The sequence below is a fragment of the Carya illinoinensis genome, chromosome 2 (assembly GCF_018687715.1).
Source record: "Carya illinoinensis cultivar Pawnee chromosome 2, C.illinoinensisPawnee_v1, whole genome shotgun sequence".
NCBI classification, from domain to species: domain Eukaryota; kingdom Viridiplantae; phylum Streptophyta; class Magnoliopsida; order Fagales; family Juglandaceae; genus Carya; species Carya illinoinensis.
The window spans coordinates 20317181-20389269 of NC_056753.1; the positions used below are offsets into that span (position 1 = coordinate 20317181).

A 72089-nucleotide genomic window follows, 5' to 3' on the forward strand; every position below is an offset into this window, starting at 1 on the left:
AATATTGAAGAAAGGCAACAGCTCATCATCTTTGATGATCATCTTTAACTAGATTACGTCACATGGTACTGTTTGATGGATGAAACTGAATATCTGTTGAACCGAGCTTGCGATATCTTCTGCTGTGAACCTCGATTCTGAGGCAACCTGCACCCAATATAGCCCAAAACCATAAGCCAAGATATCATAGATCGATCTTCACGTAAATTTGTTCTCAAAATGTCTCTTCCTTTTTTTTGTTTTTTTGAGTTAATACCTTGACATTAAACGAATATAGAACAGTTTGTTCGATGGTTGTAATGTTGGTGTGAAGAATATTGAGCTGCAAATCTTCAAGTGCTGCGATGGCCTTAATGAGCTGTCCTGGTCTTCTCCTAGAAAGAATTTTTATCATGGCATCAAACCCTAAAAGCTTCACCTCAACATCAGCCAAGCAGGACTTGTTCTCGGCCGTCTCCTCTCGGAGTCCGCTCTCAAAATCCACAAGATTGAATTGATCATTTGGAAGAGACGCAGCAGGAAAGAATGGTGGCTGAGGTTGTTGGGTTGCAAGAGAGGAATCTGCAGCTCCCACCTGTCTTGGAGCTTCTCCAAAGAGTCTTCGCCGCTTCTGCGATTCTAAGCACTGGAGAAGTTGCTCCAATTCCCTCACAAAATCAATGGCTCCTCCAATAATAGAAGCTTGATCTCCCTACAAATTATAGTCACAATTAGTACTCATGCATATGATAATGAAGAAACGAAAAATGGAATCTTTTTTTGATTATATTTTATACAATTCGAGATACCCTTTGTACGTATGAGCCAGGCATTAGGGACCTCAACACGCGAAGATGTTCATTCATTTGCTTCCTTCTGTTTCTTTCAACAGCGATGTGAGTCATCCGCTGGCTCTCCACTTCCTCGGTCGTCTTGATTGTTCTTGGTCTTTTCCTCTTGTTCTTTGCTTCGGGTGCAGGGTTCTTTTGCAGATCTTCCCCCAGAAACCGGAGCTGCACCGAGTTATTTTCAGAAATCCGAGCTTCTTCATCCTCTCTTATCCCACCTTCTTCTCCCAGATATACTCTAACCTCATCTTCCACTCCCATCCTTTTGAACCTCTCTTCATGATTATCTGCTGATCCATGCTGGGGATTAATCATTAGATGCCGATCCTCCAGCTTGTCATTCAAGACTGGGAACTTAAGGAAGTAAACCGGGTCAATCCCGGATTGATCATCCTCGGGAATCTTGGTTTGGTTTAAGGCCAACTTTGGCCCAAAATCTGCAAACTGCATCACATCAGCGAAGCTCAATTTATCGAAAGAATTCGAACCGCAAAATCCTGAAGCTATTTGTGGTTGTTGATGTTGAGGATTACTCAGCAAGTAATCAACCATCCCGTTATTGTTATCATGATCTCCTGAAGTTTCACCAATCCGTGGCTTCATGAACTGTTGTTGCTCATGTTGATGATGAAGATGAAGATGATGATCAAGAGGATAATCCGGACCGGCAAAACTCGACGGAAAAGCTGTCTGCAAGAACTCGGTTTCAGAGTAATACAACATGGTGTTGTGACTGAAAACTTTATTAACGTTAACGAACAAAGAGATCAAGTAGAGATTTAAGGGTTCAGAGAGGGCTGATATATATAATAATATATACCGAGTAGTTCTCCCCTTTCTGATCCATTGCAGTGCTAAAAGCTGTATGTATATATAGGCTCGATTCATGCAAGGACAAAACCGGAGTGAAAATTCCCACAATCGCAGCTGGAACAGTAATCTAAGCTCATCATCGTGATTTTACAGCCTGCATGCTGTGAAGTCAACCGAATATAGTTTCTGCATGTTTAAAAAACTCAAATCTAACAATGAGAGATATTAACAGTACAGACGGTCAAAATGATATGGTACCTGAAGTTATCAGTAGCAGTAGAATCGGTACGTACCGCCAAAGAGTTTGATGAGTGCTTAAAATTATATATTTGGGTACCCTGTGAATTATGTTCTTATCATGTCTATATATATATAATGTGGGCCAGGTTAACACCCGTGAGAGAGAGAGAGAGAGAGAGAGAGAGAGAGAGAGGAGCCTGTGGATTAATTCCCTCCTCACAATATTTTCACCTCACTTTCACCTCCTTTAATTTATGTGTGTCACAGGCGCCCAACAACGCTCTTCCCCCTCTCATGACCCTTATTATTAAGTGAAGTCTTGTACGCAGCTCGATTTGATTATTTGAACCTTCAGGTTTTCGAGAGTTAATTGAGAAGATATAAAGATAGATACGTTGTTGTGAAAAACACATATCGATCAATCATGGCAAACAAATAAAAACAACAATCAAAATCACACGACATACAATTTATGTGATTTGACAATATGCTTACGTCTATGGAACTGCAAAAGTTTTATTAATTTAGAAAAGATTACAATCACACAATCTTAACTCACTAATCACTCTAGAGCTTTTTCTCTCACACAATATACACTCACACTTTGTTGCTTTTGTTCACTTTAAAAATTGTTGAAAATTATATACAAGAAGTCAAAACAAACGGTGTTGTAAACCCTAATTAGCAAAAAAATAAGTAATTTATTCAAGTGGCACGTCGAGCGAACAACCGATGAACATTGGCTCAAGCAGTGTATCAAGCGCAGCTTAAGCAAATACTAGGATTTGTATTTTGCTCAACCCACTGTCATGTGAAACTTGAGCGAATTCACGGGCTCGAGCCTTCTATCAAGCGCACCTCAAAACGAATTCATGGGTTGCTCCTTTTTTGCTCACAAACCAGGCTCTACATGCAATCCAACATATGTATGTGTGTATGTATGTATGTATATACACGTATGTATATAAATTCTATCCTCTTATAATCAATCAATTTATAAAATCTGTTTGTAATTTTCCATTTCTATTGATCCTCTTCATCAAATCAATTAAATGAACATCGGTCTTGCATGAGTAAGTACTGTATGAATATCATCTGGACAATGCTAGCTAGCAAGCTATCCAATTCAAATGTAAATTAATATCTAGGTCATGTTAATTTAAGACTCCAATTTTGAGTGACTTTATTGAAAACTAACCTCCTACTCTAATTAGATAAATGCATACAAATAATTATACCTGTTTTTCGGCCAATGAATTCGGGCTAGTGTTTTTTTTTTTTTTTTTTTTGTCTAGTTTCAAACCCAGAAAACTAGATTCATCCAGGCAGATATTCAGATAAATGCATACAAATAATTATACCTATTTTTTGGCCAGTGAATTCGGGCTAGTGTTTTTTTCGATCTAGTTTAAAAAATCAAAAAATTGGATTCATCCAGGCAGATATTCGGATTTCATATTTGCCTTATTTGGATGTGAGTAAGGTTATATAATGTGGGATCCAGATTATTACTTGATACCTGCAACCAAATTTTATATTTATATAAAAAAAAAAATTACCTTATAGAAAAAATGAGGTCATTTTGTGTTTGTACCCTCATCTTTAAAACCTTTTTTTAACGAATCTGGATATCAAGTTACTTGGATTTATAATTGGGTACTTCATGTGATATGGGTTATAATTAACCGGGTTACACGTTCGGTAACCTAGGCAGGTACCCAAATCTCATTATAAATACGAATGTAGATCTCAATATAGCTGTATGTGTATCTGTATTTGCATCAAAGTTTACACCCCCGTCTGTTTTAAGCTACAAACTATGTGTGATCCCTTTTGTTTCTACTCTAGCCCATGCAACTTGGGATACATTTGAGGAAACACCATCTCACCATATCAATTCAGCGCCCACCCGTTTGAAATATGGGAGTTCGAATGGATAATTAAAAGTGTAATATGGTGCAAAGGGATCCCGCCACAGCATATAAATGGCGCCAAGATATTATATATATGCATTCGAACACTATTTTATATGCGTTCAAACATATTATAACTTATATCTAATTGTTTTATATATCTAATTTTATTACTATATATATATAAATATAGGTATATAGAACACGTAATATTTATGTTTTCAATATATATAGGTATAAGTTAATAAGTATAATATAAGTTAATAATATATACAAATCAAAATATATAGTACAAGATATGTATATAGAAGTGTACAAGACTATATACTTATATAGTAGACCCATATAAGTATTACAAGTATATTATTTAGGAGTGTATTAAGTAAAGTATATAACACAAGGTATAAGTTAATAAGTATAATATAAGTTAAGAATATATTTAAGTCTAAATATATAGTACAAGATATGTACAAGACTATTTACTTATATGGTAGACACGTATAAGTATTATAAGAGTATATTATATAAGTATATATACAACTATATAATTATATATTATGTATATATAATTATATATTTGTATAAATATAATATACTACTATATATATAATATACTTATAAAATATTGTGTAGTATTAGAAGTATATATAAGTAGTAGTATAAATATAAGTATATATACATGAAGTAGTTCGTATTATAAGTTGTCTAAGTATTATATATAAGAAGTGTAAGTATATATATTATATTATAAAAAAATATAAATGCAATATCTTGACCATTGGAACGGTATTCTTAAGTGTTCGAACAAAAAAAGATATTTTTGAATACGTTCCAATAGCATTACTAAATGTTCGAATGCATAAAAATAAATATTAGGCATTGTTGCCAGACCCGCGCTTCACTATCGTTCTTTGCTGCTCCAGTGCCACTCTACTGCCAAACGTCGTCATCGAAGCCATCATCCACCACCACTCTCCAACCCGCAATAGGTATGTCCATTAATAACAATTTTTACCAATTAAATTTGGGTAAAATTGTTTTTAATGGACTGAAAATAGGGTTTGAAAATTTGGGAATAAAACCCCATTTCAATCCCATTGTTCGGTGGAAATTGAGAATGGGATACTCTATGGTCATCTTGAGCTCTCATTGTTGTTATTGGATGCCAAAACAATGGTGTTAAATCGTTCGTTTACAATTTTGCAATGGCTAAATAGACTCAACTATGGGTAATCTCAAACTAGAAATCGTCGTTTGAACATACACTACTACATTCAAATGGTATACGAAACGACCCTCTATGGGCGTTCGAACTTATTTTCTTACTAGAAATCGAGGATGTTCGAATGTCCATATATTGGTGTTCGAACCTATTTTTATTACCAAAAAGTGTGGTTCGAATGTCTACTAGACAGTTCAAACTCCCATCTATAGGCGTTCAAACCTAATTTTATTACCTAAAATGAAGGTTCCAACGTCCACTAATAACTATTACCAGTCGAATGCCCATAGATGGCTGTTGGAACATGTTGTTAAGCATTTGAACTGAAAATTTTTATTTTTATTTTTTGATAGATATAATTTCCTTGATCTAATTATAATTATGATATTTGTAATCATTGTCCTTAAATTTATATCATAAATTTAGCATCATTCAATGTCTTCTTGGGGAAAGAAGCGGGTTGCGTCAAGGCAATCATCTAGCGAAAAAGTTTGAGAGAGGACTTTTTAGCTAGAGAGGCAGGTTAAGATAGATGATTTTAGAGATCTTATGTGGGAGGGACATTCTCTCGCATCTGTCTTTCTCGATCGTGGTTGGACACCGATCATCGATCAAAAGGATGAAGGGATGGACAAGATAGTTTCCTAAATGAATATTGTATCTGAATTCCATAGAGAACTTGGTCATGCCAGCCAGGAGGATGATGCATACACTTTCTTAGTCAGAGGCGTCACAGTACGCTTTTCAGTCGATGCAATTGCTGATTTTCTAAGTATCCCTTGACTACCCATTGCATATTCTAACGTAGTGCCTAGAGAGTCTACACATGCAGGTGATGGGAAGACTGCAGAGGAAGAGGATATTGTGATGCCTGATGAGATCGATGGCCTCACTGATCATGAGGTTCGTTAGTTGGTTGTGGGTCCAAATGCTCCTTCCTATGATGGGAGCAAGGGCATCAAACAATTGGACTTATCTAGTTTTTTCAAGATCATGAATATTATAATATTCAACAACATCGATCTTTGACTACACAAGACTGAGGTGAGCATGGACTGGGCACGATTTATGTTACGGGTCACTTGCAGGGTGCCTATCGACCTAGCGAGATATATATTCGGTAGGATTCGATCAGAGGCACCTATATTATGATAGGTGGAGTTTTATTTTATTTAGTGTATTTGGTTACTCATTTTGATATATATAATATTTGTACTTATCAAAAATTTTTTATGACAGATATTTTGTCGTTTGGAGTCATGCTCACACGATTGCTTTTAGCAAAAGGAGTCAGGTCAGATGAGTTTGAGCGTCTTCGGGAGCTAATTGGACTGATCAACTCTCACGTAGCACCAGACACTCCAGATTTCGTATTCGTGCACCCATTACAGAGGCAGTCGACACTCACGAAGGTGCACATGGCGTATCTGCTGAGGCATCTACACGGGGTGCATCACACAGTGCTACTCGTGAGGAGATTGAGAATATTGTGCGTGCAGAGATGCGCACACAGAAATCAGAGATCATTAATGCAGTCTGGGTCGCCCTTGCAAAGAGTGAGTCAAAACTCATGTCTCAAGTAACTGATATTGAGGCATGCATTGCTGGAGTCGAAGCGGTGCTACACAATCTGGGCCAGTAGTGTATATATTTTATTAGCATTAAATATGCTTTTTTGTATTGACAATCATGACTATTTGTATTTGTAAATATTCAAATAGTCATACCTTGTATTCTCGCCGTACATTATATTTTTTGGATGCAATTAATGTATAGTTTTTATTTTTAGTGTTTGCTAGCTTGTTTATTGTTAATTATATATATATATTTTCATTTTACTTACCGCTCACAATAATATAAAAAATGACACTATAAGTAATATTTATTTAACATAAAAAATCACTAAAATATTTTTTCATTAATTACATAAAATTAAATTACGAATTTGTAAGTATTTTATGTTTTGTTTGAATAAGGTTTAAAAAAATCTCCACCAATTTTAATTTAATTTCCCACCAAATGTTCTATTCTAATGCCTACTAGTTGTGTTCAAATGATATTGCAACCTTTCCGCAAAAATCTTTACCTTTCAAACTTACCAATTTGATGTTCGAACGGATTTGAACTTTCTCCGCCAAGAAAAATTACTTCCCCGCCAAGATTACCATTCGAACTAATTATCAATCGTTTGGATGAACTTTAGTTTCATGTTCAAACGTATACTTTACCATTCGAACGGTTTTGATTTTTTGAGACGACTTATTTCAGCACAGAAGATCTGGTTTCAACTGATATTAAGACGTTCGAACGTTTTTACATTTTGTCCCTAAAACTAAAATTTCTTGTAGTGCAAGCTCTTCTAGCTAACATATGGGCAGCTTCATTACCAATACAATTACATTGCAAATCTGAAGCATCTTCATCAGTCTTCTAGTTTCATGCACTAAAAAACGTTGATCCATGAAAGACTCCCGGTCTTGATTGATCTCTGAAACCATCACCAAATAGTCATTTTCAAGGATAAGGTTCTCTATCCCATGTTTTCTCAATAGCTTTATGTATATATATACATACTTTCTATATGCACGATTATTCTCTAGGAGTACTTGATCAAGATCTTCACTTTCAATATTTAACGTACATTAATTTATTTGATTCATGTGGAGTTTCCGAATTTATGATCAATATTGATGATTGTAATTTGCTGGCTCAAATATATATATATATATAATTGGCCTTTTGAATATTAATTTCTAATCACCTAGTATCAAACACAGTTGGATTCTTAATTAATTCCAAGCAAATCAAATAAAATATTGTTAAAATATTATTTTTTTAATATTATTGTTGTTTTAGAATTTGAAAATTTTAAATTAGGATTTGAAAAAGTTGAATTGTTTATTATATTTTGTATAAGAATTTGGAAAAATTATAATGATGAGATGAGATTAGATAGGTTGAAAGTGTTTCTCAATCCAAATAGCCTCAAGTATAGTTGTTCAAGAGCTTAACTTATAAAATGTATGGTGATATATATATGTATATATATATTATGGAAGTATGGTGATATATAATATATATATATATATATATTTAAAAAAAATAGAAACTTCATTGAGAAAACTCTCAAATAAGGAAAAGAATATAAGATGGACAACTCTCTAACTCAACAATGTCTTCATATATTCCTAAAGCACTCTTGGCTAGAACATCCACCAACTCATTTGACCCTCTCCTGATGTAGATTGCTTTCCAACACTCCATCTGTGCAAGAACAGATTTGGTATCCCAATTAATAGCCCTTGAATAATTACATGAATCTAAGTTCTGATTAATATGGTTGACAACACTTAAAGCATCACCTTCAAAAATTATCTTTCTAATACCAATCTCTAATGCAAATTTTACAGCTTGATAGGCTCCATATAATTCAGTTGTATGGGAATCTTGAGCATACTTAATCTTCATCCTTTTTGTAGTAGTCACCTATCCTTCATAATCTTTGATTATTATACCAATGCCCACCTTACCATCTTTCCTACTCAATGCTGAATCCCAGTTAACTTTATAGATCCCCTGAGGTGGTGGTTCCCAACTACCACTATTAGAACTCTAGGCTAAGACACTGCTGCTTTCCTTATAATTTGCTTCTTGAAAATCTACTTTCATTTTCAGTGCATGATCCATCACTTCAGTTGGATACTTGGATGGATAAAAATCCCTTTGAATGGAAAGTTGTTCCTTCTCTGCCAAATCTTCTAAGCTATAGTCACAATTTCCTCCAATTGTTCCTACTCAAATTGTTCAATCATAGCAGCAAACCAGTTCATAAAACACCTTGCCAATAGCCCAAACTTCTGCAACTTCTTTGACCCATGCACCAAACATCTTTTGCTGATGGACAATCCCAAATCACATGTAAACTTGTCTCTTCCTCAACTTGGCAGAAAGTACATAGTGGTGAATCTATGACTTTCCTCTTGAAAAGATTTGAGTTTGTTGACAGAGATTCTAAGCAAGCTCTCCACATAAAAATCTTGGTAGCATTTGATACATTTAACTTCCATAAGATTGACCATTTGGCCCACTATTTGATCATTACCCTTTCTCTCTTTCAATCATCTCCTTTTGCATATGATATGCATTTTTCACTGAAAACATCCCATTCAAAGTACTTCTCCACACTAACTTATCTGGACAGTTAGAGCTGTTGACTGGTATTTGCTTAATCATTTCCACTTCTCTGCTTGAAAACCAATCTCTTAACAAAGCAACATCTCAGCTCTTATATTCTACATCTATAACAGTACTGACCCTTCTATTAATATCCAAAACAGCTGGTTTGCTCTGGATTCTAAAGGAATAAGGCTGAGGAATCCATCTATCCTACCATATCCTCACTTGATCTCCATTCCCAATCCTCCAAAATGATCCCTCTACCACCAACTTCTTAGTTGAGTATAAACTTCTCCAAATGAAAGATGGATTAGTACCCAACTTTGCTTCCAGAAAGAGCATGATAGAAAATATTTTGATTTTAACACTTTACTAGCCAAAGCATCTGGATTCTGTAGAATAGTAGAGCCAAATTAAAGCTTTCCAAGTCCCTGAATCCTAAGCCTCTAATTGACTTAGGATTCCCCATTTGACTCCATGACACCCAATAAGCCTTCATTTCATTCTGCTGATGGCACTCCACCAGAACTGCCTCATAACTTGATTGATCTTGTGAAGAAGAAATCTAGAGAGTTTCAAAACTCCCATACAAGAATTTGCCAATGCTTGGATCATAGCCTTCAATAGAATATCCTTTCCTGCCTTTGACAACAACTTGGTTTTCCAGCAACTAATTCTACTTCTGATTCTATTCAAAATACTAGAAAATGCTTGAAATCTTGATATACCAATAAGAGTAGGCAGCCTCAAATAATTCTCATAAGAACATGAAGATCTTACCCTAGCAATACTGAAGATAATATCCTTGACTTCACTTCTTGTGTTTCTACTAAACTGAATTGAGGTTTTTTCTTTACTATGTCTTTGCCTGATGCTCTTTCATAGACCTCTAGCAGTCCAATCATATTGCTCCACTCCAATTAATTGGCTTTGCAAAATAACAATCTATCATTTGTAAAAAAACAAATGATCAATACAAATTTGCCCTTGAGCAAGTGGGATCTTAGTGATAGCTTTGGTCTCCTTAGCTTTGTTGAGCACAACACTCAATTCTTCTGAACAAAGTATGAAAAGATAGGGTGACAAAGGGTCACCGCCTCAACCCTCTAGAAGCTTTAAATTTAACCTGAAGAACACCATTTAATGGAATGGAATATGAAATATAATTTAAACATCTTAAAATTAACCCAATCCACATCTGATTGAATCCCAACTTAGCCATAACTGTTAGGAGAAATTCCCACTCCACCCTGTCAAAGGCTTTACTCATGTCGAGTTTCAAAGCCATATAACTTGTCTTGCATTTCATCTTTAAATTCATAAAATGCATAGATTCATAAGCCCAATGTTTTAAATACCAACCGTACCGGTCAGTACAACCAGTATATGTAGTACCGGTCATCGGTCCGATACATGTATTTTACCTATTTCGTACCAGCCGATATTTTGGCATGTACTGGCCTACGTACCGGCCGATATTTCGACCTTTACTTCTTCTTCTTTTTCATTTTCTCAAACTACAAGCTCATTTTTACCCCCAATTCAGACTAAGCTATTTATAATTTATATATATATATGTATTTATATATAATTTATTCATATATAGACTATTATTTTGGAATATAATTTATATATTTATATTTATATATATAATTTATTCATATATCAACTATCCTGAAACGATACACGAAACGATACCAGTACCGAAATATTTCGTTCCAATACATTGACCAGTATGACATCCGGTATGGTATTCAAAACATTGCATAAGCCACCATAACATTGTCCAGGATTAATCTTCCTTGTATGAATGCACTCTAAGTGGGGGATATAATTTCAGGCAAAAACTTCTTGAACATGTTGGCCAAGACCTTAGAAATAACTTTATAAATTACATTACACAAGGAAATTCGCTTATAGTCTAATACTTTCTTCAATACCTTCTTCTTTGGAATTAAAACAATAAAAGTGTCATTTCCATGCACGCATGAAAGGAACTTAAATATATATCATTAGTGCCAATCAATGTGTAATACTATTTGAAAAAGAGATAGATCTTGGTAGCTCGAAGTTGAGAGAGGGACTTCAAATTCGAGGCGGCCTTCAAATTCTTTTACGAAATTGAGAGGATTAGGCTATCTTTGGTTGTCAAAATAATCTCAATTCATTCCAAACCATTCATTGATAAGACTCACTATTTTTTCAACTTTAAATTCATATCAACATATTTCATACATGATTGAGACACATATCTCAATCTATTTACATTCAAATACATCTCAATAAGACGTATATATTAATAGTACTATTCATAAATCAACTCAAATTATCTGGACCACCTCAGCATTCAAACGTAGCCTTAATCTATATTACTTGATCGAGTTCTCAAAGGGAATATTAAATTAGAATCATACCGTTGTAGATATTCAAGGAGTCAAAGACATTGCGTTTCTTAATTTCCTTCCTTTTTGCTTCAACGACTTTTTAGGCCAAAAAGGAGTTTAGTACGTAAGTGGCCGGTGATCAGGCTAAAATTTAATATCAAGTTGGAAAGGTATGGTAAGTTGGGTGGAGGTTCACATGATACAAGTGATCATCTTTTCAGTAAGTTCACCTTTCTAGATGAGATATTCGAGACGACTACTAGGAAATCTACACATGTTTTTTCAAGTATTGATGCATATCCATGCAGTTACAAACAATATTATTAATTAATAAGTAATAGCTAGGCAATAGGGAATTGAGAGAAAACATAAGTATGTTTGGGTCATGACAATTTCCTTCCCATGCAAGCATCACTACTCAAATATAAAATATTTTTTAATTTTAAAATTTTAAACTTTTCACCTAATTATTATAACTTTTCCAAATTTTCAAATAAAATATAAAAAATAATACTATTTTTTCAAATTTGAAAGCAAAAATTATATTCAAATAATTTTTGAATTTATAATATTTTTATTCAAAATTTCTCTCTTCTTTCCCAAAATCCAATCAAATATTTTAATTTAAATCATTTTATTATTATTCACAAAATTATGAGATATTCCAAGCATCCAATAATCTTTACTCATGTTGATGGGAATGATAGACATGAAAAAAGTTGGGAGAAATTAGTTTTTGCATATCTTCAAGTCTAGTTCAAGATTATCATTATTTCTTGTGACATAGACTTTAAATTATTTGAATTGATAAATGATATCGATCCTAGATTATCAAGTTTTGATAATTTACATCACCCTCAACTAAGATTTGACTGTTGAGATTATATCGCTTCTTATCTTTAATTGATCTTAAGAAAAATTTTACTTATCATATTTACATATCATAGTACTTATTTTTATTTTATTTTATTTATCTTAAGAAATGCGTGGTATATGGATGATAATGAATAGAATAATTCAATTAGTTTAAAAAGAATAAAATAAAATAAATTTATTGTGTGGTGTATGGAATGATCATTAACAAAGCTTTTGATCTTAATAATCAAATATTCATCGTGGAGGCAAATTAACAAGTTTAAAACACCGTTATCAATTCTAATAGTTTGAAGCGTAAATCGAAAAGAAAATGATTCGGAGGTAAAAAGTAACTTCCCTAAATTGTTTAGTTTTTTTTTTTAATTTTAATTTTAAAAATAATTTTATTTATTCGGAGGTGAAAAGTAACTTTCCTAAATTTTATTTATTATTCCGATTTATGACAGACGAATACTTTTTATAGAAAGAGAAACTTGAGAGTTACCAGTATAGAAAAATAAAGCCCAAAACCAAGTTTCTCAATGGAATTGAAGGCTTAAAGAAAGATTAGGATATAACCAGTCAGGGTTTTGGATAAAATTTAAAAGTGAATTAGTATGTATTAGTTTTGTATTTTTTAAAACTGATTATGCACTGGTTACCCTCCTAAACTGGTACTTCAGTTTTACCGATTTTCAATCCAGTTCGCTCCAATTTTTTGATTTTAATATACTATATTATATACTATATAATACTATAATGATAATATAATATTGTTGTACATGATAATATATATTATAATTACATTATAGACTATAGTGATATATTATAATATATAATATAGTGATATAGTATTCGTATAACTATTAATACAATAAACTATATTGATATAATATTTTAAAATTTAATATTATATTAATTAGTAATTTATCATATAATATAAAACTATTTTATATATAATTATAAATTATATATAAAAATTATATACAATATAAAAAAATTAAAATATATATATGAGCTGATCTGGTCCGGTCCAGTTTTTGAAAAAGAAAAATTGGAACCAGACCGATTTTGATTGGTTTTAAGAAAAATAAAACCGGTACCGGACTCAACCCATCGGTTTGGTCCTGTCCGATTTACCAATTCACCGATTTTGTTTACACCCCTAAGAAATATATAAACGGTTAGGTTTGGGTGTTGAGAAGTGCTGAGGTATGTTATGAATAGTAGTGAAAAATTAAGTAAAAAGTAATAATAGAATATTGAATAATAGTAAAAAGTAATCAGTAATAATAAAAAGTATGTAAAAAATAATAATAAAATAATGAATAATAGTGGAGTATATCGAGAAGTGTTGAGGTACTCTCAATATCCAAATACATTAGGTTTTGTTTGGTTATACAGATGAAATAAAATGAGATAAGAGGAGATGAAAGTTAAAAAAAATAGTGTTAGAATATAATTTTTATTTCAAAATTTGAAAAAGTTGAATTGTTTATTATATTTTATTTGAAAGTTTAAAAAAATTATAATAATTAAATGAGATGAGATAAGATGATTTGTAAAAACAAATCATGCCATATCATTAGTCAAAGAAGCATCCCCACGTTGGCTACAAAAGCTTCATTCATCAATATTATCTTTTAGAACTAATCAAATTAGACCAAACATTCTTATTAAACTACAAACTAACTGAAAATGGGAACCATACCTTGTATCTCCGACATGTTATAATGTTTCAATTTGATTAAGCCTTGTACCAAGGCCTTAAGTTGAAGTTAATTCTTCAAAATTTGTTGTGTTGGTTGTCGATGCATCACTTTATCAATATGTTGCAATTGGTTGATCGAATGTTCACAAGTTTTGGTAGCAACATTGCATGGTGAACTTAAGTCTTTACCCACATGACATAAAATTCGTAGTCTTTTTCGTTATTAACTTTTCAAATTGCGAATACTCTTTACCGTAAATGCATTTGAACTAGACGTCTAGTTGGTTTCTTGTTGAAAATATAACATAGAAGACAAAACGCAACATCTTTTATTGGTGAATACTACAACCAACTAGGAATATCTTAAACCACTCAAATTGAAGTCGACGAGGATGATCCCTTTTTTCATAATATGGATATTTTTTCTTATGAAATTGATCGATATGGGCCAACTTTGAGATATGCTCATCTTATTTCATCACTCTGATTTATATGATAATCCTATATTGGAGGACGTAAACTAGGATTACATACTAATATAAAAATACCAATTTCTTTAGGTTAAACTCTGGGTATTCTTGGTAGTAGAAGCAGGTTCAACTTGTGAAATATCTACATCAATTTAAAAAAAAAAAATTATTCCATAGTTTTTAGTCTGCCCATTTGGTTCAACCTAATTTCTTTAAAATAAAATAAATAAAAACGACCCATTAACAACTCATAGAATAAAGTATAAAGCTAATTTAATCAATTTTTTGAAATGGCAAAACTTATATGGTTAAATATTTTGAATGCATATAATAAGACATACCTTTAGCAATTTAAAATCTATAAACCTACTTCTTGACCAATTTCTTTCAATTAATATCAAGTGTGGATCCTATTAATAAAAGATAATTAAAAAGAAATAGATGATTTAGATATATTTTATTTGGCCTGTGCAAATTAAAAGAGCAACAAGAATAACTACACAAAGTAAAGACGTAAATATGTTTAAAATAAAACTACAAATCATTCATCGATTATATAAAAAAAAAAAAAGTAGACGACAAATATAAACTAAAAGGTAATAACTCATTATAAAGATTATGTAAATACAAACAAAACTCAAAAAAAGAGCTTGCCAACTAATAAAATATGAAAAATAAAAAAAATATTTATATAATTCAATGACCTTACATCCTTAATCAGCAGAATTTGTTTAAACTCTTACTTATTTTGCTTTTGAATGATTATTGGTGAAAGAATAAAATACTGAGATCCACGAGGAAGAAAATAGCGACAATGCAGACACGAGCAAGAAAACATAAAAGTGAAAATCTTTCCACCAGTTAGTCTGCTGTTACTCAAATAACAGCTCTCCAATAGGATTTTATCAACGTAGTTCCTCCATTTCACATTCTATGTACTTGTCTACAATTGATAACTGTAAAAGAATCCCCTTTGTGAAAAACCCTTCCTCCCTCCCTCCCTCTCTTTTCAAATCGTAAATGACTAATCCATATGAGTGGAAAAATTATACATTTGAAAATTAGTGCACAAATCACTTCCAAATCAATGAAAATTATCCCAATTATTTTCATCAACTTTCGTGGCAAGTATGTGAGGAAAACAAGTGCAAAACCAATTAACAAATCAGTGAGAAGTCAGTGCAAAGATCAAACCATGGAGTGGAGGAGGAGACGATGGCTACTAACAATTGTGGTGGGCGAAGGCTGGGAAGGTCGACAGAACAAGCTGAGAGAGAAAAGGCTTCGATGGACAGTGGGGGGGACGAAGAAAAAGATGTTAGTAGGGGGTGACGGACATTGGTGGTGTGACGACATTGTCCGATTGTGGCGACGACGAACCTAGCTTGGTCATGCGGCGATGGCCTGGTTTCGTGCAGTGGCAATATGGTTATTCACACGTTGAAGTTTGACGATGCAAATCAGTTCTCCATGTTCTTCGTATATGACACTTTCGTAGGTTTAATCAGATGAGATTAATGTATTGTGACTAGTATAAAATTTCCCAAGTGTCTAGTTTTGATTGGATGCTATTAATTGCACAATATTAGCCCAACCGTTCCAAAGAGAAACTGAACATAAAATCTAAGGGCTCAACACTTGTTTTTAAAATCTTATTGTGTATCACCATTTTTATATTGTATATAAAAATGGGGGTCCACACGTACATGAGTTATACTTTGAAGTCTAAACTACCTACATTTAGCAAAGCAAGGTTTTTGAAAAATATTTCAACAAGTTGGAAAATTCCACATTTTCAAAGCTGTTTCACTTGGAGGAATCCCAACCCAAGTTTTTAAACCAAAATAATAATAATAATAATAATAATAATAATAAATAAATAAATCTCCTTTAGCCCCTTTATTTTACTCCGCTCGTGTGCTTTAATTATTTTTTAATAGTTAAGAAATTAACTAAAAGTAAATATGTGTTTTTATTTTACAAAAATATTTGAAATATAAAAAAAATAGAAATACACTAGAGATACTCCCAATGATACATGATTGGAAGTACCCTAGCATCGTCCTTAAACAAATATAATTTATAAAATTATCATTTTTTTTAAAAAGTATATATCATTTTTATATTCTATAATTGTAAATATCATTTCTTAATTTTATTATCAAATATCATTTAAATAAAAAACTTTTTTATTTCAAAATTTTCAATTTTTATCTAGAAAAATAATATTTACAGTCATTGAGTGTACAAGAGTATTCAAACATAGAAATCTATATAAATTCTACACATTTTAAAATAAAAATAATATTAAAAAATTACATTTAAATAACTTTTGAACATTATGTATTAACTTTCACAAACTTCAATATAATACTTATTTTAAAAATTATTTTTCTCTATTTCTTTAATAATAATCTTGAATAAATTTTTAAATATTTTCAAACATTTTTAATATAACCGTGTGGAATTGTAATTAGTATTTTGGGTCGGATCGGGTTAATTGTTTGGAAAACTTGAGCAACCTAAATGGAACATATTCGAATTACAACTCAATTCAAGTCTATTTTATTTTATTAAAAATTCTATTCATAACCTTCATACACCACAAATTACTCTTTTTATTATTTTTTTAATTTTATCAAATATGTAGTATATAGATGATGAGTAGAAAAATTCAATTATTTTAAAAAGAATATAATTAAAGAAATTTAAAAAAATTTTTAAAACTAAAAAAATAAAAAATTATATAATATATAGTATATGAGATTTATAAATAGTAATACTCTTTTTCTATTTTTTAGGAAGCACAATTCAAGTCTATCATTTAGTCATTAAATTTTAAAAAAATAATATTTATCTTAATAATAATAAAAAACCATTTCTAAGAGATCTAAAAATACATGGACAGAGGGCATCTTTACTTGACTTGCTGGGCAAGAAGCTAAAAGAAAATCCGATACATAAAAGCATCAATTTTGTTCTTTTCTTTAGTTTCATTCTCTCTCTCTCTCTCTAGTTTCTTCAGTCCTCCGATTAGCTAGGGTTTGGGATCCCCTTTTTCCAAGATTAAATTCTAATAGGTTCTGCGTCGGCAGTCATGGCAGCGATGATGGTGAGTTCGGCGGGTGGGCTTCTGGCGATGCTGAACGAGACTCACCCCTCGCTCAAGCTACACGCGCTTTCCAACCTCAACAATCTGGTCGACAACTTTTGGCCTGAGATCTCCACGAGCGTTCCTGTCATGTACACTCTCTCTTTCGCTGATCATTTTCTGTAATTTCTCTATTTTTTTTAGTAGGGTTTCGGTTCTTGCTGCGGTTGATCCGTTTGTTTTTGTTGAGAAGTTGCGATCGAAAAAGAAAACCTATAAAGTAAAGAACTGTGCTTTCGACATTGTTCTGTCGCAACGTTGTGTAAGAGAATATAAATCCAGGGCTTAAATATCTGGTTTACATTAATTCCTTTATTCGAATTTCCGGGGAAGGAGGATATTTTTCTTGTTCTTGTTATAAAACTAGGGTTTCTTTCCGTAAGGGAAGGAATTGGGTTTCGTATTTTTTGTAGATTTTGATTGTCTTTTGGGGAAGTGACCGGGGGAAACTCATTTGATGGAAGGGATATTCTAATGGGTGAAGTCCAAAACCTAACTGGAAATTCCTAGTTTTTTCATGATACATGTGCAGTAACTGATGTGTGGTAATTTATTGACCAATTCATTTAGTTGTTTGGCTATACTGGAAGGTAACTTCGTCAATTAATAGTAATGGAAGCAGTCATACTGATACCCAAGTCTTTTGAGGTTTGATTGGTTACATATAGTAGGTTGCTGGTTCGCCCAATGAAAGATTTGCATCAAGTGTTTTCTCTAATTTATCTCTGTGATTGCATTTTTTATTTAGTATTGATAAGTAAACAAATTTTATTAATCAAAGAATAGGCATAGCCAAGTACATTACAAATGTATGACCTAACTATGTATGCACAATAGAGACAAGAAAATCATGTAAATTCAGGCCATTAAAATCCACAGCAATGGCCCAAGTACATAGAGTTCTAATAAATAAAGCTTTTAGTGCCTCCATTGATCTCTCCTTGTCTTCAAACGTTTGATCATTGTGCTCTTGCCACAAACACCACATGTTGCATATAGGGACTATCTTTCACACAGCTGTAATCTATTGAATGCCTTTTAGATTTGTCCAGCTAGCCAGTACTGCCACCACTGTCTCGGGCATAACTCAAGCCAAGTCTAGTTTGTTGAACACCTCATTCCATAACATTCTAGCTGTCTCACAATGTAGTAGGATATGGTCCACAGACTCGCCCCCATTCCTACACATGCAACACTAATTTGCGATGATCACCAAGCGTTTCCTCAAATTATCGGTTGTGAGGATCTTACCCAAGGAAGCTGTCCAAATGAAGAATGCTTGCTTTGGGAGGCGCCTTATGTCTCCAAAGCCTTCTCCATGGAAATTGAATATTCGGCTTTTGTGTAAGAGACTTGGGCCTCGTTTGTTTTTGCAGATGCGATAAGTTGAGATAAAAGTTGAAAGTTGAATAAAATATTTTTAAATATATGTTTTAAATATTATTTTTTGTTTTAAGATTTGAAAAATTTTAATTACTTGTTTTATTTTGCGTGGAAATTTGAAAAAGTTGTAATGATTAGATAAGATGAGATGAGAATGGTTGTGAAAACAAACGAGGCCTTATAGAAAGAGTGAATCAAGAATTTGCTTATAAAGAAAAAACAAGAGCAAACCGAGAATGAACCTTTACCTGCGGGTATCCATCACAACATATCTTCTCGTTGGTTGCTCGGTTTTATCATGTACAAAAGGTTGAAAAAGTCTTCGAAGCTGCTAATTTCCCAATCTTGTGCCGCCTTACTAAAATTTATATTTCACTGGATTTGCTCCCCCGATATCACCATGATTGTAGTCACGGAAACTTCTTTGGCACTTGCAATTTGGAAAAGTGAAGGAAATAAATCCTTTAAAGCACTGTTACCACACCAAATATCACTCCAGAATTTATCCTAGAATCCTCACCCACAAGAAATCTTATGTGTCGATTAAGACCTCCCATCCTCTTCTTATGTGTTTCCACATTTCCACTCCGTAAACCCCTCACTTCTTTAGTACACCAGCTCTCCCATAAGCCTCCATATTTGCTCTCACTCACCAACTTCCATAGGGCTTCTGATTCTTTATTGTATCTCCACAGCCATTTTCAAGTAACTGCCGATTAAAAATTTTTATATTTCATTACAACTTTGAAGAAACTTATAAAAAAGAAAATTCATATTTCTAATCCCCAAATCACCATTGAAGATAGGCTAACATATCTTCTCCCAATTGACTAGGTAGAATTTGAACTCTTCACCCACTCCACTCCACAAGAAATCATGTTGGAGTTTCTCAATTCAGCACACTACACTTGTTGGGATAGGGAATGGAGACAAAAAGTAAGTTGATAAATTAGATAATGTACTCTTGATCAAGATAATCCTACTACCTTTTGACAGATACATTCTCTTCCATCCTACCAGTCTTTGCTCTACTTTCTCAATCACCATGTCCCCTAATGAAGACTCTTGAGGCAGCCCCCAACGGGAGTCCAAGGTAGTCATAGGAAGAGAGTTAATTTTACACCTCAGTGTGCTAGCCAGCTGTCTTATATTATGAATACCTCCAATTGGCACCATCTTTGATTTGTCAAAGTTTACTTTCAACTTGGATGTTGCTTCAAAACAAAGGAGAAGGGCTTTCAGTGCTCGAACCTAGTTATGATCTGCATCACAAGTGATCTGAATCACAAAAGATAAGTGTGTTATCTGCAAATAATAAATGAGAAATATTAATAATCTCCTATTCGGGGCTCCAATCGAGAAGCCAGCCACGAAACAACTAGTGCTGAGGTCATTCTGCTTAGCGCCTCCATCATAATAACAAGGAGTAGTGGAGACAACGGGTCTCCTTGTCATAAACCTCGTGCGCTATTAAAAAAGCCAGCTTGGCTTTCGTTTATCAAAATTGAGAATTTCACTGTTGATATGCACCAGCGGATCCATGATCGCCACCTCTCCCCAAAACCACACCTTCCAAGAAGGTAAAGAAGAAAATCTCACTTAACGTGGTTGTACGCCTTCTCCATTTCTAGCTTGCAAATGATCCCTGCAGTGCCAGCTTTCAGTCTACTGTCAATAAATTCATTGGCAATAAGCATAGCGTCTAAAATCTGTCTACTATTTACAAATGCATTTTGGGGTTTTGTAATGATCTTCCCCACCTAGACGATTTGCAAGCACTTTGGAAATAATCTTGTATACCCCATTTACTAAGCTAATGGGCTGAAACTTCCTAATCTTTGCTATCCCAACCTTCTTTAGTATCAATGTAAGAAAAGTTGCGTTAAGGCTTTTCTCAAATTTTTCAACCGAGAATAACTCTTGAAACACCCTCATAAGATTGTCCTTTAACACGTCCTAGCATGTTTAAAAGAAGCCCATAGAAAAACCATCATGACCCGTTATCTTTAACCATTCTCCATACCACTTTGTGAGCCTCTGCCTCCTCAAAGGGCCTCTCCAACTGATTGACTTTTCCATTCTGGTGATTCTAAGAATCTATCTAGTTGAGACCACGTCTGATTATTAGACCATGTGAAAGAACCCCCCGCTAGCAGTAGATCCAGAGTTCAAATAAAAATGCACTCCAAGAATTTTGTCATTGCTGGCCGCAGTCTTTTATTTCCATAACATTCACTTGGAAATTTTATGACATTAAAATCTCCACCAATGCACCATGGAAGGTCCCACTAGCTATAAACTCCAGCTAATTCTTCCCACAATAATCTTTTGTTGTTGTCTAAGTTTGAACTATAGACACCTGCAAAAGCTCAAAGTTATCTGTCACACTCTTAAAGGAATATGCCATCGTGAAGACCCCTATGAATTCCTCCATTTTCTCCACCACCCGTCTATCCCACATCCCCAATACACCTCCTGACGCCCCATTAGATGCCAAATACACCTAATCCACATGTACGCAACTCCATAAACTTCGCAGGATTCTTTTAGTAATTTATTTTAGCTTTGTCTCCTATAGACATACAATGTCCGCCTTCCACTCATGAAGCAAGTTTTTCATTTTAAGACGCTTATTGGCCTTGTTGAACCTGCAGACATTCCATGACACAATTTTGGGTTTCGTTGGGGTTAGGCTAGCCCTTTCCCTTTTGATCTGTCCCTGTTGGAACTACCCTCATAATTCAACAACCAATGTAACTGTTTAAGCTCTCACTTTTTTTAGTCAACTTTCCTATGTTGTTGGTGCCCCACTTCAATGGTGGTAAGCAAAGTCATAAACTGTTCCTCGAAGCCTTCACACTCCATTCCTACACATTGTTGTATTTCCTTCACCTTGCGAAATACCCATTTTGAAACACTAGATTGAACTGGTAACATATAATTCAGAGGGATAGGCTCATTCACTCTGAAGTCCATTGGCAGACCCTGTCTCTTCCACAAAAAAATTTTCACCCTCCCCAACAAGTCCACTAAGCACTTGGATGGGTCTTTGGGAATTCTCTTCTTCAGAAAATGGTAGTTCTTCACTACTAGAATGGGAAGGGTCAACTGAACACGCCTCCAAATTTTCCTTTGTGTTCGTCCATCTCAGAATCATTGAGGAGCTGTTTTTGTGGGTTCGCCAGAGTATACCCTTCTTCCCCATATCCAATCAGAACTTTTTGGCCACCGCTCGACGGTGAAACGACACATGGTGGCGTAGAAGTGCCCATTGGATGCTCCACTGCCATTTTCTGGACACGCGGCGTGTACTAACCACCGATTGCTCCAACGCTTTCGCTGGCATCTTTTGTGTCCGCATTCGATGGATTCTTAGCCGACTGCGTGCTTTGCATCAAGCTTTCCGGCGGAAGAGTGAAACTTCTACCATTGGAGGGAGCCCTTTTGCATTCTCTCCACATGGGTTGGGTCTCGTGACTTCTTCCGTCATACTGTCCCATGGGCTAGGGCCCAGCTCGTCGGCCCGCTTGACTTCTCCCCATGGGCTGAATCTCGGTATTTCTCCACACGAGCCCAACCCCCTTACCATTTCGAGCCTCACCCCCCTTACTAGGCCCAACAATGTTCGAGCCCACCCCTATATTTTGTGGCTTATTTGTGGCCTTGATGAGCCTCCGATTGCCTAAGCCCACCCTAGTCCCTTTACTTGCCCATTCCCCGTCTCTTTCCCTATTACCCTCAACACACCTTAGCATGTTTTCCACCTCATCCTGCAACTTCCACAATTGTGCTGCATCTCCACCAACTTGCTACGTATGTCAACCTCCTCCAGGCCGACAACTTTCATGCCAACGCCTCCCTTTCGCAGAGCAAAATGAGGGGCTTTATGCATATTTCAAATGGTGTACCTGCATTCAGACCTACCACCATTATCCCTTACTCGCGGTTCACGGTGATTCACCGCCGGCATGAGCACCTCCTTATAGGACTGTGTATTCGGTTGAAGCTCCTCCACCATTGGCCTCAATTGTGCTCGTTAGCGAGCCCCACTCATGTTTCTCCTTTCCTACATACACTCCCACAGTGCCTCCCTCAATCTCCTCCATCCCCTCCCACCCTCCTCTTCAGGTATAAAGATAAAGTTTCGCCTTCCTCTCTCGCTATATTCTACTACCACCATGTATCGACCACGGCTATTCGAGCACCGCTATGCTATAAAACTACAATATCCCTCCCTAATCGTCATGTAAAACTCTTTTTTATCTCCTTTCAGACAGTCCCCGAGTGCTCCACCGAGCCATTGCACTGTGGAAAATCCCAGCAATAACTCATGCTCTATCTTCCATCCTCTCTCTATGATATGTAACAAACTACCTTCCTTCACGAGTGAAAATAACTTGGATTCTATCACAAGCTCTCTTGTATACCCCATCTGGATGCCGCTGCTGTGCTACTATGCTCGTTAACGTAGCAACTTCATCAGCGGAAATGCAAAAAACTTAATTTTCATAAGTGTACGGAGAGCACAAAGTGAATTCCCTATATTGAGCCAAAAAAAAAAAAAAAAAAAACTTCTACAACTTAATTTTTTATTGCGAGTTATTATTATAGAGCATTTTAAAGAATGGATATTTTTTCAGATGCAAAATTATCGTATTTTTGCTAGTGGAGCTAAGAAGAATAATTAAAAAAGAAATGAGAAATGATTTATAGGTATGTGTAGTGTGATTGGATTCGTGAAAATCATCTTACGCTCTTTAGTATTCCGTTGTTTTAATTCCCTCTGACATTATTTTGGATTTGTAGACACCACCTTTATGTTAAATTACTGACTCAACTTGCATTGAAAATGCTGTATACACCACCTGAAAAGTTTAATTGTAAAACTATTAATAATTGACAAAAAGTAGAGACATCTTTGATTTAGGTAATGAGGCAAGTAAATTCTTGGACCATGATCTTGATTATCACACTTATGTGATGGATTATAATCTCCTGGATATACTTCTGTGCAATTGCATTGATAATTTCAACAAGTGATGGCTGATTCTTAATTTCGCTCTTACATTGATTAAAAAACTTATGATTTGTTATTTGGAATATTATTATTTTTGTAGGTTGATGGCTTTTGCCATCTTTGATTGATTAATGGGTATGGATTAGGGCATAGGATGAGGCTGTAACACCCCGTTCCCGTAGGATAGAGACGTTACTAACAAACATGATAAAATGCCCGGTAAAGAGACTCATTACTCTGAAATACCTCATTTATTGAAAAAAAAACTTAATCCTTGTGTAAATGACACTTATTTATCTCTAAGTCCTTATACTAAATCTACTCCTGGTCATCCAGCTCTGCATCATCATAATCACCATCTGTGGCAATCAACATAGAAGAAAACAAAAAGACAAACAACAAAAATGAGTCGAATACTCAGTAAATAATACATCATACCGTAAAATACTATCTAGCTTAGCATAAATTTGGTTTTTAAAGCCTTATCATAACTTTCATATAACATTCATGGATTAACATGAGCGGAAACATTCATAATCATGGCAAACATGAAGCGTGAATGCATGAGTAACTTGTTTATCTTGATTTGTACTTATTTCATGGTGAACCACGCTTGAGTCCATGGCACCACATAACTTGTCATGTAGTGAAACACGCTTGAGTCCGTGTTTCACTTAACTTGCATAACATGAAGTGAAATACGCTTGGGTCCGTATTTCACTTATCCTGCTTGACGTGGAGTGAAACACGCTTGGGTCCGTGTTTCACTTAACTTGCTTGACATGGAGTGAAAGACGCTTGAGTCCGTGTCTTGTGGTAACCACGCTTGAGTCCGTGGTACCGTCTTAGCATAACTGTAGTAAACACGCTTGGGTCCGTGTTACCTTAAAATGTTTATCTTTCTTGATGCATGATAATTTTCTTGGACTTCTTAGACTTTTCTAGCATGGCATATTCTTGTACATGGCATGGCATAACATGATATATTCTTGTACATGGTATAGTATAGCATGACATGGCCTAACATGATTTAATCATTTTATGACATTTCATGGCATGCATGATCTGAGAACTAATGAACATGTCATACATGATCTGGCTATTTATTACATGGCATGCTTGACTTAAGTTATTGCATGAACAATACATGGCATATATGGTCTAAGTACTACATGAATGAAGCATGCATGATCTGGCTATTTTAATTCATAGAATACCTATCTTAAATTATTATATGATCATATCATGACTTCCATGTGATTTTAGTAACATTCAATCGATCAATCAACAATCCATAAAAGCATAACATATATATAGTCTTATTTTCATGTAAATCATCGTAATTCATAGAAGTTCGTGAAAGCGATCTAACCTTGACTTGGCTCTTGGCGCAACGTAGATAACCATCAAAACCATATCATATTATCATACCCAATTATAATATTTACATTACGCGTACATTTATATGATCATACTATTTACCTCTTAGCGCTGCTTCCGAAATCTCACGTCGTAACTCGTGACCTATACGAGGCACTAGACGTTACTAATCTTTCTAGAAAACGTGTCGTAACAATCTAATTACTTAAAATCTTACCATAGAGATAATTTAATAAATAAGTAATTAATAAAAAGAATAAATATAATCATAACATAACTAAATAATTTCTAACTGAATTAACCTAAATTCTAGGTTCGTATGTTACAGAGGCTTTCTTAGGAACTGTGGACTGCCTCATAGTACATGTGCAGTAATTGATGTAGGAAAGATCAGTAATTGACGTGGCAATCTTTCCTACAATGCATGCTTTTGGTTATATGGGGAACTAACTAACTTTTTCAATTACTATTAATGGAAACAATGATATTTAATCCTCCAGTTTGATTTTTATTTTATTTTTTGCATCAATCTCATGAAATTTGAGATCGTGAGTAGGTTGTGATCTCGCTAACGAGATGTTAAAAATATGAATATTAATCTATAAAAAAAACATTCGGACTTGTTAAAAAAGGAGATGAACATGTAGAGACCACCTTGCATACTGCTGCAATCTGTGGTTGCCATATAATCCTCTTCAATTGGCAAAGAGGCCCACTATTCTTCTGTGATACCCAAGACAACCCAACTTCGCTGACAAAGTTATTCCATAAGGCATTGGCAATCTCACAATGGAGTTAGAGGTGGTCAACTGATTCCCTACTCTTCTTGCCCAATCTCTCAGTTTCCTAACAAGAAAGTTGCAATAGCTGTTTCTTTTAATAGCTCCCTGTGATCATATCTAAAAGGCATGATTTTCAATATAATAAAGCATCTTGAAGCGTGCATTTTGCACTGGCTGCTAACCTTACACAGTCTAATTCTTCTTCTCAGTACACTAACAGACTTAGGAAAGAAGTTACCAAAAATGGGCTCTGCACTGTAATGTGACTTCATCCTAATTCCCCTTGAAATCTTTTTGGCCTTTAATTCTGCATCATTAAAACAATAAGGGGTCCTAGTATTTAAGTTGCTCAGACCCATAAATTGCATAAATGGACCAGAAATCCTTACTTTGGGGGAATGAGGCAATTTAAATGCTTGGACCAATATTTTATATTTACACCATTTTGATCAATTAATATAATATGTGGCATTTTTTCAGCAATTACATTGCCCCTGTTTGTTGCATAGATTGTTCAACCACTTTAACAAGTGTAACAAGTTCATTACCTTTCAATTTGATATTGCTTTGATTCTGATTTGATGTTAGGCATCTTGTGTCTTATAGCTTAATAAGGGTATGAATTTTTTCTTAACTGACAATTATGATTCATTGTTGCAGAGAAAGTTTGTATGAAGATGAAGAATTTGACCAACATCAGAGACAACTTGCTGCACTGCTTGTGTCGAAGGTAGAATGCTTTTGTTGGGTTTTTTTTTTTCCCCCCAATTAACAACTACTTTATTTGGCACTCATATGATTGCCACCATGGCTTCCACTTCTCTAGTTTCTAGACTAGGACTAAGGATTAAATCCCATTGGGTGCAAACAATCTCTAGGGGCTATTGGACTGGGGGAATTTCCTCTTGAATTACCCAAGGTGCACTTGTAGGAAACTCTTTGTTGAGAGCTTGTGAACCCCTGGGATCAGTTGGGATGATGTTCCCAGACACCCAGTACCAATAAAAAAAATACATGTTAGAAAACGTAGGCCTCATTTATTTATATAATATTACAAACCATCTTAACTCATCTCATATAATCATTACAATTGTTTGACTCCCACAAAATATAATAAATAATTCAAAATTTTCAACTTCCAAAACAAAAATAATATTAAAAAAATATATTTTAACAGTATTTTATTTAACTTTTATCTCATCTCATCTGTGTAACTGAACAAGGCTGTAGTCTTCTAAAATGAGATCCTTTGGTTCCAGATCCATTAGGTTGGAAAAAGACTACTGGAAATACTTAAAACTGTTTCAAACTTAAGTTGCTGTAATTTCTTTTTCGATTTATTAGTAGCTAATCAGAAAATTCTATAACTAGTAATTAGACTAATATAATATATAGGCTTTGGAAGTTGTGTCAGATGTTATATGTTGAACGTATATATTTCATTTATTTGTTTTACTGCTTGAATATTTAGTTTCTACTTGCTCATTAGCATGGAAGTTCCTTTTCTCTCAGGTTTTCTATTACTTGAGCGAGCTTAACGATGCACTATCGTATGCCTTGGGAGCCGGTTCTTTATTTGACGTGTCAGAAGATTCTGATTATGTTCATACACTTCTTGGTATGAGTGACTGTTAAATTAGAAAATATCAATTTAATTTAATTGTTGATCATAATATTCAATTATCTTCAGAGGTTGTAATAGTATGCTTGTTTGAGAATTTTGAAGAAATTATCTTGCATTTAATTAACCCCCTAGGGGTTGGCTCAAGTGGTAAGGGCCTTGGTCTTGGGAGTATGTTCCCCATTGGTCTAAGGTTTGAACCCTTGGGTGCAAAAAATTTCTCGGGGTCACATTCTCTTGATGAAAAGTTGATGATTTACAGTGATGGGAGTGTTTTACGTGGGTCTAGGGTTTAACATCTGGGATCCCTTTTCATAAAAAAGAAAAATTCATTTAAATTTTGGTTCTTATCCACAGCTAAAGCTATAGATGAATATGCCAGTCTGAAGATGAAGGCAGCAGAATCAAATGATTCAGCAGCAAAGGTGGACCCTAGGTTGGAGGCAATTGTGGAGAGGATGCTGGATAAGTAAACACATACCCATTTCTCCAAATTGAAAGTAACACCTCGGATATTTAAGCTAGTTTAAAATTTCTTATTTAGGTGTATTGCTGATGGAAAATACCCGCAAGCTATGGGTATTGCAATTGAATGCCGGCGATTGGATAAACTTGAGGAAGCAATCACGAAGAGTGATAATGTTCAAGGGACTTTATCTTATTGCATTAATGTCTCTCATTCCTTTGTTAATCTTAGAGAATATCGGCGTGAGGTAAGTAGATTTTTATTCTAGCTCACTGGATATTTATAGCTGTTTTTTTAGTACTGGTATATGACCTCTTTATTCTCAGTCCAGGGGGATGAGTGATAGACATTAATCCTTGTTTGATTGTCCTGACAGGTACTTCGTCTCCTTGTTCAAGTATATCAAAAGCTGCCTTCTCCTGATTATTTGAGTATATGTCAGTGTCTCATGTTCTTGGATGAGCCTGGAACTGTTGCAAGTATATTGGAAAAGCTTCTTCGCTCTGAAAATAAAGATGAAGCTCTCTTGGCATTTCAAATAGCCTTTGATCTTGTAGAAAATGAACACCAAGCATTTCTCTTAAGTGTGAGAGATCGCCTTTCAATTCCCAAGACTAAACCTTCTGAACCAGTGCAGCCTGGACCCATTGAACCTGATTCTTCGCAGAATGAAAATTCCACAGCTCCAGGGGATGTTCAAATGAGTGATGGGAGTTCTCCGTCTAATTTGAATGTGTTTGAAACCGATCCAAAAGAAGTAATATATGCTGAGAGGCTGACCAAAATCAAGGGAATTTTGTCAGGAGAGACGTCAATACAGTTGACTCTTCAATTCTTATACAGTCATAACAAGTGAGGCAGTTGCTTTCTGTATTACATTTACTTAGTTTTCAAAAACCCCTAGGGGTTGGCTCAAGTGGTAAAGGGCTTGGGCTTGGGGTTATGCTCCCCCAGGTCTAAGGTTCAAATCCCCTTGGGTGCAAACAATCTCTAGGGACCATCAGATGGGGGGATTTCCCCTTAAATTATCTGAGGTGCACTTGTGGGAAACCCCTTACCAAGGGCCTGCGCAACCCCGGGAAAACTTAGTTTTCAAATACATTTTTTGTCCCTTAGAAACAAATTTTGATTAGGTCCTTACTGAGTTGACTTCAATTTGCAATACAGATCAGATCTTCTCATCCTCAAGACAATAAAGCAGTCAGTCGAGATGAGAAATAGTGTCTGTCATAGTGCAACGATTTATGCTAATGCGGTTATGCATGCTGGAACAACTGTAGATACATTTCTGAGGGAGAATCTAGTGAGTCAGATTTTGCTTCGTCCTGGATTTTTTTGTTCTGTGATGCTCTTTGTTCTGTTATTTATACTTATCCTCGTGTAACCCTGAAATTCAGGACTGGTTGAGCAGAGCCACAAATTGGGCTAAGTTTAGTGCGACTGCTGGTCTTGGTGTTATTCACAGAGGCCACCTACAACAGGGGAGGTCACTGATGGCACCGTACTTGCCTCAGGGTGGGGCTGGTGGTGGCGGCAGTCCTTACTCGGAAGGTGGAGCTCTCTATGCTTTGGGTCTTATTCATGCAAACCATGGCGAGGGCATCAAACAATTCCTTCGTGAAAGCCTACGCAGCACTAATGTGGAGGTACTTTAAAACAATGGGTTTCTCTTCTCATAGCCAAGGAATTGTAGTTACCAAAGAAGTTTATATTGGGGTTTTGGGTGCAGGTTATTCAACATGGTGCATGCTTAGGTCTTGGTTTGGCAGCTCTAGGAACTGCTGATGAGGAGATTTATGATGACATTAAAACTGTGCTCTACACTGATGGTGCTGTTGCTGGTGAAGCTGCTGGCATCAGTATGGGTTTACTCATGGTTGGAACTGCAAGTGAGAAGGCAAGTGAGATGCTAGCTTATGCACACGAGACACAACATGAGAAGATCATACGGTAAAGTCTTATATAGTGATCTGGATGTCGAACTGAGTCTTCTCTGTACATGGTTTTCACTCTTGTTAATATGGTTATTGGATGTTGCAGGGGCTTAGCATTGGGAACAGCCCTCACAGTCTATGGAAGAGAAGAAGAAGCAGACACCCTAATTGAGCAGATGACTCGTGATCAGGATCCTATATTGCGCTATGGTGGTATGTATGCATTGGCGCTGGCCTATAGCGGAACAGCAAACAACAAAGCCATTCGACAGTTGCTACACTTTGCTGTATCAGATGTGAGTGATGATGTCAGGAGGACTGCTGTTCTTGCACTTGGGTTTGTTCTGTACTCTGAGCCAGAGCAGGTTGGTTCCTTCTTGTTTCTTGCTATTTTGCCTGTTTGCCCTTTTTTTTTTTTTTTTTTTTCCTTTTTGTTTTTGCTTTGTCACTTTCAATGCAACATGATGCAAGTCTCTTGCTCTTCTTCTTTGATTAGCTCTTCTGCCTTTGTTTTTCCTTTTTTGCTTCTCTTTTGTGCTGCATTTTTGTTTTTAAATTCTTACATTTTTTGTGGGTTATCTGCAGACTCCTCGAATTGTCTCCCTACTGTCTGAATCTTACAACCCTCACGTTCGATATGGTGCAGCCCTTGCAGTGGGCATTTCTTGTGCTGGAACTGGCCTAAGTGAGGCTATATCTTTGCTAGAGCCTTTGACATCAGATGTTGTTGATTTTGTTCGTCAAGGTGCCCTCATTGCAATGGCCATGGTTATGGTCCAGATTAGTGAAGCCAGTGATTCTCGTGTTGGAACCTTCAGGTATTGTGTTATTATTTTTTATGTTTTTCATAAACATTACTTTCATATTATGTCTCTGATATCTCCTTAATTCTAGGCGGCAATTGGAGAAAATAATTCTTGATAAGCATGAAGATACTATGAGCAAGATGGGTGCAATCTTGGCCTCTGGAATTCTTGATGCAGGTGGAAGGAATGTAACCATAAGGTTGCTTTCCAAGACAAAACATGATAAAATCACTGCGGTTGTTGGTCTAGCTGTTTTCAGCCAGTTTTGGTATTGGTATCCCCTTATTTATTTCATAAGCTTGTCGTTCTCACCCACTGCTTTCATTGGGCTGAATTATGACTTGAAAGTTCCAAAGTTTGAGTTCTTATCACATGCAAAACCATCACTTTTTGAATATCCCAAACCAACAACTGCACCCACGACTACATCTGCTGTAAAACTGCCCACTGCGGTTCTGTCAACCTCAGCAAAGGCCAAAGCGAGGGCAAAGAAAGAAGCCGATCAGAAGTCTAATGCTGAGAAAGTTTCTGGGCCAGAGCCTTCATCTGTTGGTCAAAGTAGTGGGAAAGGAAAATCATCTACCGAGAAGGATGGGGACTCAATGCAGGTAATCATCACCCCCTACTTCATTGCCACTTCTTACCTGCAGTTGTTCAATGAATTCAAAGGTGTGAACATGTAATTGAAAACTTCTCTTGGACCTTTCATGCATAATATGTGCTTTTGTGACCAAAAAACTATGATGTGTGCTTTTGTGATATATGGGCATTGGTGGTTGAAGCTGTTTCATTGTTAATACCAAGTTGGTCAATATGGAGAGGGCCGTTATGGTTGGAGTTGTTTTTATTTTGGGTCCAGAAATTGTATATATAGTAGGTTCTCAAGGAAAAGAGATCGAGTGACCTAATGAGAAAAAGAAGCAAATGATAGAAGAGAGCCAGACTCAATTACTTGGACAGTTTGTTAGTTTTTGGCATCACATAATTATCATCTCCTACGTTTGATTTGGCAGGTTGATGGCCCACCAGAGAAGAAATCGGAGCCGGAGTCTTCTTTTGAGATTCTGACCAACCCTGCCAGAGTAGTTCCTGCACAGGAAAAATTCATTAAATTTCTAGAAGAAAGCAGATATGTGCCAGTGAAATTGGCACCTTCTGGTTTTGTTCTTCTTAGAGACTTGCGTCCTACTGAACCTGAGGTACTTAGCCTTACAGACACGCCGGCAACTGCAGCATCACCTGCTGGTGGAGCAGCAACAGGACAGCAAGGTTCTGCATCAGCCATGGCAGTTGATGAGGAACCTCAGCCACCTCAGCCTTTCGAGTATGCCGCATGATTTTGGCATTGATCCACATGTTCATTCGGTGGTGAGTTTATTTAGTGGTCGTTGAGAGACTTTGATGCTCTTTAATCGAAGAAAAACTGCCAGTAATTAGTCAGGTGACATGTATTGTTATGGCCACGCCGGAGTTAACTTTGCTGCCAATTATTCGGAAGAAGAGCGACATGAAGTAGCAAGCTTTTTAATATGCCCTTTTATTTTATGTTTGTAACTAACGTCATATCTTTACAATTTGAACCATCTGTATTATTATGGTAATTAAGTTTAGAATTTTGGGAGTTAATTTTAGTTCCCAAAAAAAAAAACTCTAAATCAGTTTCCAACAATACGAGCATTTGCAGCAACTGTCTGAATATAGAATCCTTGGTGTCCCTCCGGGTGGCTCCTCTTGTGGGTTGAGCATCACCATTCACCAGTGATACAAAATACTCACTTTTTTGAACTTTTCGACTAGATTTGAATTTAGACATAATATTTCTCCATATTTTGAAAAAAGAAAAAAACTACGTTCTTTGTCGTTGTGATTTGAGCAACACACCATCCATTTTGTTCTCATAGGAAGTCCTGAATGTAATAAGATATGCCACACATGATGCAAATTATAATGAGTATACCAAATGTTTTCCGTCACACACTTACAGCTGTAAAGCATTTAAAAGATTAAAAAAGAAAAGAGCAACATTCAATTCCACTATCCCATTTCCAAACTTCGACTCGTTAACTAAAAGCCCCCACTAGCCAATATATATTATCTCCAATATATAGATTTTATCCGCATCATGATGATGAGAATTTTATATTTTTAAATAAAATATTTATTTGATGATATTATTTAAAAATATTTTTTTAATTATTAAGTAAAAATATAAAATAAAAGAGGAACTGGTGGCCACTATCGATTGCTTTTACATGTAAGATAAGCATTATCCTTTACTAGCATTATCCTTTACTGATATGTTGTTGCTGTGACTTTCTTTTCTTAAGATGCTCAAAATCCAAACAAACAGCGTCTATTTTTACAACTGCTTAAAAAGTTATGCAATCTGCACAATTCTCCACACAAAAGGACAAAGATAAAGATTTCCAACCATTTTTTACCCTTCTATATTGTATTGTCTCTCTCCAATTATGAAAGTAAATATTTTCTCTGTTATTTTTTAAGTCATTATTGTCTTATATGTCATATCATAAAGTTTTATTATATATAATTACAATTGTGTACTAATCTGTACATCAATACTGATTTATTTATACTTAAAATTTAAATTAACATTATTTTTAATAAAATCTACTTTTTGACCAATCACATCATATTGGTATACAGATTAGTATATAATTGTGATTGCATCTATATTTTTCCTATCAAATAATTAGTAGATAAGTGAAATATAATAAATATATTTTCAATATTGATAAGCTTAAAAGTAAAGAAAATAAAGTGTTGCGTTACTTTTGTACAAAGTTTTTTTTTTTTTTTTTTTTTGAGAATTAAAAAAAAAAAATCGAGTCAGGAGCCATCAAGCTATCCAAGTATATGAGAAAAAATCTTCACACCAGACTAATTAAATGTCTAAAACTCAATACTTGAACTATTGAGTTACTGTTCATACTAAAAAGATATATTTTATTATTTTATCTACCTTCCACTCTCTCCTTCCCTCATTCTTTTCTCTTTCTTCATCCGGAAAGCTCCCTATTTCCCTTGCTGGTTTCGTACAGTGAGGTTCAGAAGTATTGTGGGGTTTATTTGGATTTAATTTTTTTACCGAAGGCTGTGGTTGATTTGTGAAAAATGCTTTGAATTTTGTTGTGGAGGGCTGGTGGATCTAGACTGACATGTATTGATAAAAGATGCTGCAATCGATTTTACTTTATGCATGGCTCCTGTTCTCATCAACATAATGATAATTTTATTTAAGAGAAATTATATTTACAATCTTCACTTATATGTATAGATACTTTATTAAAAGAGAAAATATTATTTTATAATAGATATTTTAATAATTTTAAAAAATTTTAAAAATAAAATTATCTATACCTATATTATAATTATACGTATCGTTACTCTTCATTTAAATATAATATTATATTATTATTTTACTTTCAGAGTAGATAGTGACTAGGCGATCGTCAAAGCTCTCAGGCACTTGGCACTTATTTGATAAGAAGGTACTCTTGACAAAAGAAAAGATCACAAGGAATGCCATTGCCAGTCCCTCATCCAAACTCCCCATAACGGTAAGGCTGCAGAACCATGCACGTAAAGGTGTCAACGTGTCTCTCTCTTCTTGCACCAAAAACCCCACCAATACCATGTTAACATGACAAAAGAAAATGAATGGAGGGGCCAGCAATTTGCCTGCAACAATGTTAGATTACCCACAACTAAAAAGCATTCATTGGGAATTGAGGATTCCTCAATTTCATCCAATAAAATGGAACAAACTCCCACCACGTTGGTTTCCAACAACATTACCCCATGATTACGTAGGAAGAAGAATCAATTATATATATATATATATATATATTTTCTTTTTTAAAAAAAAATATTTTTTTATGAGAGAGTACTGCTGCAACTAAAAAGAATTATAAAAAATAATTTGATCAGTTAACTCTATTTTAAAATAAAAATAATTTTATAATCTAATAAATCATATTAAATCATATCAATTTATAAAATCACTTTTATATAACTCATTTGTGACTAGTGTTAAAATGATATTATTATCATATAAATGGGTGTTAAAATGATTGCAGGAAGAATAGGGAAAGTCACACCTTCGACGAAAAATCTACCAAAAAATAAAAATAAAAATAAATAAATAAATAATGATATTTATACAATCACTTGATAAAAATTTGGGAATAATCAAAGCTTTGTTAGTCATGTCAGAAACCATATTACTAGTTTTCCGCGAATCCTTCATTCGAGCCAAACTGACACTCCTCGGGTATAATTTCTTTGTTGGCTTCTAAAATCAGCAGAGAAGAAACAAGGAAGACATTATTGCTTTTGCAGTCTTTTTACCAGGCATGGGCAATGATTTCATTACCCAAACTGTACAAACTTGCAACCATCTGAGGAAAGTAGCAGAAAATTTTGGATAGGTGCAATGAAGCAAAATGATAAAAAGACGCATTGATTCTTCCTAATACATCATCAAAACGCCCATCATTCTACCCCCACCCCCACAACTACCAGCAACACCAAAACCCACCAACCATTCCAACAAATTTTTGGAAAATGTGGGGGCAGGATCATCAAAATCTGATGAAAGATGCATTCTGTAACGTGTAATCAGAAAGGCCAAAGGTTTCTCAGACTCGGAGGAAAAAACAAAACACAAGACAAAAAGCTAAATATGCAGAGGGGGAAAACGGGTCATCTTTATTCCTTAGAGCTTTTCAAAGTTCCATCACTACAAGTATTAACAAAGGGGGAAGGAAATACAGTACGAAAATAAAAAATAAAATCTCAGTAAATATCTGTACCAAATAGACTGACCTAGTTGGCTGAACTCTAACCTCACACACCACAATTACAACCAACCCTCTTTCCCTTCCCCTCAGGTGATCTGTTAGACAAAGGACTTTGATTTGTATTTGCTGTGTTAACTCTCACTAGACATAACCTCTGTTATGTTAAGGACCATTAGTCTACACCTTTAACAGTCCTACTTTCTTTACAAGTGAACTAAGAGTGATGGAAGATGGAAATAAGACCATCACCATTCCAAGTAAAACTCTAGTTCCTGCTACTTCAAAAATCCTAAAAGCTCAAGATCAACAGAGAATATGCAGGAAAAGAAGCCCTGATGGAACGTTAAAGTAATCTACAGGTCTAATTTCACCCATTCATATCTCCCTGGAAGCGGCTTCTCGTTGACAGGATCAAAGTTATACCTGCAGATAAACCCGAATCGACAAACACTATATCAGCTAATGGGATGTAACTAAATCTTGCTACTGAAAATTTGAAGTCTAGAGCAATCTGAATCAATTAAAACCAGGGACATGTTTGTGGCATACTTCTCGATGAATTGTCTTTGCTGCTCTTCCACAGAAGCAGCAAAAAAATCGTCCATTTCTTGCGTTGTTGGGATGTGCCTCACAGTTGTGTTCTGGGTTCTGCCGTTAGTCTCAGTTGGGCCGGAAGGCCTGGTGGTAGAACAAGGAGTTCTTATGGTGTCTGGATCCCTAATCAAACTGCAGGGAGTGGATTCCCGAGTACTCCTGTCACCATAAAGATTAATTTTATTTGGATGCATAATAAGACTACCAGCAACATACACTTGGCAAACTTAAGATGACAGAACACTCTAATGGGTTATACGACTTTTGTATCACAAATTGTGGCATCACCTATGGCTAAGCTAAACAATATTACTTGTTTGTTACCATTCTCATCTTATCTTATTTTATCTAATTATTACAACTTTTCTAAATTTCCACACAAAATAAAATAAGCAATTCAATTTTTTCAAATCTCAAAATAAAAATAATATTAAAAAAATATATTTTAACAATATTTTATTCAACTTTTAACTTAACTCATCTCATCTCATAAATCTTCAAAAGGACTGTGTTTCTTCGTTGTACTACTTGTTTCCTCTGAGAAAAGATAATCTTCAGAGGAATGTGTTTTTCTTCATTGTACTACGAACAATTTTTTTTTTAATTTATTTTTATTTTTATTATTTCACATATTGTTCTCTCCTGTCCCAAGTAATATTACGAAACAGATATTCAAACAAGGGAAAAAAAAAAAAAAAAAGAAGAAGGAAAAAGATAGAAGTAATGCCATCCACCAGAAACAGACCATAGATTAGACCCAAAAGAATAAAACTTTTGTATATTCCACTTCGAATAATGCAATGGAATCAATATCATGGGAAAATCAAAATGGAGAAACAACATATAGGACAGACTTCATTTTATAGCCCGTGTGTCAGTACGATCCAAGTTCTAGAAACTAGTAAAAGCATTATCATAAAGCACAATACAACCTCAAAGCAATCAAATCAGAACAAACAAACAACAGCATTTTCTCCACCCACGGAAATATATAATACAAAGAATGGTAGCAGTGTAATAATACTATCTTTTCTTCACAAGGTTCAGAACATATCACAATAAATTTTTGCTTTTTATATACATTAGACTCATTAAAAAATTTACATCACCCTTTCGGTAGAAAGCGAGGAAAAAAACACGTTAGTTGGAAAATACTCCGAGAGGCTTTCAAAACCAAATTCACCTGACATTAAACCTCAAGAAATGGACTTCTAGTTCTTGAGTAAATTTTTCGAGTCCAGTAAGCATCAAGCAAATGTAATTTTTAAAATTAAAAAAGAAGAAAATACAGTTTTTATTTTTTTAAATTTTAAAAGAAGAAGAAGTTGGGCCATGAACTCTGAAAAAACTACTCTCAAAAGAAAAATCTAAAAAAAATAATCAATTTAATAAAAAAACATGGAGATCAAAACCGAGGAAACATTAAACTAACAAAAATTCTATTTGCAGTCATTTTTGAGCAAGACTTGCCCACTCCAACACCACCGAGAAATTTATCGAAAACACGACGACTTTCGTTTGGCACCAATAGGGTCCTAGATGGAAGCTGAGACTGAAGTTGTACATATTTCCTTTTAATGAATGAAGGTAACGCGAAAATTAAAATCTAGCATTTTTCTTGTTAACTAATTTTTCCCCCAAAATAAAAATTTTGCTAAGTCGCTTCAATAAATCACCCGCAATTTCCTTTTCTTCAAACCAAAAGCTCAAACCCCCAAAGAATGAAAAGTTTACTACAGCAGATTAAAATTCCCAGGTCTCCCAACGAAAACATTGAAGCCCGCATGATTCTAGTGCTCAATTCGAATTCCACTCAAACTACGTGAATTTGAGCAAAAAAACAATATTCGACACTAACTTTAAGGAAAAAGGAAAAATATTAAAAATAAATAAATAAAAGTAACGTAAACCAGAAAAAAAAAAAAAAAAAGGAAAGAAAGAAAGAAAACCCCCTGACGAATTCGAATCTCAATTTTCTTTATTTTCCCTCCCTTTCCCACCAACCAAACAGAGGCTAAAAAAAGCAAAAGCCCCCAACGGGGAGGCTTGAGGTTAAAGAAACAATCAAAATGAAACCCGAAAAAGAAAACCCACCTCTCTCTACCTTCGAACTCCAAAACATTCTCCCCAAACGAAGCTTCCTCAAGTCCCAAGTCACCATTGTTGTTCTTGCTATTTTTTTTCTTCTTTTCTTGAAGGCCTTCCTCTTTAGAACCACCCACAACCTTCTTCACCTCCTCCTCTTCCAAGGGCCCATGGGAGACTGGCCAGTCGGAGGCAGAGCCCACTCTTAGCTTCGACCCCGTCCTAGGGTTTGATTTGGGATTATCCATATCCGGGATTTGTTTTTGCTGCTGCGCGCAACTTTCTATATTGTTGGGTCCCTGTTTGTGGCGCTTGGGTACAGAGCCGTGGCCAGAAAGAACGATTGGAGGCTTCTGGAGGCGGCGGCTCCGTAGCTGGAGGTAGGAGACGGAGCCGGTGTCGGTGGTGGGAGAAGGAGTGGCGGGGGACTCCTGGAGGGCTAGGGTTCTGGCGCGTGTACGGACCCCGAGGGAGGACTGGGACATCTCCATGACGGCAACCTCGCCTGTAGTTTTGGCCTTGCGAATATACTTCCCCATGAGTCTGATATGCTCCCTCTTCTGTATGTTTCAAAAGCCAATAATCCGAGATAAGCCAAATGCTCTGAATTCAAGTCTCATATGAGAGAGAGAGAGAGAGAGAGAGAGGAATGGTGGGAGAGGGGCATTTGTAATTTTGTAGTGCCTCTTGGCTTCGTATATATAAACGCCAATAGGGTTGTGGAGGAAGTCAGTCTGGGCCACTGTACTTTGAATTTCTCATTTTATTTTCTATTTTTTTTTTCTTTGATTTCTTCCTTTCTGTTAGTAGTGCTTCACACTTGTTTGGATTTATCCTTATCATCTCTTTGTATATTCCCTTCTCTTTCTTTTTATTTTTTCTGTTATTTTATTTTATTTTATTTTGTAGTAAAAAGATTTTAAACAAATAAATTTTCAAGAAAATATCATTTTCTTTGATTGATAATCTGAGATTGGTATGATTTTGAAAATGATGAGGAAGAAATTTTGGCAATAATGCTCTACCCATTTTGGTTTTGGGTATTGATAATGCTCACAATTTTGGTAGATCCTTGATTTTAATTAATTGAAGATGCTTCTTGGATTAAAATCAAATTAAAAAGGTGCACATAGGGATTTTATTTGAGGAGATAATTTTCAAAATCATCTCTAGGGAATATTAACATAATAATGTTACGTATAATCATTTTTTATATGAATATAAAACGTATATACAATTCCATCCAGGTACCAAATAATTCAATTCCACCTTAAAATATTTAATTTCTTAGCTCATCCTAAGTCTGTCCTTTGACTAGGGGTGAAAACGAGCCGGTCTAGTCTGGGAGGTGATAGACCGAAATGATCATTTTTTCCATACCGGACCGGACCAAACATCCCTAGGGATTGGATCGGACCGATAGGGTCTGGTCCAATCAGTCCAACTCAATTATTTTTTATTTTTTAAAAATTGATTAATAAAAAAATTTATTTAAAATACTAAATTAAAATTAAGTGACTTATTAATGTGAATTATGTAACTAACTCAATCAAAAAAATATTTTATATGGTCAATGATAATAAATTAGATGAAATTTACATTATTAATTTATATCTCCACTATATATTTGGTTTTTTTTTTTTTTTTTTTATGGAAATATGATTCATTGCATTCATTTATAAACAAAGTTACAACTGTGACTTATCAATACAGGAGAACCAAACTATAAGTCAACTAACGTAACTATTCAAGAACTTCCCCGCACATAAAGTGGCGGACATTAATTAATTGGTATTATATATTATCTAATTGATAAAATATTAATTTGTTAATAATATATTTAAAATTTTATATTGTTAATGATGATAGGTTAGATGAAAATTATATAATAAATTATATAATTATTATATAAATAGTATATATAATATATTTTTTATTTTTGTTTTTCATTCGATCTGATTCAGTCCGGTCCGGAATAGAAAAACTCTGGACCGGAACCGGACCAAAACTTTTCGGTCCTTAAAAACATGGAAAACCACTTGGTCTCAATCTCGGTCTGGTTTGGTCCAGACCGAAATGACTGGTCTGGTTAGCTTCTCGGGTCCGGACAAACCGTTTCTCACCCTTACTTTCGACCACTAGGCTGCAAGCTAATTTATTGGCTTAAGAATTTGTACAGAAATGAAGAAGGAAACTGTCATGCTTCTCTACCATGCTCTTTAAATTGGTACAAAGACCATATCCTACTTTCAAGCTTTGACTCCCTACAATAAAATTTCAGTAAATTTTCATCATGAGTAACATGGGGGGGAGAGCATTGCAGGTAATAATAATACACATACTAAACCAATGAAGCGTAATGGTAAGCCGTGTACGACTCTGCCTCTTGTTTCTATAAATGCTAGACCTCATGTTTTGGATGTGCGTTTAGCGTACTTGACTTTTTGAGGCTGGTGGCTAACAAACCATCGCCATCTTCATTTGCCTTTTATGACTTCGACAACATGTCTTATATAAGATAAATAATAAAAATTTACATCTTTTTATTAATTTAAAATTTTAAAATATAAGAATTTTACATAATAACAGAATAGACATCTTGATTTCAAATACTAACTTCATACTTTATCTCATTTAATTAAATATTCTACTGTTGGGCCACCCATTGAGTCTGCCCCACACGTAAGGGAGAATGTTAAGATATAAAATAAATAATACAAATCTACCTCTTCTCATCAGTTTAAACTTTTAAAACAAGTGATGATTTCATAGTCTTATCTTGCACACACATATACCTTTGGCGAACTTCAAAATAATTTTTCTATGGCTCATTAAATATTTGTCTCATGGTCATCTACAAGTTCATGTTAGATTTATATAAAAAGTGAAAAGAGGAAATATATTTTTCATTATCTTACACCTTTCAATTATTATTGAATTTCAGAATATATTGAATAGTAGTGTATTCAATTTGAAATTAAACCATGTCGTGAAGACAATTTTATTTCCACCAGCTTCTTGTTAAATCATGTATTACACATTGAGATTTAATATAATTATTTATCCTTAAAGAGTACGTTTACTTTATTTACTTGAACTAAAATTATTGCCTCTACTTGTAATACCTTTCCAACTTTTAATTAGATTTCAAAGAAAGATAGGTGCTGTAAATAGTGGTGTAAATCAGTCTGGTCCGGGAGAGTGATAGACTAAAATTCATTTTTCCTAGACTGGACCTGACCAAACATCTATTTTCCCTAGACCAGCCCAATTATTTTTAAATTATTTAAATTATTAATTTAAAATTAAGTAAATTATTAATGTGCATTATTAACTAACTCATTAAAAAAATATTTTATATGGTTAATGATAATAAATTAGATAAAAATTATATCATTAACTTATATAATTATTATATAAAAATAATATATTAAATTATTAAAAATATTTTAAAAATATATATAGGAGTTCGGTCCGATCCGGTCCAAAATTTATAAACTCCGGAATTGGAACAACATTTTTTAGTCTAAAATTTACGGGACTGAACCGACTGGTCTGGAGTTTGGTCTGATCCAATTAGAACCGAATGGTTCAGTCTAGTTGATTTTTCCAGTCCTGACCAAACTCCTTACACCCCTTAGGTGTAGGTAAATTTTTAAATTTTTAATGAATATTTAATGTTATACTCACATAAATAATAATAAATTATAATGGGAGCCACACGCTATGTGCATTCTCTTTGAAGTCCATCCTTGAAATTTGGATAGGATCTAACCTCTAAGAGACCTCAATTCAATTGTATCTATGAAGACAATTTGAAAAATCACCTAGAGCTGTTGCACATTTAATACCATATTGATTGATATTTAAGGAGATTATTATCGTTAGATCAAGATTCACTGAAATTCTTCTCCGAACTTTAATGTTGTGATTGGAAGATAAATCACCTCAATTTGTATCAAACTAATCATTGTTTTAACTTACTATTCTTTCAACTTTTCATAAAATATTAAAATTAATTTTAATCTACTTCATATATTTAAACACATATTTTAATCTATTTATATTCAAACACATTTTAATTGAACTTATAAAATATTAATATTTGCAAATCATTTAAAATTATCCCAATATCTAAACGCAATCCTACTTTAAATAGAAAATCAATAGACACATAAAATAGATCTCCACGTTATTGAGCCTTTAATGCTAATATAAAATATGATACGGTACTTGAGATCATTTTTATAAGGCTCCTGGCCCAAGAATTCCTATCCATAAGTGTAAAATGTATTTGTTTATTTTGTATTTTTTAAAGTATTTTTTAAATATTTAAAAAAATTCATACTTATTTAAAAACTCTTTTTTAACAATTAAATAAAAAAATAAAATAAAATATCAATCATAACTTTTGTGGTGCTGTGGATCAACATTTTCCTTTTTATTATTTTATAAACAAAAGATCAAGTCCTGGAATCATTTGTTTATGCTTTAGAAAAAGTCACTTTTTCCCGAGGGTTAAAAAATAGGCTTCAGTAATTTAAACCTAAAAAATTACTGTTCCGTTGATCCATTAGGTTTGGTTTGATATATAAAAAATTTTATCTTAAATTTAAAATTTTTATCTTATCATTATAAATTTTTTAAATATTTATATAATATATAATAAATAATTTAAATTTTTTTAAATTTTAAAATAATAATAATATTAAAATATAATATTTTATTATTTCATCTTAAAATTCAAAATTCTGATATTAAAATTCTCTACTATCAAACCGAATCTAAAACCCGAATCTTCAATTTGTTTTCACTCTCTCATGAATTTCAACTTCGCCTGTCTCTCTCTCTCTCTGGCTTCATCCTCTTTTGTCAAGGCTTCATCCGCTCTCATTTGTCTATTTCCGACTAAGATAAAAATATTATCGTCCATGAATTCTTTTGCGAGCAATGTCAGCTTTCAAATCGGACCAATAGAATGGCAACTTCGTGAAAAATCCATCGACCACGTACATATGATGAAGATTAAAAGGTGACGCCACATGTTGAATCTCTATGTATAAAAACTTGGTTCCAAATTGTTGGAAAAAGAGCATTTTTTAATCTGTTTAAGATCCAATTAATGCTTGTTACGGAATGCGCTCCAATAAGACGACCAAGATTGACTCAACTTCTCGAGAAAAAAGATAATACTCAAGTCAAGTGATATGTGCAGAAGTCAATGCGGACTTAGGCCGAGTTAGGGTCCAAAATAATGTTTTGTATACTGTATTCGATGTCTTACCAATCAAGATATTGGAATAAAATATTTTGATATAGGTACCGTTTCATGTACCATTTCGAGATAGTCGATATATGAATAAATTATATATATAAATATATATTAATTATATTTCAAAATAATAGTCTATATATGAATAAATTATATATAAATACATATATTTAAAAATTATAAATAGTCTAGTCTAAATTGAGGATAAAAAAAATGAGCTTGTAGTTTAAAAAAATGAAAAAAAGAAGAAGAAGTAAAGGCTGAAATACCAGCCGGTACGACCAGTACCGCCGGTATTTGGACCGGTACGAAACAGGTAAAATTTCTATACCAGACCAGTGGCCGGTACGGCATGTACCCCCGTATCGGCCAGTATGGTACGAAATTTAAAATACTGGTCCAAAGCCCATCTTTCGTAAATGGTAACTATTAAAAGGAGTTGTGGATTGTGCATGAACTCTAACCGTCGTCTTTATTAGGGCGGATAAACCCTTGCGTTGAGGATATGAATAGAATGGTGACCAGATAATTTCGTGATATCGTGGATAAACTTTATTATTGCTAAGTCTTATATGAAATTAATCGATTAATAGTACTCATCTAATATTTTCCACGCCTATATATAGAGATAATAAGTAACTCTCTGATGATCTGATTGAGCATTGTTAAACTATCATCCATAATTTATTACTGACTTAAGTATCAGAGGTGTCTTACACACATCATGCCACCAACGTTACTAGTTGCAGTTGAACGGTCACAGCTGGTGGTGGGACACGCCCTTTATAGTGGCACCATTTGTGGGATTGCTGTAATATGTGATTTCAGTTTCTCATCGGACTTCAATGTGTCTCCCTCATGTTGACCATTACGCATTCTCAACCAACTCATGACCTAGATGCAATGCCTGCAGACCTGGAAACACAGTTAGTAGTGACAGAAGAATAGCTGAAGATGGTGTTGGACGACAAGAAAAACCTAAGGAAAGAGGACAAGGAACTAAAGCGCTACAATATCAAGCTCAGCGATGCCACCGTGCCTAACCATAGTGAATAGGGAGAAGGAGAAGCACATAGTAATGGAAGAGTGATGTGGAGGATGTGGAAAAGAAGAAACTACATGACAAGCTACGTAGTCTCGCCGGCAAGTACGAGGAGATGGCAAGAAAGATGGAGGGATCTTCCTTGGTGGAACAACTGTTAAGCTACACAAATTTACCTTATAGAGTGGAATTAATGGCTGTGCCACTCCAGTTGAAGTTTAAAGTGCCACATATAAAGATGTATGATGGCTACAAGGACCTAGTAGATCACCTGGAGAACTTCAAGGCACATATCACACTCTACAGTTTCTCAGGAGAAATTGCATGTCGAGCTTTTCCTCTAACCTTAAGGGGAATGACAAGAGGATGGTTTGGAACATTCCGGTCGGATCGATCGATATCTCAAATCGATTGATTGATAGGTTGGTTGGACATCAAAGGCATTGGGCATGGTGTGCTGAACAAAGGTGTCAACAAATTGACACAAGGTTGCATTAGGTTTAAACATTGCCAAGTCTAAGCACCCCAAGCCGATGTGGGGATTGGCTAACAAGTGTGACCTAAGCCGCAAAAAGTCACCCTATATCCATAGCCAAAAGTGCGATCCCTGACACCACACATCGACGTCAACTGAGGGAAGAGGTGAGTAAGCTCGTCCCTCACAGCTGCCAAGTCAGACTCCAACTGCTTTACCTACTGGGCCCGTTCCTTCAGCCGAGTATCCATGTGAAGGAGTGCTTTGCCACGCTTCTGCTGCTATTTGTATTCATCGATGGGATTTTCTTGTATTTCTCATGCCGTTTGGTCAACTCTAAAATGCCATGCACCTCAGAGAGGTCAAGATTAGCTTGTTGCTTATCCTCTTCTGAAGGCGCTAGCGCCTCCCAAAGTTTGAAGTAACGCTGTTGGAACTAGACAAGTTCTGGTGGACAGAATTTAGCTCCTCCTCGAGGCCGGGGAGTTAAGTGTGCACATGGTCCTGCTCTGACTCTAATTCCCTTGGACAAGGGATAGTTGAGCCCGAGTAGAGTCATGCTCCAACTCTAGCAATCCCATTGTGAAGCTATCTCGGGCGTTCACCTCCCTGGTACGATGAACTTCATCGCGAAGGTGAAAAACTTCATCGCGAAGGATATCTAAATCGCCTGCTAGAGAGGTTGCATAGTCATCCACCTGTTCAAGTAGAATCTCCAACTTCGCCCTTTCAACCTTCCATTTCTTAAATTCTTTCTTGGCGTAGAAAGAAAAGACACGCCTAGAGAGAACTTCATGCTCCAAGTCAGTACGGTCCCCCAAGATCTAGGCCGCAAAATTGTCAACACCCTGCAAAGGTAAAATCAAAGGGAGCTTAAAAAAAACACAAAGGTGGAAGAATAGGAAATTCCTTAGCTGACCAGCCATGATGTTGATGGCTTCATCTCTAGCAAGACTAGAGGAAGGGGAAGCTCCTCCTAGTACCTCTCCATCATCCATCACCTCAAGGCCACGGTGGGGACCAATGAAGAAAGCTTCAGAAGGCACTGCCATCGAGCTCATCCTACTCCCAAGGACCTCACCCAAGTCTTCCACCGGGTGAACACCCCCCAAGTCAATGACCTCACTCACGAGGCCACTGGTAGGGACACCCTCCTATAAGAGAGAGGACTCAACATCATCCTTAAAAGAGGATGGAAACGGAAAGGGGATAGAAACCCTGTCTCTGCTAGCCTCCAGGTCAAGCAAAGGAGTTTCTCCCCTTGAAACAGTGGTAGGCAAAGAGTGGGGAGTTGAAATTTTGTCCTCACACTTTTCTTGAAATTCTTCAACAATAGGAGGGTCGTCACCTTGGGTACCCTGGTCTCCTTGGGCATCATCTTTATCGCCATGAGTTTCCACATGAGCTACCTGATCAGCAAGGCCTAAAGAAAAATTGGCATCCACATCCAAATTGACCTTGCGGCTAGACCGTAGAAAATTGGAAGCTTCAAACGTAGGGAACTTAAACGTTGGGCTAGACGCCGAATCAAGCTATTGAGAAGAAAGGTCAAAATTGAAAGCAGTCGCCAAGTCAAAAAGGGCTTAACAAATCAAGCCCTTGAGGTTGTCAAGACCTGGAGAAGGTACATGAGCTGGTGAACTATAGGGGTAGAAGGCGGGGGTACTGTGCCAAGACCTAAGCCCACGACCTTTTTTCTTCACTCTAGGAGAAGGCGTATTCGCAGTAGTGGGGTGAGGGTGCTTCCGCGAGGCCTTTGGAGTAGACTCAGGGGAAGTTTCTTTGGGGGCGACGGTGCGACGAACTTGGTTGGCAAAATGCGACCCTTAACATTCGAACGATCAGGTATCACCAATAACTGATCAATATTGGCGGGTGTAAAAAAGACCTAAATCCAAATCTCGTCCTTATGTTCAGCTGCCCAAGTAGCGACCATGTCAACACGGGATTGGTCCTATTTAGATAGAGGGCCTAAAGCTACCGCCAGACCTTTGTTATCTAAGACCTTACTCCAGGTGGCTCTAATAAGGAATTCTTGGCACGCAACCTCTTAACGAGGAAATTTACAACCTACACTAGAAACAAAGAAAATTTTCTTCATCCATTGTTTGGCATTTGAATGGCGACTCCTAAAAAGAGCCATCCACTGGTCTTTGACCCAAAAACTAAAAATGTTACTTGGAGAGCACCTCAAAGAATAAAAAGCCAAGAACTCTCGAGTGGTTAAATCTGGGTATTCTTCCAGAGCGGGCTCAAAGACCAAACGGAACACAATACAAGAAGAGAGAAGAACTCACCATGCATGAGAGTGAAGTTGTGCAAGGGCCAACTTCAAAAGATCAACAACGTCACACATTGCGCGAGATAGAGAAAATCATAGATCAGGCGTGAGGGCACAGATAGGTAGGGAAACCTTTTTGGTGAACCCTTCTTCATCAATGTAGCCATGGAGAGGAAGTTTGAGGACTATTGAGTCTGGGATCCTGTAGGAGTTGTGCAGACTCACCAAATCCTTGGGGATGAGGGTGGAACGCCACCCAAAGCCTTCGAAGCGTGGAATGTCTTTCACGGTGGAAGACTTTAGGATAGAAGGAGTCTGGGATACATTTTGAACGGCCATTTTCATGATGAATGAATAGAGGAGAAAGGGAAAAGAAGGAAAGTTGCAAGCCGAGAATCACGAAGTGGGAAGGTTGAAGCTTTGGGAACTCAAGAATGTAAAAAAGAAAGGGAAAGATTGGAGGGAAGACAAAAGAATGAGAAGAAACAGGGAAATGAGGAAAGAAAAGAATTATGGATCATCATTGCTGGGCTAAATGACGTGATAGGGGGAGAACATGGTGACGGTTATGGGGTAACGTATGCATGTTCTTCAAGTTTTAAAATTCCCACCCTTTTGGGAGTGGAAATGATGAGATAGGTAATTAATAGGCTAGCGAGGTAATCCATTCTCAAACCCCTTCTTTGAGTAAGATGAGGTTTATATATAAAAAGTAAAAGAAAGAAATATTTTATTTTGAAATTCCCTACACATACACGTACGCATACACATAAGAGGAATTAGCGACGTAACTAGTGGAGTCAATGTTGACTTGGGCCAAGTTAGGGGCCCAAGGCCCATCTTCCATAAAGGATAACTGCTAAAAGGAGTTGTGGATCATGCATGGACTCTAGCTGTCCTGTTTATTAGGGCAGATAGACCCTTGCATTGAGGATATGAATAGAATAGTGACCAAATAATTTTGTGATAACAATAATTAACCTTATTATTGCAAAGTCTTATACGAAGTTGATCGATTAATAGTACTCATCCAGTATTCTCCATGCCTATATATAGAGTCAACATGTAACTCTCTGATGATTTGATTGATCATTCTTAAACTATCATCCATCATTTATTATTGACTTAAGCATCATAGGTGTCTTAGGCAAATCATGCTGCCAACGTTACTAGTTGCAAGTGAATGGTCACAACTGATGGTGGGATACATCCTTTACAATAAGAGTACGTAGTCAATACCTAATTATAGTCTTCAAGTGTTATCCTTAGGTCTCATATCTCTTGTAGACTCTTATATATAATTGCTTTGTACCTTAATGTTTATAAATAATCAAGGGCTTCGTCTAGTTTTGGTGAGCTAATATACATTCCAATTCAACATTTACTTTCAACATGCATGGTATCAAGACTAGGTTAGACAAATGTCCCTCTCTTATGCATGGTTGACCCCTCCATCGTCCTCTGAAATGTCCCCCCAAACTCTTCATCATCTATTATTGCCCTTCACACCCTAATCACCATTAATTATATATTAATGCGGGACAACTACTTACTGTAGAAGGTTCGGGTAGTTCCTTATCTCAAAAGGTAGCACCTTTGTAGTTTTGTTGATGATAGCTTCTCATGTTCATCTCCTATAATTACTACACCAATGAAACAGACTGCAAATAACCTGATATACAAATCATGGATGCTATAAATTCCTCCTTATCCGAGACAATCGTAAATCATATGGTCAAATGTTCCACCTCATGCGTTGTGGCTCACTCTTGAGAGCATGTTCACGGCCACTTCACGAGTGCACTCTATGAATCTCCATTATCAACTTGCCACTCTCAATAGAGGGAACTCCTCTGTTGTAGATTACTTCCAAAAGTTCACCAACCTTGCTATATTTTGGTTACAATCGATCCGTCCGTTAATAATTTTGAACTCATTACATTTCTTTTAGCAGTCATGGTCTTGAGTTTGATTCCTTTGTCACCTCTGTTACCACATGCGTCGAGCCAATCTCTCTTCAAGATATCTATGGCCACTTGCTCATGAACTTCACCTCAAGTAAGATCAACCCACTGCTGACCTGCCTATGGCTAGTGCCCATGTTATTAGTAAATCTAGGTCTCATTGGCTTGGTTGTGGTAGGCAATCCTAGTAATCCAACTCCAATGGTCGTGGCTCTAACTCCTTTGGCAACAACTGTGGCTCTTGAGGTAAGGGTGTGGCCGTAGTTCCTCGTCATCCCCTTGAGATTGATTTGTCAAGTTTACGACAAGAAGGGATTTTGATAACAGTTACCAAAGTGACAACTCCACCATGTAGGCTTATGTAACCTCACCCTTGCAAGGTGTAGATCCATCTTGATAACCAAACTCTAGTGCCACTCACCATGTCACCTCTGATTTGAACAAGCTCAATGTCAAGGTTGAAGAATAAAGGGGCTCCAATTAGATTTGGATGGGTAAAGGTAATGAATGCACTGCCAGACACACACCTAGGCGCCGCTCATCTATCTACCCCTCAATGTTCTTTCTTTTTACATAATGTTTTTAATTGTTAAAGTGTGATTTGTAACCACCCGTATTGAATCACTCTGAATGCCTATAAAAGAGAAGAATACAATGGTCAGGTGTGTTCGTGACATCTTTGATGTCAAAGACAGTAGATATTAAGTGTTGGGAAGAAGAAGACAAGCATAGAGTGAGTTCAGAGTGAGTAACCTCTTCTCGTTACTGAATTTATCCAATTTATATTCCTATCATTGGGTCCTTGTCTACTCAAATTTCCATACAACCGTATTTAATGCGGCAATCTTCAGTGTGGATACCAGGCTCGTGTTCCATGCCGACGCATTTAATGTGGCATGACTTTTGAGTGCCACTTGAGCTAGGGCCTTCTCCCCGTGATATCAAGTCAAACCATATGTGCCTGGTTAAAGGACTAGATAACCTAAGGACACAAGCCTGATCTTATAGGGGAAAATATCCCTTCTAGTTACCTTCAAATTCTTACCGTGTGAGTAGTGGAAATTATTGTTTCCCTAGTTTAGGTCGGAAATTCTTCCCTTCCAGGACTATCATTTCATTTCTTTCTACGTTCTTGCACTTTCCCTTTCTGCATTCTTCTTTCCCATCCTTCAACGACAACTGAACCTTGGAAAATGGCCCCCAAAAAGGCTTCCCACCTCTTTTCCTGAGAGTCACACGCATTTTCCTAAAGCCCTTCCTTAGGGCTTGGGACACACATCCCATGATGCTTCCCAGTATTTCAAGGGTACTACTAGGCTGTGTCCACCTCCCGATCAAATCTAAATTCTATTCGCACCTCATTTAAGTTGTCGAACTACATTACTCTAGAGGTACTGGGACCTCTTCAAGGTGCCATGGACTTGGAGGGATTTGTTCAGAAGGTGTCTTTGTACCCTAAGATGTTCTAAAATGGGTTGTGGCTCCATTTTTATTGGCCTGTTCGAGATATTTTGGATTTCATCGGACTGGCCCCAGTAGATAAAAGATCATGAGGGCAACATGTGAAGTTTTTGGTGCCAACCTAAGTTTTTGGTTGTCTACCTTGAACAATGGTTCTCCAATGTCAAGGATTGGTTTAAGAAGTTCTTTTTTGTATAGGGAAAGGGCTAGGAGTTTCCCGCTAGGGAGTCGGTCCAATAGAAGTTTCGGGCAATATGGAGGGTAGTTCTTACAAGGAGTTTATGATAAACTTGTCTACCTATGAGTAAGCTCACATTAGGAAGTTTTATGCCTGGGTAGAGGGACACTAGGAGGAGTTTTGGAGTGATGTTGGACCAGTCAAGGGTTTTGGGCCGTAACTTCTTGAGGAAGGCCTTTAATTTTTGTGGTGAGAAGAGGACACAAATTCCAACGGTAGAGAAGAAGGGAAAACAGAGGTGTGTTAAGGCCATGTGTGTGCCCCCCTCGGAAGGGGGGGGGGCAAGGGGCTTCCTCTCGACCCTCACGTGCTCTGCCTGTCGTGTTGGCGTGATTGCCCCCCGTTTGAAGCAGCAGATGGAGCATACAAGGAATGGGGTGATGCAACATGACCTGCCCTCACCCAATGATGTCGAGGCTCTCATGAAGCAAGCAGAAGAGGATTTCGCAATGGCAATAGGGCTTGACTGCCCCTCTTCCATCTCGTAGGTAGCTTTAACACAACATTGGCCTTCGGTCCCTACCCTTCTAGGCCATTAGGATCAACCAGCAGGGTCCAATCATGCAGAGCAAGAAATTGACATGGCCTTCTTGGTGACTTTTTTTTTTTATTCGGGTCTAGTAGATCCGATTGCATTGGCCTCCCTTTGGAAAGCACTTAAGAGACATATTCGGCCACAGCTGCATCAAGGAATTGTTCAAAGGTGATTGCTTTTCTCATTCCCATCCATCAACAGTGTCTGGAGGTGAGACGACCACGTTTAGCGCGGATATGGATAGGAATGCCTTGATGATGACAGTACGTAGAGACTCTTGGAAGGTGATGTTAATGTCAAGGACATAGCTGAGTCCTTAGCCAATGAGGGAGTCGATGAGGGGGGTGGTAGACTACCTAGTCATTGAGGTGGCTGGCATTGGGGGTGCATGGGTCACCCAAAAAAACCCCCGCTTCTACCTTAATAGGCGTGCTGGGTAGGCTAGTGGGTGGCTCTCAGGCTGGAGTATAGGGCAGTACGATGGCTTCCGGGGTCAATTTGAGTGGGAATGCCAACTAGGAAGAAGCCATTTGCGAAACGGGTGGCCAACTCAGTGGACTACTGTCTTTGCTATGTTTTCCTAATGGGCCATCTCTTCTCTATTTGCTACTATTTTGTGTTTTCCTTAGGATACTGTCACCTATGTGTCCCAAGGGATAGATCATCTGGTAGCTTGGATTATCTATGGGCGGTTGACTTGGAATGGGAAGTTCGCAGGCTCCAGGCTTGAGCAGCGAGGGATGGCCTTGTGGAAGCCTTCATCGATGTCTTTCAGAAGTGGCGCATGGAGGAGAGGAAGAATTCCCACCTTTGTGGCAAGGTCGCTCATCTTAGGGTAAGCTAGCCGAGAGTGGCGAGGAGATAAACCACCATCATCTTGAGGCCAAATTGCTTGAGGAAGAGCACGATGCCAATTGGGACAAGCTATCCCACTAGGACACTGAGTTGGTAGAATTAAGGGAGTGCTGTTGGGGCAATGGCAAGGTCGTCTTGAAGACTGAGCAATCCCTATGTAGCCTAGAAGAGTAGCTTGCTCTATAGCTAGAGGAGTGAAGGTGACTAGAGGATGAGGGAAGGTCTCAGGATTGATTGATTGCGAGGCTTAATGACTCCCTTTGGCGGAGTTGGGACGAGATCGGATCTCAAGTTGGAGAACTAGGTGCCTAAGATCCAATATGGCCTTGACCAATAGTGAGATTGTCATCCTCGACCTTCAAGTTCCCTCTCTAGAGGCTAAGTTGACCTCCTTTTTGAGGTACTTGATGCAAATATAGGATATCTCCTCAGTTAGTTGCAATTAGGGCTGTCCGCAATAGGGCCTGGGGCCATGGCTATTGGGAAGCTTGTAAAATATGCGAGAATTTGTTCTCAAGAACCTTGGGATCAACCTCCTTGAACACAACCTGAAGACTTTATGCCCCGAAAATTCCTCACTCCAGTTCCTAGATTCCTTAGGCCGCAACCTAATGTCCAATGCCTTTTCGCCTTTGGCTTCTCATTCCTAATGTGCTGGGACATTTGTATTCATGCATTTTTTTGTAGTTTTGTTTTTCAACCTGCTCTAGTGTGGGGACATGACGGATCATTTACTTTGTAACTCATGATGTATAGTTGTTGAACCCACGGTTTCAAGTTTCATGTGATTATAAATCTACACATGGATTTTGATGATAACAAATGAATTCAAAGAATAAAGGAGTTTCAAACTCAAGTTGTTCACACAATAGAATCAAGCATGAGCAAAAAGGAAACAAGTTCACATTAAAGTCATAGAGTAATATTTTAAATCTCTTAAAATTCGAAATTAGGATTAATGCTCAAAATTAATATTTTATCATAAAGCATTAAAATACATTTTCTACATCTGCATGAATATTTTTGAAAATTAAATTTGAAAATTTTGAAAGATGATTGATTGTCATCTTTTGCATGTGCATGCCTTGATTAAAAGGTTGAACTTTGAAAATATTAAAGATGATTGATTGTCATCTTTCACATGTGCATGTTTTATTTGAATATTTTCGAAAGAGATTGATGCTTTTTTAGACTTATACAAAAGGTAGATGATTTTGTTTGAAAAATTTGAAAAGTAAAGTGTGCTCATTTTGTCATATACAAAAAGTAAAAAATTAGGTTTGAATTTTTTGAAAAGGAAAGTGGCTCATTTTGTCATATGCCAAAAGTAAAAGATTATGTTTGATTTTTTTGAAAAAAGTGAATGATGTTGTCTTTGACAATTGGAAAAGAAGAACCTTTTATTTGAATTTTTTGAAAAAATGAATGATGTTGTTTTTGACATGTGAATCTTTTTAAATTTGAATATGAAGTCTCATATGCCTATAAATAGATCATTTGAGAGCTTCACATTCACAACACCAAGAGCATACAACATTCATTCAAAGTTTTTATTCTTTCTTCTCTAAGTATTGAGCCTTAATCCTTGTTCATTTTGAGAGATATAGTTTGCGGTGTATTGTTCTTATTTCACTAATTGAGGAGTGTTTTCTGATAATCTACCCACTATCAGCTCTTGTATCAGAAAAAGGGTGTGTATAACCCTTGTGTGTGTAGAAAGTATTCTACACGGGGAATAGTTGAATCACCACGTGTAAGGTGATTGCAAGTGTAGAGGGTGTTCTACACGGATCCTTTGTAGCGGTGTTGTTCAAAGGTGTAATAGGTTTCTATCTCCACCTGAAAGAGATTGAATAGTGAATTTGGGAATCCTCAAGGGGTAGCTTGAGGCGAGGACGTAGGCAGTGGGGCCGAACCTCATTAACATACTGAATTTGCTTCTCTCTTACCCTTACTCTTTATATTTATTGTTATTTCATATTTTGTTTATATTTTATATTATATATTTGATTTATAATTGTTATTTTTTTTAATACAACTCAATTCACCCACCCTCTTGTGTTAGTCATCTGGGCAACAATTGGTATCAGAGCTAAGAGCTCTATTATAAGACTAACTATCTTTTGAGTTAAGATCTTATGGCTAACATTTCAGTTTCGTTTGGTGAAAGTCAATCTAGCAGCCGGCCTCCACTCTTTTGTGGAGATAATTACTCATTCTGGAAAGTTAGAATGAGAATATTCCTTCAGGCTCAAGGTCGAGAAATCTGGAAATGTATTGTAAATGGACCTTATATTCCAACAAAAGTGGTTGATGGAGTAAAGGTCAAAAAGGAAGAAGAAGAGTTTGATCGTGAAGACGATAGACTTTATACTTTGAATTTAACTGCTATGAATTTATTATTTAATGCTCTCAATGGAAATGAGTTTAATAGAATAATGACTTGTGCTACGGCAAAAGAAATTTGGGATAACTTGGAAGTTACTTATGAAGGAACTTCGCAAGTCAAGAAATCAAAAATTTATATTTTCACTCATGAATATGAAATATTTAAGATGAATGATGATGAATCTATTTCTAGTATGCACACTCGTTTTACTAACATCATAAACAGCTTGACAGCTCTTGGCAAAGTTTATTCCAAGGTGGAGATAGTAAGAAAAATTCTTAACTCTACCAAAACACTGGGAATCAAAAGTGACAGCGATTCTTGAAGCTAGAGACCTCAAGAAGCTCGAAGTCAATGAACTCATCGGGTCACTTATCACCCATGAGTACACATTGAAAAGAGGAGAAGAAGAAGGAAAGCCAAAGAAGAGCTTAGCACTTAAATCTGTTCCTCATGAAAGTGAAAGTGATGAAGATGAGGAAAATGAAGATAAAGATGAAGAAGTTGCGATGATAACAAGAAGAATTCAGAGATTCTTGAAGAAAAATAGAATTCCTCCAAGGAAATCTTTCAAAAAGTTTTCCAAGAAAGATTCAAATAAAAATGACACTTTAATTTGTTATAAATGCAATAAACCTGGTCATATCAAACCAGATTGTCCTCTGCTAAAGAAAGATCGAAACAAGGGCAAGAAAACAATGAAAGCTACATGGGATGATGATTCAAGTAGTTCAGATAGTGAAGCAAGCAATGGAGAATCAGCAAATCTTTGTCTTATGGCTAAAGATGACATTGAGGTAACAAATCTTGATAATATTGAAGATCCTTCATATGAAGAATTGCAAAATGTTTTAGAAGAGGTATATGAGGAATTTGAAAAATTGGGTATCAAGTATACTGCTTTGAAAAAGAAAAATTCTTCTTTAACAAACGAAATTGAAATTTTAAGAAAAGAAAGTATCATTTTGAAAGATGAAAATCTTCAATTGAATAAGAAGAAAACCGATTTAGAAAATATTGTTGAAAACTTTATGAATGGAAAAAGAAATTTTAAAAAACTTCTTGGTAGTCAAAGATCTCTTTTTGACAAGACAGGTTTGGAATATATGCCAAAACAAAAATACAAACCTTATAAAAATTTCTTTAATAATCATTCTACATCAAAGACTAATATTCAAAATTCTTTTCATAAAAATAATTTTGTCAAAAAAGGATATTATTATAATCATTCAAGTTTTTCATATATGTCACATGCTATTTGCAATTTTTGTAATAGAAATGGTCATAATTATCATACTTGTCCTATTAGAAGAAATCATACAATGACTATTAGGGTCATATGGGTACCTAAAAATCTTGTTTCTTCTAATACTAATAAAAAAAGGACCCAAAGAACTTGGGTACCAAGAAAAATCATTTTAATTGTTTTTATAGGTATGCATGAAGTCTTCCACAAGCAAAAACAAATGGTTTTTAGATAGTGGATGTTCAAGACACATGACGGGAGACAAGACTAAGTTCTTTGATCTTAGATCTAAAGAAGAAGGACAGTGACATTTGGAGACAATTCGAAAGGGAAGATCGTGGGAATAGGTAAAATTGGTAATGAATCTTCTCTTATAATTGAAGATGTTCTACTTGTTGAAGGTCTAAAACATAATCTTTTGAGCATAAGTCAATTATGTGATAAAGGATTTACAGTTACTTTCAAAATGGATAAGTGCATTATTTTGAATGATCATGATTGTAATATTTGTTTTATTGCTTTTAGAAACAATAATGTTTATATAATTGATTTTGAAGAAATTACCTCACAAAATGCTATTTGCTTTTCAGCTCAAAATGAAACTAGTTGGTTATGACATAGAAGATTAGGTCATGCCAACATGGAACTTATTTCCAAACTTTCAAAAAATGATCTTGTGAGAGATTTACCAAAAACATATTTTCTTAAAGACAAAATTTGTGATGCATATCAATTTGGTAAACAAACAAAAATTTCTTTTAAAACTAAGAAACATATTTTCACTACTAGACCATTGCAACTGATACCCATGGATCTTTTTGGACCAAATAGAGTTGCAAGTCTAGGAGGAAAATATTATGCATTTGTTATTGTTGATGATTTCTCTAGATATACTTGGGTCATCTTTCTTGCTCATAAAGATGAGGCACATAATGCCTTTACCAAGTTATGCAAGAGAATTCAAAATGAAAAGGGCTATACTATTTCAAGTATCCGAAGTGATAGGGGAAAAGAGTTTGTTAATAAAAATATTGAAACATTTTGTGATGAAAACGGTTTTGTGCATAATTTTTCTGCTCCTCGAATTCCTCAACAAAATGGGGTAGTAGAGAGGAAAAATAGATCTCTTCAAGAGATGGCAAGAACAATGCTCAATGAGAATAACTTGCCTAGTTATTTTTGGGCTGAAGCGGTAAGTACTGCATGTTATGTTATAAATAGAGTTATGCTAAAGTCTAAGTTAGATAAAACCCCCTATGAGCTTTAGAATGAGAAAAAGCCCAACATTGGTTACTTTCATGTATTTGGATGCAAATGTTTTATTTTGAATGACAGAGATAATTTAGGCAAATTTGATGCAAAATCTGATGAAGGTATCTTTTTCGGGTATTCTACTAATAGTAAAGCTTATAGAGTATTCAATAAAAAGACTTTGATTGTAAAAGAATCTATGCATGTAGTATTTGATGAATCTAATTCTTTACTCTCAAAGAAATCTATTGATGAAGAAACATGAGGTATAAATAATACGGAAAGTCTCAATCTCAACAAAGAGAAAACAATAGAGGAAGTTCAACATGGAACCATCAGGAAAGATCATCAAAATTTAATACAAGATGTAACCAAACAGTGAAAATTTGTGAAAGATAATCCAGTGGAACAAATTTTGGAAGAACCTTCACAAGGTGTAAGTACTCGATCATCTCTTAGAAATATTTGCAATCATACTGCTTTTCTATCTCAAATTGAACCCAAAAATATTGATGACGCACTTCTTGATGAATCTTGGATTCTAGTTATGTAAGAAGAGTTGAATCAATTTGAAAGAAATGATGTTTGGACACTTGTTTCTAGACCCAAAAATCATACTAATATTGGAACAAAATGGGTTTTTAGAAACAAGAAAGATGAGTCCGGAGTCATTACTAGAAATAAGGCTCGACTTGTAGCCCAAGGTTTTAATCAAGAAGAAGGAATCGATTATGATGAGACATATGCACCTGTCACAAGATTAGAAACTATTCGAATGCTACTTGCATATGCTTGTTATAAAGATTTTAAACTTTTTCAAATGGATGTTAAAAGTGCTTTCTTAAATGGTTTTATAAATGAAGAGGTATATGTTGAGCAACCTCCAGGTTTTGAAAATCATATTTCCCCAAATCATGTTTTCAAACTCACAAAAGCACTATATAGACTTAAACAAGCTCCTAGAGCTTGGTACGAAAGACTTAGTGGTTTCTTGATTGAAAAAGGTTTTTCAAGAGGAAAAATCGACACAACTCTTTTCATTAAATATGAAAATGATGATATTCTTTTGATTCAGATTTATGTTGATGATATAATATTCGGTGCTACTAATGAAAATATGTGTCAAGTTTTTGCTAAGACTATGCAGGAAGAATTTGAGATGAGCATAATGGAAGAACTTACATTCTTTCTCGGATTGCAAATTAAACAAGCAAAAAGTGGGACATTCATCAATCAATCAAAATATATTAAGGAATTACTGAAGAAGTTTGGGATGGAAAATGCTAAGGAAATTGGAACACCAATGAGCCCATCAACTAAACTTGATAAAGATGAATCCGGTAAGCCAGTTGACTCGAAGATATATCGAGGTATGATTGGTAGCTTATTATATTTAACAGCCAGTAGACCAGATATTATGTTTAGTGTGCTTATGTGCACGCTTTCATTCATCTCCAAAAGAATCACATTTAATTGCAGTTAAGCGCATTCTTAGATATCTTAGTGGTACAATTAACCTAGGGTTATGGTACCCTAAGTACACATCTTTCAATCTAATCAGCTACATAGATGCAGATTATGCTGGCTGTAAAATAGATCGAAAAAGCACTAGTGGAGCATGCCATTTCTTAGGTCATGCATTAGTTTCCTGGTTTAGTAAAAAACAAAATTCTGTTGCATTATCTACTGCTGAGGCAGAATATGTTGCTGCGGGTAGTTGTTGTGCTCAAGTTCTCTACATGAAGCAACAACTTGAAGATTTTAAACTCAAGTATAATCACATTCCAATCAAATGTGATAATACAAGTGCTATAAATCTTTCAAAGAACCTAATACAACATTCTAGAACTAAGCATATTGAAATAAGATATCATTTTCTTCGAGATCATGTGCAGAAAGGCGATATAGTACTAGAATTCATAAACACACACGATCAGTTAGCAGATATTTTCACAAAGCCTTTACCAGAATATATATTATGTATGATCAGAAGAGAAATAGGTATAATGCATGCTATGAATATCTCTTAAAAGATAGACTAGAGTCAATAAAAATAGAGATAGATTTTTTAATACTTTTACATAAACTTGAGATTCTTAGCCTCATGTTTGAGATGCTCATTCTCTTCATACAATATCATGTCATTCTTATCCATGGGAACCGGCAAGCAGAATGAAGAATCTAATAAAGATTTCAACTGTTTATTCTTCTGTCGAATGATTCCTTCCCTTGTGTGAGACTCTTGAACAATTCGTTGAAGTACAACAATTTGTTCTTTGAGCTTTTCAACTTCGTGATTTTTGGCTTGTAGCCGCTGAGAAAAAGCAACAATAGAGGAAGAGTAGCGAGTCCCAAGACTCACCAAGTCATAAATAGCATCAGAATCTGACTTATTAATCAGATTATCATTTTCTTGCTGCAACATGGCACCAATGGCAGCTGCAGAAAGGACAGGAGGTTGAGATGCAGAATGCCTCATGGATGGATATAGAGAAATGTTAGAAAAATGAGCATTGAGAAAAGAATAGAAGGCTTAAAACGAGAATGCTGAAGGAATGCAGATGAGTTATAGAGATGAGATGAAAACTTGATGCGGATTGGATGAACTTCAGGACTGATTTTATAGAGATAACATAAAGAATAAGACAAACTATTGTCTCTTCAAATCTTATTTAGTCAAAAGAAATAGAAGATATGCTGGACACACATTGTCAAAAGTTTTCTTACTAAGCCAGCGAGATTAACAGTAGATTGTCCCTATTTTTCTAGTAAACGATGAACCTCTGCTGTTATCTGCTGATGTTGACCTTGTATCTGAACCCTTTCTCGTTCCAACTCCTCTATTCGTGGTTGCAGATCATGAGCATACCAATCTGCAAATTTTTTCAACTCTTGGTTTTCTTGCTTTAGCCTTTTATTCTCACTATCCTTATTAGCAAGCTTCTGTCGTAACTCAAATATTTGCATGTTAAGATGATCAATCTCACTCACCCTCGCCATTAACCTCCGAGACATGATCGTAACAGAGGCAGCATATTGACTACTGAGCATTCTTGATTCTGCAATAATCTCAGAATCAGCCTTACTAGAAAAACGGTTCACTGCTCCTATCATGGTATTGATGGCCTCAGGAGAGAAGATTGATGATTGATGCGTCAAGGGTTCCTGATTCAAGTCTGGAACATTAGTGGAAGAGAATTGTTCAGCCATTCTATCATTGTGGAAAAACAGAACTCAGATCAGGAAGCGATTATTTTTTTTGGCATCCGATAGATGAAAATGATCATTTTTTTATAGCAACTCAGAGCCTTCAATCACGTTTGTCAACAACATCAGACGATTGTTTAAATCTCCAGTCGCACTAAATTCATAGAGTTAGGCCTCAAGACTTTGCAGCATTTGTCGGGTCACGGACGGCTCCTTTTTCAACTATCTACAGTGACTATTAAACGCATCATTTTCTTCAGTCCATTTACTTGCTGCCGATCCTTTTTAATGATGCCAAAAGGGGGAGAAGTTTTAGACTAGAACATTAACATTGTTTAAATTACTAAACTTGTTATATATGCTTGGAATTATATTTATACTTTTGCTTGAAAAACTAACGCATATTTTCAGGGGGAGTTTAAGTATTAATAGAGGTTTCAAGTTCTATCAAGTATTTGTCATCATCAAAAAGGGGGAGATTGTTGAACCCAAGGTTTCAAGTTTCATGTGATTATAAATTTACACATGGATTTTGATGATAACAAATGAATTCAAAGAATAAAGGAGTTTCAAGCTCAAGTTGTTCACACAATAGAATCAAACACATCAAAGAACCAAGCATGAGCAAGAAGGAAACAAGTTCACATTAAAGTCATAGAGTAATCTTGTAAATCTCTTAAAATTCGAAATTAGGATTAATGCTCAAAATTAATATTTTATCATAAAGCATTAAAATACATTTTCCACATCTGCATGAATATTTTTGAAAATTTTGAAAAATGATTGATTGTCATCTTTTGCATGTGCATGCCTTGATTAAAGGGTTGAACTTTGAAAATATTAAAGATGATTGATTGTCATCTTTCACATGTGCATATTTTATTTGAATATTTTCAAAAGTGATTGATGATTTTTTAGATTTATACAAAAGGTAGATGATTTTGTTTGAAAAATTTGAAAAATAAAGTATGCTCATTTTGTCATATACAAAAAGTAAAAGATTAGGTTTGAATTTTTTGAAAAGGAAAGTGTGCTCATTTTGTCATATGCCAAAAGTAAAAGATTATGTTTGATTTTTTTGAAAAAGTGAATGATGTTGTCTTTGACAATTGAAAAAGAAGAACCTTTTATTTGAATTTTTTGAAAAAATGAATGATGTTGTCTTTGAAATGTGAATCTTTTTAAATTTGAATATGAAGTCTCATATGCCTATAAATAGATCATTTGAGAGCTTCACATTCACAACACCAAGAGCATACAACATTCATTCAAAACTTTCATTCTCTCTTCTCTAAGCATTGAGCCTTAATCCTTGTTCATTTGGAGAGATATAGTTTGCGCTGTATTGTTCTTATTTCACTCATTGAGGAGTGTTTTCTGATAACCTACCCACTATCAGCTCTTGTATAAGAAAAAGGGTGTGTATAACCCTTATGTGTGTAGAAAGTATTCTACACGAGGAATAGTTGAATCACCACGTGTAAGGTGATTGCAAGTGTAGAGGGTGTTCTACACGGATCCTTTGTAGCGGTGTTGTTCAAAGGTGTAATAGGTTTCTATCTCCACCTGAAGGAGATTGAATAGTGAATTTTGGAATCCTCAAGCGGTAGCTTGAGGCGAGGACGTAGGCAGTGGGGCCGAATCTCGTTAACATACTGAGTTTGCTTCTCTCTTACCCTTACTCTTTATATTTATTGTTATTTCATATTTTGTTTATATTTTATATTATATATTTGATTTATAATTGTTATTTTTTTAATACAACTCAATTCACCCACCCTCTTGTGTTAGTCATCTGGGCAACAATAGTGAATATGATTCTTGACATCCTTTCTTCTCACAATCATTTGTGCTTTCTTCACCTTTTTTTTTTCTTTTCTGTGTTCCTTACCCCGATCTGACTTAGGATTTGGTTAAGCTTCTTTCATTGCGCGTGTCCTCCTTCAATTTGAATTAGGTCAAGAGAACCGTTGAAGCCGGACACCAGTGTGAGGATCGACTTAAGTATCCAAGCGAGAGATGAACTCAACCACACTGAGAGGGCTAGGAGAGACTAAGACACTTAGAAGAGATGTTCTGTCCTATATCACTAGGGTACAAACACGGAGCATCAGCTCAAGTGACTAGGCAAGAGATGGACATGATCGTGCCGAGTGGTGAGGAGAAACTGGGATACTTGGGAGAGGTGTTCCCTCCTATATCACTAGGGTGTGAGCTTGGAGCATTGTCTTAAGTGACTATGAGGGAGATGGACTCGATCACACTTGGTGTGAGGAGAGACTCAAAAATTTGGGAGAGGTGTTCCTTCCTATATCGTTGGGGTATGAGCACAGACCATCGTCTTGAGTGACTAGGTGGGAGATGGACCGATCGTGCTGGGTGGCGAGGAGAGATAGAAACATTAGGGAGAAGTGTTCCCTTCTATATCGCCAGTGTGAGAGTATGGAGCATCAGGTTAAGTGACAAGGTGGGAGATGGAATTGACCGCTATTGGTGGTGAGGAGAGACTGAGACACTTAGGAGAGATATTTCCTCCTATATTGCTAAGGTGCGAGCACGGAGTATCGGCTTAAGTGACCAGGTGGGAGATGGACTTGACTACACTGGGTGGTGAGGAGAGACTGAGACACCTGGGAAAGTTATTCCCTCCTATATCTCTGAGGCGTGAGTGTGGAGCATCAGTTTAAGTGACCAGGCAAGAGATGGACTCGATCTTGCTAGGGGGTGAGGAGAGACCGGGACACTTGAGAGTAGTGTTCCCTCATATATTGCTAGGGCATGAGAGCGAAGAATTGGCTTAAGTGATCCCTACGACACATTAGTAAAGAGAAAGCAATATAAAATTTTATTAAGAACTTTGATTTGCATGGGTAAAGGGGCATACCCCCTTTAAACAAAGTACTTCCTGAGATGCTATGTGTTCCATGGACGTGGTAGCTCATTTCCTTTGCATCTTTGAGCTAGTATGTTTCAGGTCGGTTGCAGGTTGTGACCACGTATGGTCCTTCCCACCATGGCCTGAGTTTTCCCTTTTCCTGGGAGGACATTCTTGTTTCCCTTAGCACTATGTCCCCCTCTTTGAAAGATCGATGTCTAACTCTTTGGTTGAAGTACTGTTTTTTTCTACTCTTGCATGATGCTATCCTCATATCAGCTTCTTCTCTCCTCTCCTCTACCAAGTCTAGATTCGCGTGCATGCCCTTTTCATTTGCTCTTTTGCTTAAATGCTAAACTCGGAAGCTTGGTATAGCTACCTCCACTGGGATGATCGCCTCACTCCCATATACCAATGCTGATGGGGTCTCTTCGATGGGGGTTTTCCGTCCATGCTCCCTTCTTGGTTGTCAATCTATTTTTTAGGACTTCCACCAGGGTCTTGTTGGTCGCTTCAATCTATCAGTTGGCTTGGAGATGAATATTTGGACTTTATCCCTACCTTGCTACACCAATTTCTATTATTGTCGCAGTTGAATTGTCTCCTGTTGTCTGCGATGATGACTCAGAGTATGTCGTATCGACACACCATAGCCTTCCATAGGAATTGGGTTACATTGGCGGCAGTAATCGTTGTGAAGGGCTCTGCCTCCACCCACTTTATGAAGTAGTCCACCGCCACCAAAATGAACTTCGCATTGCCTTTCCCCTCGCAGCATTTGCCCAAAAGGCCAAGGGGAAGTGATAGACGTCATCTTCTTGGGTGGGAAATGTGGAACGGGCACGTGCATTTGACACTTCTCACACTTTTGGATGAACTCCCCTGCGTACTTGAGGGCTTGGGACCAATAGTAACTGAATCTTAGTGCCTTTTCTGCTAGGATCCTGCTCGAATTATTTTCACATACCCTTTCATGTATTTTTGCCATGATGTATTGAGTCTCTTCCGAGGATATACATCGAAGGAGAGGGGAAGAGAAACCTCGCCTGTACAACTTCCCGTCTGTCAAGAAAAAGTGAGCTGCTTTGTTCTTTACTCTCATTGTCTCCTATTTCTAGATCAACAACTCTCCAGTGGTTAGAAACTGATTTATCATGTGAGCTCTCTTGAGTATGGCGTCCCCTATATGAGATTATGACCCCCATGGTCGGTACCTCTATTATCCTGGTGATTGCTTTCCATAGTAATTCCACATCATCGATGCCTGATGCAGCTCGCTCTAGCCTATCTACCTTCAGTTGTCCTTTTGGAGAATTCATTTGATGGCAAAGCTTCAAAAGTAGTCGTGCTCTTTCCAATCTCATTGCAAATAGAGCAGAAGTGGTCATGCTCTACCCAATGTTGTCCCTTTAACCTGTTTCACCACTATCTCAAAGTTTGCATTTACTTTTACATCCGTCGCTTCTAGGCCCTTGTGATGGCGAGGCCTGCCAACAAGGCACGTTGATGTTGTTAGATCAAAGTAACTTAGGTCCCACAGATAGAGCCAACTCTTAAAGCATGTTTTGTAACCACCAGCCTTGAATTGCTCAGAATGCCTATAAAAGAAAAGAATGTAGTGCTTGGGTGTGTCCGTGATATCTTCAATGCCAAAGTTAGAATACATTAAGTGTTAGGAAGAAGCAGACAAGAGTAGAGAGTGAGTTCAGAGTAATTAACCTTTTCTGATTATTGACTTTATCCGATTTATATTCCTACAGTCGGAGTTTTATCTACTTAGATTGTCATACTGCCACATTTAATGCGGTAGTCTCTTGTTGGAAATAGGATCTTCAATAGGGATCCCAAGCTAGTGTTCAACGCTGGCGCATTTAAGGCGGAATGACTTTTGCACTTCACTTGGGTTAGAGTCTTTTCCTCGTGATATTAATCCAAACCATATATGCCCGGTTTAATGCCCAGATACCCTATGGACACAAGGCCGATTGTATGGTGGCAAAACATGCCTTCCATGCATGTTTCTAAAATCATAAAAAATCTAATCTCTATCCAAAAGTTTAAGGCAAAGACCACTAATACCTAAGAGTATTTCCATCCTATACCGTAAAACCATAAATTCTCCAAATTTTGAGAAAATGTTCGGGGATTTCATTCCCAATTACTCCCCATCCAATTCTCCATTTTGGGGTAAATGGATGGGGTTGCTATAGAGAATTCTTAAATATGGAGATCTACTGTTTGTCTCCAAACCATTATTTTAAGTTTATAATTGTTTGTAGTTAAGTTTATAAAATGAGGTGAGAGAAAAAAGTAATAAGAAAGAATAAATAAATATTATTTTAATAGAATAGAGAAAGAATAGAGAATAAGATATATGAGGTTTTTGAAAAATGAGTAAAATTTAAAAAAAAAAATTAAAACATGTGATTTTTAATTAAATTATAAATTTTTTTATGAAAAATCTAATGTAAATGCTCTAAGTTAAATTTCATCCTTTTTTTTTTGTTGCGAAGGAGCAGGCTACGGGGACAGTTGGACCCAGGGGACACTGAGCTCAAGAAATGGATGGTTGGCTCTAGGACAAATGGTAATGAAAATGAATGAAGGTTGCTTTACTGTTCTGTATCATTACATTTTTGTTGTAAGGGCCCCAACAAACAACATTTTTGTTTTCTATGCATCCATCATGTCTAAGAACAAAAATTTATATTTAAAAGTACACTAATCTTCTTGTTTTGATGCCTAAATCCAACCAACTTTTTCTTTTCCTCAATAAAATCGTATGGGATGGAATAAAACGAAAAACCATTTAGATTGAAGATTTTGAAGAAAATTTCTGAATATTTTGAGTAAAAAATATGTTGGAATTGAGAAAAGTTGTAAAATCCGTAGGAAACTGTGGGCTTGTTGTGGAATTATGTGGGCAACTTGTTGCCTTTTTATTCCTTCCACAAATCATGAATTGAGCAGTACTCTATTATTTTTCTGCATATGCTTTTGCTTCTTGTCATAAGAATCATGATGAAGCCGTTAAAGTTATCAGAATCACGTGAAAATTAGCCAAAATGTAAAACGTTTTGTTTTTGAAATTATTTTGTGGAAAAGGGATCTCTCTCTCTCTCTCTCTCTCTCTGTCTGTCTGTCTCTCTCTCTCAATTAAAAGAGAATGCATCTAAGGTTAGGCTATACTCATTTAAGGGTTTTTTTTTTTTTAATTCTCAATCCAAATATCTTAACAATCATAACAAACTATTTGGTGCAATCAATGTGGAAAATCATATATTAGAAACCATATTTGTATGTATGTCCATAGTTAAGATGCTTACCGCATGTATCACAAATGAAATATTGTTTTTCTTCTCAAATTGTTATCCTTAATCATATCAATTGACTCGACACATCTCAACTCATCTCAAACTAATCATTGAAAAGATTCACTACTTTGTCAATTTATCATAAAAAAGTTAAACTCATTTTAACCTATTTCGTACATTTCAATCTAAAAAGTTAAATTCATTTTAACGTAAAAAAATTAAACTCATCTCAATATAACCCACCAAATATTTTTATTCACAACTCAATTCAACTAAATTCAACATTGAAACATAGCCGGCCTCCATATACATTCATATTTTACTTCTTTTCAACCCCTTTTTATGATAGCTCGTTAACTTTTAATCCTATTCGTAATATGATTATGAAATTTAATGAAAATAGAATTCTTCCATTAGTAATGGCACTATAGAGGAAATGAGACAAAACGTTATAGAGGAGAGAAAGACAACTTTCCTAACATTTAAAATTATAAATTGTGTAATATTTATTTACACAGCCTTTCAAATTGTTCTAAACTTGGAAGGGGTGACTCAATACAAGTTTCGTTATTGCTTCAACTATTATATATGTTACAGATTTTTAAACATGTATGTAATTTGAAAAGAAGTGTTAGATCTATGTATAAATCTTACACAATGAAGATGTCTGAGGGGCCGTTCGGATTGAAAAACTATCTTATCTAACTTCATTATTACAATTTTTTTAAATTTTCACACAAAATATAATAAACAATTCAATATTTTTAAATCTCAATTCAACTTTTCAAATCTCAAAATATTAATAATATTTAAAAATAATATTTTAATAATATTTTATTTAAATTTCATCTAAAACCATCTCATTTTATATCATTTCATTATCCAAACAATCTGTAAATGTAATATGTTAGATATGTTTTACAATATATATTTTTTTACAATATGATAATTACATTGAACCGTCAATGTATAAATTTTCTCAGGTAAGTTTGTATTCTCTTATTTTTAGAACACTCTCAACGAATAATGTAAAACCACCGTTTTTTGTATAATTTGAATAGGTGAAGTCTAAAAGTAGCATCCAATGGCAATGGATGTTTTATTCCATCTGCATTTTCCAATTATCTACAGTATTACCACTACATCTAGCGGTAACTGTTCAGTGGTAAAATTTTTTTAATCATCTTTCTCATCTGTGTACTTTCCCTTTCCCTACCATGTAAAGACTAAATCATTTCTCTCTCATAGATGAATAAAAAAGATTAAAAAGTATAATATTTAAATGATGTAAAAAAAATAGATAAGCTAAAATATAATATATTGTAAAAATTAGTATCTAAAATAGAAAAAAATAAATTTTAGTGATATATTTTAAAAGATAAGATGAAAAATATATTAGGAGCCCTCTTAAGGGCAAATTTGACGCTTCAATGTTATATATTTTACTCTTTCTCCCCTTCCCCTGCCCATGTTCGTACTTTTCCTCTTTTGCGAAACCGTGTCCATTTGAAGTTCTCATAAGTTGTGTCCATGCGAGGACAAAAGCCCATAAGCTACTACAGCTACTACGCAGGGAAATATGAAGGGGAAAACTGAAATTCTTGAAAGTGTTGGGGTCAACTAATCTGTTTTATTAAAGATATTTATGATGAAAGTGTTGGGGTCAAACTAAAAATTCTCATCATTATAATTTTTTTAAATTTTTACATAAAATATAATAAACAATTTAATTTTTTTAAATCTTAATTTAATTTTTTCAAATTTTAAAATAATAATAATATTAAAAAATAATATTTTATCTAACTTTCAACTTTCATATTTAATTAAAAATTCTCATATTAACATCTAAACCTAAATCACTTTACATCCTTAATATTTATTTACCAACTTGCAATTGGTATAAAATCCGAACCCAAAAACACCTTTACACCGAGAGTCATTTTACTCATCATTTATACACTACACACAATACTTAATTTTTAATTATTTTATTTTATTTTTGCTAAACTAAAAGATTATTCTACTTATCATCTATACATCACATATTTGATAAGGAAAAAAAAAAAAAAAAAAATCATGTGTGATGTAAGATGTAGAAATGATGCGTAGAATTTTTCTTAAACAGATGTGCATTGATAGCAATAGATAGATCTACTGACATGCCAGATCTTCACAAAAAGAAAGAACTTTTAGAGCATATTTTATATTTAAAAAAGATATTTGGCAGCCAACAATTGCATTATGGCCAAGCCACAACATGAGACCAACGGATACCTGCATTTTCTTTATTTCATGTTGAGAAAACTAAACAATGAAAATGAACTCAAAAAGAAAAAAGTATACATGGTGTGGATTTCCTTTTGTTGTCTTTTTAGTTCAGAATTTTGCTTCACTTAGAAATCAGTATACTTGATATTGGGAGAATTGTATCCATCAAAGGCAATAAACTTATTTCCAAATCTTCACAGATTTGTCATGACTGGCCGAGGCAACCATCCCTGTTACCGGTGACTGTGCCAAAGCCGATATCACACACTCATGAGCTGGAATTGTCATACACTTATTCACGGCCATGTTCCAAAGTTCCAAAGACTGCAATTAATGGAAATTTCCCAACATTAGCAACATTTGATGGAAATCAGCTCAAGATCTAAGTTGTTTGACAGTTTTAGCTTCAGATAATTGGGGTTTCCCCTAGGCGATGGCTTTTAGATATCCCAGAGTTGGCAAATTAGGCTGCTGTCTTGTATCATATAGCAGTAGATTCCAGAACCATCCTACAGAGATACTCAGGACAAATGCAATCCATCATCACAATGGTAGGCATTCTTATTTGGTAAAAGTGCCGGATGTTCCTTTTTGGTAAGTAAAGTGATGGCTTAAAAAAAGTATAATGTTGGTTAAAAAAAACCCTTCTCAAGGAATGGCAATTCAAGGGTCACATAAAGAAATCTTGAACATTTAGGTTGCATATGGATATCCCTTGAATATGAAACCATTTTCTTTTGTCGATTGGTAAAATTTATAAGGCGTTGATAACAGTGATAATGGCAATAACAAAGCAAATATCACCTGGTAGCCTCCTATGACCAAGAGAGTGGAGTAGCTTGGGTGGAAAACACAAGAATGAAACATGTTTCCACTGGAACTGAGCTCGTGAATGCACTCTCCAGAGGCTAATGCCCACACTCTGATAGACTCATGACTCACGGTTGCTAAATAATCTCCACTCGTGTCCCAACAGACAGAGAGCACTTCTGTTGAGTGCCCCTGAAGTTCAACAGACAAAGCATTATAATTAGTATCTGCAGATTAGAATGTGTAATGCAATTTATTTAATAGTGATTTATTCAACAAGACAGAGAGTTCCAATGGTTTCCTTCAAATTTTCCTGAATTTAACAATGATATCATACTTGTAATGAGTGTGTCAGCCTATCAGTCTCGACATCAAAGATGGACACAACATTCTCTGTTGCCGCAGCCAGAAGTTGTCCAATTCTAGGCTGAAATCTCACCTGTGTGGAGCCTCCCTGCTCATTAAAGTATTGAGGATCAGAAGGCAATGTACAAAATCCAACAAAGCTTCAAAACTTACATAGAACAGAATTAAAAAAAAAAAAAGGTTCCAAAACTAGCCTTGGAAACACGGGTTGAAGAATACTGCTTAACTTTCCAGAAACGAATCTCGCTGTTAGCCTCGCAAGAGCAGAAAAGGTCATTCTTCTTAGGGTGAAAATCAAGGGATGTAACATGCGAGGTGTGCCCATGAAATTCCTGCAAGCAATAGTTTGGCTGCAAAAATAAACTAAATTAAGCACAATAAGTACACCGGAATCTTCACCACTAATAAAAATGCCACAATGTGTATGGCAAGACGCGACTCTACATAACAAAGAAATTAATTTGAACACCACCAATTACGTAACCATCTTCAGAGACATGGGCAGTACAAATTTGAGAACACAAAAGACCAGTGCTTCATTATCAGCTCACTTTATTTTTGTGAAAGTCAATTTCCATGAGGTGGGAACAAATAGAAGAAGGTAAAAGTAGAAACAAGGTGGTACTTTTCATAAAAGTAATAATTCCCAGCTAAAAACAAGAGGTGCAACCAAGTACAGGGGAAGTATGCCAACAAAAAAACATAAAAGTCTTAGCATCTGAAGTTTCATGGATCCAAGAATTCAATTGAAGTAAAAAGTGCAGCAACCAGTTGCACCCATCATACTTAGTATTACTAAAATAACAAAACTATGAGGGGAGAACATAAATTTTCTTGTCAAATTCCTGACCTAGCGTTTAATAAGAAAGAGATGAAATGTGGAATTTACTTTTGCAGCATCCCAGAGTCGCACAGTTTTATCAAATGAAGAAGTTGCCAGCTGAGTTGAATTTGGTCTGAAGCGAACATCAGTAATTATCAAAGTGTGTTCTTCTGGAGTGCTATCAGTCTGCAGCGTCTCCATGTTCCAGAGAACAACCTACTAACATAAAAAACAGTAAGCATATACATCTCACTGATCCTACCATCACAGTAAACCCATCTTCAGGGGAAATCAATGTTTAGCAAAAGAAGAAAGAAAATGCATATTTAGATACAACTAGCTCTTCTGAGTAGCATCTAATGTGAGCCTATAACAAGTATAATCATGCCAGCTTCAAACAAAAACTCCAAAAACCAACGAGTCAGAAAATGGCAAAATCATGAAATTTTCTAAAATTAGTAAACACTGTCAGCAAGGGAAACCCAGGTGGATGAAATTTGAACTTTCAACCATTGGTTTCCAGTTTCTTCCTGTCCATTTAAATCTTTTCTAATCCATTGCACAAGATAGAATATCTTTTATCTTGGAAAATTTTCTTTATTATGAAATATAAATTTGATTTAAACCATGTGAGGAAAGATAAATGCAGAAAATGCTTAATAAATCCTTTTTTATATTTGATAAAATTTTCTGGCTGTGCTGTGTGTCCCAATCTTTGATGCGAGCATTTGTCACTGGTTTTGAAATGCCTTCCACTTGAATGG

General features: G+C 35.6%; 4 protein-coding genes across 7 annotated transcripts in view; 1 reads left to right on the top strand and 3 right to left on the bottom strand.

The window, feature by feature from the left end:
* LOC122300283 (transcription factor FAMA) overlaps nt 1-2050 on the bottom strand; it is a 2156-nt gene extending 106 nt beyond the window's left edge. Inside the window, exons 1-5 of one of the 4 annotated variants that reach the window (XM_043110806.1) lie at nt 1899-2050; nt 1648-1801; nt 789-1517; nt 257-691; nt 1-147 (exon numbers count right to left, since the gene is read on the bottom strand). The exon at nt 1-147 is cut by the window's left edge and continues 106 nt beyond it. In XM_043110806.1, coding sequence (XP_042966740.1) covers nt 49-147; nt 257-691; nt 789-1517; nt 1648-1674 — 1290 coding nt within the window. In that variant the 5' untranslated portion in view covers nt 1675-1801; nt 1899-2050 and the 3' untranslated portion in view covers nt 1-48. The other 3 variants (XM_043110808.1, XM_043110807.1, XM_043110805.1) reach the window with 3 other exon arrangements.
* Nucleotides 2051-17570: 15520 nt separating this feature from the next.
* LOC122300284 (26S proteasome non-ATPase regulatory subunit 1 homolog A) lies at nt 17571-32777 on the top strand. The gene is made up of 13 exons (XM_043110809.1): nt 17571-17854; nt 26985-27054; nt 27837-27942; nt 28303-28414; nt 28490-28658; nt 28788-29263; nt 29579-29714; nt 29809-30057; nt 30141-30361; nt 30452-30710; nt 30931-31163; nt 31240-31759; nt 32165-32777. Exons 1-13 carry the CDS (start codon nt 17709-17711, stop codon nt 32486-32488), a joined length of 3021 nt encoding a protein of 1006 aa, XP_042966743.1. The 5' UTR covers nt 17571-17708; the 3' UTR covers nt 32489-32777.
* Nucleotides 32778-35857: 3080 nt separating this feature from the next.
* On the bottom strand, nt 35858-39328 carry LOC122300285 (cyclin-dependent kinase inhibitor 4-like). Its single transcript, XM_043110810.1, has 3 exons — nt 38663-39328; nt 36524-36727; nt 35858-36397 (listed from the first exon to the last, which is right to left on the bottom strand). The coding sequence occupies exons 1-3, from the start codon at nt 39190-39192 to the stop codon at nt 36328-36330; spliced, it is 804 nt and encodes a 267-aa protein (XP_042966744.1). The 5' UTR covers nt 39193-39328; the 3' UTR covers nt 35858-36327.
* A 29899-nt stretch (nt 39329-69227) lies between these two features.
* The window catches only part of LOC122300286 (transcriptional corepressor LEUNIG_HOMOLOG-like), an 11166-nt gene continuing 8304 nt past the window's right edge, over nt 69228-72089 (bottom strand). Inside the window, exons 15-19 of the mRNA XM_043110811.1 lie at nt 71392-71541; nt 70697-70852; nt 70474-70590; nt 70131-70328; nt 69228-69650 (exon numbers count right to left, since the gene is read on the bottom strand). Coding sequence (XP_042966745.1) covers nt 69507-69650; nt 70131-70328; nt 70474-70590; nt 70697-70852; nt 71392-71541 — 765 coding nt within the window. The 3' untranslated portion in view covers nt 69228-69506. The remainder of the gene's footprint in view (nt 69651-70130; nt 70329-70473; nt 70591-70696; nt 70853-71391; nt 71542-72089) is intronic.

Excerpts from the sequence above, each read along its gene's own strand:
- LOC122300284 (XM_043110809.1), top strand. The coding sequence starts at position 17,709 with ATGGCAGCGATGATGGTGAGTTCGGCGGGTGGGCTTCTGGCGATGCTG. Across the intron at positions 17,855-26,984 it reads TCCACGAGCGTTCCTGTCAT|AGAAAGTTTGTATGAAGATG; the intron begins GTACACTCTCTC and ends TCATTGTTGCAG. Across the intron at positions 30,711-30,930 it reads TGTACTCTGAGCCAGAGCAG|ACTCCTCGAATTGTCTCCCT; the intron begins GTTGGTTCCTTC and ends GGTTATCTGCAG.
- LOC122300285 (XM_043110810.1), bottom strand. The coding sequence starts at position 39,192 with ATGGGGAAGTATATTCGCAAGGCCAAAACTACAGGCGAGGTTGCCGTC. Across the intron at positions 36,728-38,662 it reads GAGTTCGAAGGTAGAGAGAG|GAGTACTCGGGAATCCACTC; the intron begins GTGGGTTTTCTT and ends TTATGGTGACAG. Across the intron at positions 36,398-36,523 it reads CAAAGACAATTCATCGAGAA|GTATAACTTTGATCCTGTCA; the intron begins GTATGCCACAAA and ends GTTTATCTGCAG.